General features: G+C 37.4%; 1 long non-coding RNA gene across 1 annotated transcript; it reads left to right on the top strand.

The window, feature by feature from the left end:
- The first annotated feature begins 24,946 nt into the window (after positions 1-24,946).
- Positions 24,947-63,428, top strand: LOC139118400 (uncharacterized). The gene is made up of 3 exons (XR_011548697.1): positions 24,947-25,272; positions 54,495-54,647; positions 61,619-63,428. It is a non-coding gene; the product is annotated as an uncharacterized lncRNA (long non-coding RNA).
- Positions 63,429-72,089: the final 8,661 nt, after the last annotated feature.

Below are 72,089 nucleotides of genomic sequence, written 5' to 3'. Positions count from 1 at the left end.
GTTAAACACGATAGGTTGTTAGGCTGCGTTCACAAACACCTCTTGGGGCGGGAGATTCCAAAAAAGTTATCATATTTTTTTAAAATACCCCCTAACAAACAATGTGTTCAAGTCCCCTTGTGACTTGCTATATTTTGACGACCCCCTCCCAAAGGAGGGCAATATGAGGCCGATACAGTGCTTCGTCCAAAGATATCAAATCATAATACACGGGAGTCTATTGGCATGGCAGCAAATAAAAGTGCCGGAAGACACTCCCCCCCCCCTTGCATTGTGAATTTTTTTCAGATCCCCTGGCATGTTATAAATTTTTCAAGCCCCTCTGAAATCCCCCCGGAGGAGTTTGTGAATGCAGCCTTATCACGGTAAAAATTGCCAATTTTTCTCCAACATTTTACACATTACAGAAAATCTATACCTGCAGGGTCTGACATCGTGTACGTGATTTTTTTTTCATCAGAGGGTAAACTGGGCATAGTTGTAAAAACGTATAGCTAGCAAGTGACAAGTAGTTCTATTTTATCATGAATCAATACAAATAACATTTCTAATCTTAACCCCTGGCGCGACACCAAGGGCTGAGTCCTATATAATATTATGATATGACACGATTAATCCAATATGACATAAGGTAATGTGGTGTAATATGATATGATGTCTTGTGAAATGATGATGTGGCATGTGATGTAATGTGATGTAATAATACGTTACATAACATAACGTGAAGCAAAGCTGGGTCAAGCGAGACGAATTGATGAGTTTTGGAATCATGACATGCAATATAATGTGATTAAATGAAATGTAACGTAATGAAATGTATTCTAATGTAAAAAGTTAAGAAATGTAATGCGGCAAAATGAGTAACGTCGATTGAAAATATCGCTGTGGCGGATAAAAAACTTTTTCGCCCTATTTTCGAAATCGATGTCGCTGATTGAGCTAGTGGTTTTACAAGCAAGCCTGAAAGTGTAGTCGATATTTCTAAATAAACTGAACATTATTGCCAAAAGTGCGGTACATTCGGGTGGACGAAAATTATAACAAATCACGAAGAGCATAAAGAACATATTGTCTAAACCAGTGACGAAAGAATTATACCCAGCTAAATTGCAGCAATTCATAAATCGTTCATTGCACCGATGAACTCTTCCGATGTCCCTGTTCATTTCAGGGTGCAATGAACGGATTCGGTTGTCCAAACGGATTATAGGATGTCCAAATTAAGGCAATAAACTAGATCGGGTGTCCAGGCAATGATCAAGGCAATGAACGGGTTCGGGTGTCCAGATCAAGGCGATGAACTGGTCAAGGTGTCTCGATCACGGCGATGAACTGGTTCGGATGTTCAGAAAGGATTCGGGTGTCAAGATCAAGACAATGAACGGGTTCTGGTGTCCGGAACAGATTCGGGCGTCCACATTAAGGCAGTGAACGAGTTTGGGTGTCCAGATCAAGGCAATTGTGTCTTGATCGGTGTCTTGATTAAGGCAATGAACTGGTGCGCATGTCAAGAACGGGTTCGGATGCCCAGAGTAAGGCAATGAACGGGTTTGGGCGTCCAGATCATGGTGATGAACTGGTACGGGTGTCCAGAACGGGTTGTTTGTCCAGATTACGGCAATGGACGGGTCCATGTGTCAAGATCAAGGCATAAACGTGTTCGGTTTCCAGATCAAGACATTGTGCTTAAAACACACTACTTATGATAGACGCTTTACCATCGAAATGTCTTCATGGACCAGCTATCGCGTTGTATTCGTCAAACACTAAAGAAGTTTGAGTGTAATTCTGGGCTTGCAATGTCAGAAACATTGCTTTGATACCTTTCAATTTTCTGCTTGAGTAAAAGCATTACCATATAGGCAGGAAAACCCCTTGTTGTCACAGTCGTTGCTAATAATACCGAAGTAGTGATGGTAAAATGTCTCTTATCTTCAAAGTTTTATCTTCATAATTGTATATCCAAACACAATTAACAAACTGTTAAAATGATACACATTTCTTTATTTTTTTATTTAAGAAGAATGCGCCTCTTGCTATAGATATTGAGACTCTCGGATTTTTACAATACTTTTCTGATCTACCGCTTGTACAGGCTCATTTTGAAGCTATTTGAACAGGCAAACTTTTCACCGCCATATTTGGATAAAAATGAAAATTTATTTGTTCTCCATAGATAGGTACAGCAACTGTGGCCACTTCTAATTTGAATATCGGTAAATTTAAAGTGTATTTGTTTCAATGGCACCAAATTTTGCACCATGAACCCTAAGTTTCAGTCTTGATATTAAAAGTGGGTAATTGAGAGATCTATTGAGAAAAGTTTGAGCAAAAGTTTAAGTCATTCAATTTCAAGGCGCATAGCTGCTTTATTTCGCCGATTACTAGGTCAAAGACGTATGATACGTATCTGGAAAGATAATAGAAAACAAACCCTTGATAAACCAATTTATGAATTTAAAGACGTCGATAAAAGAACGATAGCGTCAAAAAATAAACAAAAAACCCATCTGCATTATTCTGACTATCAACAGCCATGATGATTTAAAAAACATGTTTTGAAAATACACTGGACTCTATGAGTTACTATTTCTGTTTCAACAGTGCCTTTTCTTCTTTTTTGATATAGCGATATCATAATTTGAATGTCTTGTTCACTTGAAGAAAATGACGGGGTACCACTTTATGCCAATTACAGCACCTCTGTCTGCGCGGCGCAGGGAGGTTAGAAGCCATCTCCGTAATGTACCTTGCGATTCGCAACTGTAATTGAAAGGTCCGTAAATATTTCTGTGTTGATGTGAAGCATATTTTTTATCTGAAAGAGCAGAATCGCCTTCGGATAAGCTGCGCAGTGCGACACCACATTTCCAGAGAAATTGGAAGTATCAACTAAACATCACAATGCCCTTGGCGATGTATAGAATTACAGCGGGTTCTATATCCAGAGAAAATCATAATACAACCAAATAGTAGCACTGATTACCCTGACTGATATTAAGATCTTTCTCATTCCAAATTTAATGTTTTCTGACCCCCTCCCGGCAGTGAAATATGTCGTGACGTTTTGCTGTTGTTGAATCTATGTGGATGCGGGAAGAGGACTCTAGCATGTCTGTATTTGCAAAACTGTGTTTCATTGAGATCGTGAAAGGTTTGATTCTTCTATGCTTCATGTAACACTTACTAAAATATTTATTACCGATTAAGACGATATACCGACGGAATCGTATTGCTAAGCAACGGTTGTCAGGATATTGTGCAACATCTCTGTAAAGATGGATTTTCGCGATTCCATGTGTAAAGGAACGGTAATAACCCATAGCGCACCATCACAAAGTTGGTAGCAATATACCCAATGCATCAAAGTCGAACACATCTTAAACCTATTGAGTCTGTGCACGGAATAGATCTCTACGGCTCCGATCAGGGATTAGGACGGTCGTCGAAGTAAAACCCTGAGCTGAAATGTCGAGGTCCATCTTTTGGCTCAGATTCTAATAAAATTTCTTGAACATCTCACAAACCAATCTTAAGTTTCAAAAATCCCATGCTTTACAAGTCGATGTCAAATCGTAACTCATTTTCCAAACAATCGTAGCGACATTGCAGGTTATGATTTGTTGGAGTAACATAAGGCCCAAAAGTATGGATAAGGTTGTGTAAACGTAAACAAATTTTCGCTTCCAAGAGCATCCGTGTAGAGCGCGTTGCAGCAAGGCAACTGTGCACAACCGCCATATAGCTGCAGGCGCATTGAGCATTGAGCAACAGCAACCTCTGAGATTTACTTCAGACCTAGGGAAAAGGCGCGCAGCTTATTACACCGACCTATACGAGGCGTGAGACATACAGACAGATTTAAATTACCCTTTCTTCTTCGATACATCTTTCCTCACCTAGGAAGGGAGGGACCTTGTTATTGTTTAATATTTGTGTCGTGGTTGCTCAAGATATTTTCACACTGTAATCTACAGTGTCTTCATGAAGTGTCTGCACAGCCTGAGGATAATCGAGCAAACAGAAAGGAGTACATGAAACCAAGTATTTGTGATTTTGTTTTCTATCTTAAATGTAGGTCTAAAGCATGATACGTATGTTTTAAATCAAATGTGTAGAAATTGATATATATAAAGTGTTGAGGGGACAACAGCTGTCTGTAACTTTTTACGTTACAATGCTAGTACCAGTCCAGACTTACATCATATTGTCAACGATGAATAGGACACTACACGCATACAGCCTGTTTGCTAGCTGAAAACTGGTCATTTCTGCACGATTATGGGAGAACAAGATCTACATTTAGAGAGCATGATGCTGAGAGATGTACACGTCTCATAAAATCCTCAATATACATATACGGACATTAACATTGCTCTGCACTGCACTGCAGAGACATAAAACGTATTTTCCCGTAATAATAATTATTATTGTTCGAAATGAGGTCTGACAATGGTTTATTGATACGTTGTAGTCTATTCTGTACATGAAATTATCCACATTTCATCATGTGTCAGTACTTCGCAAGGAGGGGTTGAATTTTCGCCTGAGCACGATTGTCGACAACAGCTGTAACCGCCTAGGTCGGAAACAAGATGATCTGGAAGGCACTGCAAAGTACCGATCCCTGGTATAAAGTAAGAAGCAAACACTTTATGAACACCTGTAACTGTTAGTAATATGACCTAGTTCAGTTGAAGAGCGACATAAAATTAAAAAGCTAATGGACAATAGATGGACAAGGTAGTTTACAAATGTCAAGCCTTTAGAATGCATGTATGACAGAAGCTCCACAAAATATTAGCTCAAATTCGTCGCATTTTAGTACTTGCCTCTAAGTGATACATTATATGAAATAACGTACCTTGAAACTACAGATAAAGAAAGAAGGAATTTCTATTCAGTTAGCATTTCTACTATATATTTGTGTCAGACATTGAGTAGCTGCACTTTTGAAAATGATGTTGGTTTGTGAGTATTGAAGGTTAACTTACAAATGGTTTCAATGTAACATATTCGGGTGCTGCTACACAATCGTTTCAAACACGTTTTTCAAAGCAATATTTCTCATCAAAGATGAAATGAAAACTCCCTCATTCTATATCTTTTCAAAAAACAGAGAATCTAAAGTTTAGGATGGTAGCAATAATGTACTCGAAAGATGAAAGGGTAGAAACCTCAGTATTAAAATTGAAACTTATAATAACATTTTAATCTATAGCATATGTAGAAAAAAACGACAATTTTATTTTGCATTATCTTTTCTTATTTTTAAATGGTAGGGGTTGAAAGACTGAATTTTAAAAAGTGATTAAAATAATGAAATGCAAAATCAAATGACTCTTATAATTCAAAATGTAAGAAATTTATTGCCACATTGAATTGATTGTTTCTTAAATAGTATTTGAAGAAAAATATGTTAAAATTTCAAAAAATGTGACCCACCAAGAATGGAATTTTCTTTGAAGCGTTGAGAATGGGAGAAAAAATAGGCCAGGAATTTGGGTGATTTGTATAAATTTATATAAATTTACACTTCTTTCTCCCAAACTTACGACTATTGTCATGCCAAAAGGTGAATCACACCAATATTTTAATCGTTCGTAGAAAAAATATTGAAAATTGAATCACTTTTCGAAAAGGAGCAAAATACACTGTGTTATGTGCAACACCACTTTACATGTTGTCTTGTCGCATAGGTATCGTCTTCAATACTACTATGCAATGATCTACATTTATGATATGCATGAGATGCCCTGCTTAAACGTTGTGAAGCGATCTTCCCTATCTTTGCTAGATTCATTTTAAGAATAACAGTTGTTGATCTGAGACGTGGAATACTTTTGTATATTTTTATATTTCGTCATTTTGTATTTTACAGCAGTTGATTCATTAATCAATTACTTTAATGAATGAGTGTTTTCGTCATGTATGTGATTTCATAACTTTTCTCATTTTAATAAACTTTAATGAATAGCAGCATTTCTGACATTCTGCCTTGTCATATGTTTTTGATTTTATGAGATTATGTATCATACGTATTCTTTTCAAGAAAATAGCCGCTTATGATTTAGATTATTGTTCAAATTATTTACACGTTTCCTAGTTAATTACAAAACCAACCATGGACAATAAGATAATGGTAAATGAAAATGAACGTCAGGAAAAAATGGTTATCAGTAGCGATGGAACGTTAAATGCTTGTTTAGAATTAGTTTAAGTTTACAGAGTAGATTGAGACAGACTTACAGAAAGAGCAAGGGAGATTGTTGAAACCAGCGGCAGCGACACCAGCAAAATCAACTTCAGGTCGACAATTCTCAAAATTGAAAGACTTAAGTTTTGGCTCATACTATCCGTCCGGAAACTTGAAATCTTTCCTTTTCGAAATCAAGAAAACAAATCAGGACACAAAATGCAATGTTTATTACTGGAGAAACAAATCAACCAATATTTACCGACTTTTTAATTCAAAATGGCCGCTATCCCTTTGTTAACTCTACGGAGGAAAATTTGAAAAGTTTCAATTAGCACAGAAATAAGCCTATGAAACCCCTATTTGCTCTATTAGCTACAGAATGAGCTCCTACAAGTGACAGGTCGAATGTAAAAGCTTGAACGTCCGAAATCTGTCCCCGAGGTGCATTCTACTTGAAGCTCGGTCATGACCACGACGGCATATATCAAATGTACGAGAAAAAATATAAGGCGGAAACATTAAGACTTTCATTTATAATATGACATGTATGTTGTATATACTTGAACTTACACATGTATGTGATATGTCAGCAGTTTCTATCTTAAGTAGTTCGCGCCTTGTAATTTAAAAACTTTTGCTCAACTTTCCTCTTGCGAGGCAAGTTTCAACAATTCACTTTGAAATCACCGCGCAAATTTTGGTACCATAGAAATTACCTTAAATTTACCCATATATGAAATTCAAAATGGCCACCATCCCTGCCTTAATTCTATGGGTAAAATTTAAATTTTCGATTTTCGCAAAATTAGACGCATGAATTTATTTACTCCAACATGCTGTAGACTATCAAGTTATTGTAAGAATTTGAGAGTCCGAATGTCGGTCCAAAGGTGCACTCTCTCTCTCTACACAAGCATCGTAATTGTAAGTATTTTTCTTTTCGGAAGGAGGATGCTTATACCTCTTTTATTGCAGACAATACTTTTCACTTACACATTACACACCATATATATATATATAGAGAGAGAGAGAGAGGAAGAGAGAGAGAGAGAGAGAAAGAGAGAGAGAGAGAGAGAGAGAGAGATAGATAGATACAAGTATACAGATATATACAGATGTCCTCGTGAAAAATTTCAGTGCTCGATGCATCGTAAATAATAACACAAATTACTTCAAGTACAAATTCATATTATGTGTTTCTTAAGTTTTATGCATCTAGCAATTGTCTGATGATTGCTTAATGAATACTACTGAAGTATATTATTACTTTGTTCTTGAAATAATTTTTGTTTCTACACACACGCACACACACACACACACACAACACAACACAATATATATATATTGTTTATATATATATATATATATATATATATATATATATATATATATAGGTGTGTGAATATATATATATATATATATATATATATATATATATATTATTAATTTGCATTGCATATATATACTTTGAAATATAAGTACCAAACATTTATATCTATAACTACTATATATCTGTTACTTCAAATTCTTGCATCTCTGTAATCATCAGATACAAGGTTGAAGAGATCTTCTACTAATTGCAGGTTGCATGTGATGAGATATTTGGTGATATTTATGTTATATATGGTGATATTTGTTGACATTTTCATGTCAATTTAGACATATAGTGCATGTCAAAGAACAAGTAAGTGAATGACACACCCTAAAATTACTAGACACAGTCTTCTCTACAGTCAGTAATCAGTTCGTCTTAGATATGATGGAAACATGGTTGCCTTCATTAAACATAAACAGAATATTATGTTGGGTAACACTGAGTTGTGACACGGCTGTGCATTTCTTACTACCTTGTGACTATTCTCGTCTCATTGCATTTCGTTTCAATACAATCAGCGTTCATTGATTTATTGATGACACTGGAAGAATATACGGACGTACAGTCAGGGATGCAGGCAGGCGAATAAACACTGCTATGCCATTAGCGCCGGTGTACAAAAGTGGGAGCGAACAGGTGGTGGCAACAGTGAAATAGTTAGTATCGGCGAAACAAATCGCTCCAAATTTAAGAATGAGGTCATTCCTGATGATAGCAAATGAAGTTGTGAACATCAGTTCTTTTACAGTTTTTAAATGAACCACTCAAGCTCTGCGACTACTAAGCATATATGTAACTATTCTGGAGATGCGGAACGTAAGGATTGAGCCCATCAAGTTCATGATTGCCCTTTGTGCTCACCATGGAAACCGCCCATCTACTATTTCCCACGCTCATACAACTTAGATGCTGCTGTTGAAATATATGTCGAGTCATCGTGACTCGCATAGTTACAGTTAAGTATAATCACATCGACAGTAATTTTCATCATACTGCTTACATGTACCAGAGACATAAAATCTACTCACATTCTTTTCTTAGCTAATTGAGTGCTTGCTGCAGGCATGATCTATACAGAACTATATTATACGATTGACAGTATTTTTCATTTATCTTAATTTGTACGTTTCATTATCTTACCTTCGCTAAAACCCATTTCCCGAAAAAACGCGAAATCGTTGATCAAGCTCGTTTTGTGGTAGCTTTTCACGCACGAGAGAAAATTTGATGATCACAAGGAAGAGTGTGGCAAAGTTTTGTTTTTCATATCATTCGAATTGAAAAGGCCAGTAAAAATTCAATTTATTAAAGCATTACTTTGGCTTTTCAATTCATATAGGAAATAATTTTATGTTAATACCGCTGTTCCTTTTCAAGTTTCATTTTGAATTTCACGAGAAGACATTTGACAAGCTTGTCGTCTGTGGCTATCTGTATAATTACGTTTCGTATTTAAATGAATACAGTCTTTTGTCGGACCCATCTTTCAGGTAGCATAAAAATTTTCTTGTTTCCTTTCCAGGAATTACTGTGAATAAAGTGTGAAATTCAACTATCCTTTTGACTAATATTGACTAGGAGAGCCCTGTTTGCCATGTTTCGGCATGGGTTTGATAAGCTGAATCACATTAACATATCACACTAATAACGCAGCAACATTATCATCAAAAGAGATACTGCCTTTGTCTGTAGTTAGTTCTATGCGTCATGTCGTTTCTGGAAGAGTAACACCCTTTCATAATTTTTTAACATTTCAAGTTTCTTTAAACGAACAGGAGCCGATCTTCATTGAGAGCTAAGCTCTCATACACATGTAGGAAGCTGTAGAAGGGGGCGATTGGAAGTTTATCTTTGGTTATCAGACAGAATAGACAGTGTTTTAAGTTTATGTTCTAAACTTTGTGTTGTGTTTAGTGGGCGAGTTAAACTTTGAGAGTACCGCAGACCGTAACATTAATGCAAGATGATATATTAAGAATATGTTGAAAACAGCTCGTATTGTAGTTCTTTCCCAAAATGTGTCTTTATATCGGCGTCAGTGGGTGAATTTGTCCTGAAGCCTTGTAAATAAGCTTTAAACAGAGCCCAATTTTCTAAGCATGATTGGTGGCGTAGAAGTGATTGTATCTCTGCTCCCGGGGCACTAAATGTCACTTCGACAGAATAGCCGTTTCAAATGACGACAGCAACATGGGAAAGATGTTCAAACGGACTGCGCTTTTTAATAAAGACTCATTATGCAAAGCGGGTGACATGTGTACAAACTCACTGTCCGCCTATGGACAATCATTATGCTCGCAGCACTGGTTGAATTAAATCATAGACAGTAGTAGCTCGCTTCTATTTTATACGATTAAACTTGTTAGCAGCAACTCTGCTGATAATGGCGTTGTACTGAACATTGAACGGAATTGAACAGGAAGGACGCTATCCCTCCAGCATAAAATAAATCATGCTTATTTTGTTTTACAGCAAATACCACCCTGGCTGTCTGTCACTCAATGTAGACCCTCATTTAACAATAAACTCAAGTCTGCCTAATAAAGGCAAAATGTTACAAAAATCCCTACAAGGTGCATGGCGCGAAGGGACGCCATGGTTTAGTAAATGCCAATCGAGTAATAATGAATTATATCTTTGTCAGTTTATTATTCAAAGTGTCCAGGTTAGCATGATATATGCATACAGGCTAGGGTCAAAGTTCATGTTCACTGATTATATTAATATAGTACGCGCTTCAAAACTTTAAGTCTCAAACCCTTTGTCGTCATTTGTCGAAGGAAACTTTAAGACGTTTTCTTTCATAATCAAGAAAGGCCATGGTCATCGTGCAAATTTTAGGATAAGAAAAACAAATTACCTTATATCTTCGATATTTGAAATTCAAAATGGCCGTGTGACCCATTGTTAACACCGTGAGAACAATTAAATTTTCGACTTCCACAAAACCAAGCAGTAAAACTTGTATTTATCTCACAGTTCCACAGGCTTCAAAATATGTCCAACACAAAGTGCAGCCTAGAAGAGTGTCCCAAAGGCGCATTTACCTTTAAACAGAGTCATCGGACCGAACAACCTTTATTTCGAGATCAATGTGTTAAAACATTTTAGAGTTTTTATTTTTTATGGTAGTTTGAGGAACAAATCCTTTCACTTGCACGTAAGAACAAGATTAATTATGTTTTGACGAACTGAATTTTTATCATTGTGCTACATATTAGTGATAAAGTGTTTGGGTTAATGCAAAACCACGCAATACTGAAATCTTACCTCCACTAAGTACGGCCCAACACGTACAACAAGAACACTTCTCAGAAGAGCAAAATGAAACATTAAGTCTCCGTGATTGACTTATTGACTGATCGATTAATTTGTCGATCGATCAATTAATCAGTTAAGCCACCCATCCGGTTCCCTTAATTCATTCATGTATCAATAAAGTCATCCATCCATCCGTCCATCCGTCCGATCATTATGTTTCCAACATTCTTTCGTTTCCTGCCAGGAACCTTTAATATTTTTCTATCTCGATGAAACAAAATCGAAAACAGCAAAAATAAATCTTAAAGTTGTTCAAGATCACATATCTACAACGCAGAACAACCACAGCAGACAAAGCCTCACTTTAAACAATTTTTTTAAAGTTGACAATGGTCAAGACAGTGATCATGACCAAGAATTATTTCCAACATCGTCAGAAAAAATATGTGAATTTATCATTTTCTGTCTTGTTCATATTTTTGTCAAAGTGAGCGAAATCCGCACTGGTAATATTTCGAATTACTTTATAAGAAGATATATTTTACATTGGCCTTAACACCTATGTTCATTATCTTCATTTATGTAAAGTCGACCAAGACTTTAAAGTACGAATATGAATTTTGAATATATGCAACGACAAGATATATTTCACCATGTATTAGAATGTTGAAGTCAATTTCAGTTGCACTGGCTCCACAACAGTAAATACCGCAAGTACATATAGTTATCTCTACCGTACACTAATATTATATGTTAACAAAACACTGATTCAAAATCACATATGGAGATTTTACATTGACTTTATAATTTCGAAGTTGAATAGGGCACGTTTTTATTTTTCTCCGAAGGCATGACGTATTGCCGAATGTCAGTGCCTAAACTTTGAGGTTATCGATGAATCAGGTTACACTCCCGGGGAAATGTACAGCGGTACCCGTCACTGAAATCAAATATACTCTGTTTTCGACTGCTGATCTCAAAAGGTTGCACTGAGCACTTGGTATTTCCGCAGAGGAAGGATGTCAAATGAAAAGGGGGAACCTTACAAGTTAACTTATCCTGATATTAGCATGTGGTCTCTCCGTGAGTTGTCCCTCGTACATTTTGAGTGTGGCAATGGGGATCAGCTTTTTGCCCTAATTTTGTCGAGTCTTGTACACTTGGACAACCAAGCTGGCTTTCAAGGCTAGTGTTTACTGGTTTATACATTTGTTTTGTTGATTTACATGATTTTAAGTTGCACATTTCTACTAATCGAGTCGATTTTGATGACACGAGTAAAGTATTCATGCTGGCACTAATTAAAGTTACCATGGCAACGTATCAATAAAGCATAGTGGACGAGGTGTTTAGTGTTCGAACAAGAATTTGTAAAACTACAACCATTGACGTTGTTATGGAGCGTGGGAGACCATGCACTTTCTTAAGGATTTCAATTGGTTTCAACACCACACCCCCCCCCCCCCCCCCCACTGAGCTGACAGTTGATTCTAATCACAGCATTGAAAACTTGCATTTTAAACTCTAGCCGAAGCTGCCATTTTGAAGAATGCAAGAGGTAAGGCAAACGTTTGTGTTTTTGTCAATAAATTTTGAAGACTGCATCAGCCTTTTGATTACATCTACTCTCATTATAACACAACATATTAAGACGGTCACATGGTCGATTATTAATAGCGCCCCAACAACAGTTGAGCTCACGGAAAGAGCCCTGCGTTCTTTAATACAGACTTGATATCAAGAGCGAGTATTCTTTTTGTGCCTGGGCTGAGTCGATACTCTGGCATAACATAGTATTTATTTCCCTCGGCTGTAAGTTGCGCCAGGAGTTGAATTTCAAAGAGGACATGAGTTAAACATTCATCTGGAGGTCAGAGATATTACAGAAATAGCACCCTTGCTATCGAACCCGTTTGCCATGCGCACCCTGGCTGAGAAGAATTACGCTGGACATGATAAATCTTTGAATCGTTGAAAGACTGTCAGTGTAGTTTAATCGGCAGGTGTTCCCAAGTTGATCGAGATTCGAATTGAAAGGGCGGTCGTTCTTGACCTAAACCCGACCATTTATCAACCAACAGAGTGACACTGTATCAAGTCTCCGTAGCTGAACAATCCTTCCGATGAGATCTTGCATATCGTAGGAGATAACAAAGTGTTTGTAATTTACGGGTAAAAGCCGACAAGCCCCTCTGATGTCATTATTTTGTGTCACAAATACGCAACGCTGTACAATACCCAACATTTTCGGGGAAGTATTGTACATAGTGAAAGAAAGACATTTTGATCACTGTCCTGAGAATTATTCTCAGAATTTAAACACTTAGTCCATAAAAAATAAACGTCAGTGAAAGTTTGGATCACAACATGATGTGTTCAAAATGTTTCAGTTCAACTGAGGGGGTTGTTAGTCCCCATGGACACCGTCCGGGGGAACTTATAGGTTTGGCCATGTCCGTGCGTGTTGCCGTACTTCCGTCTGTCCGTGTGTGTGTCCTTCCGTCCGTTCACTCAGATATCTCAGATATGACTGGAGCGATTTCATTCAAACATTTGTACAAGGATTACTCCTTATGTCATACATATGCACGTCAATATGTTTTGTGATACGATCCAATACGGCCATTTTGTTACGATTTTTTCATGTACGGAGCCATAACTCAGGCACATCTCAACCAAGTTTATTGTGAGTTGGTACAAGGACATCAACTTATGTCATACATGTGTACGTCAATTTGTTTTGCAACTTGATCAAATATGGTCACATGGCGGCCATTTTGTTACAATTTTTTCATGTCCTGAGCCATAACTCAGACACATCTCGACCGATTTTATTCAAAGTTGGTACAAGGACATTGACCTTTGTCATATATATGCACGTGGATTTATTTCACGATACGATTCAATATGGCCGTTTGGAAGCCATTTTGTTATGATTTTTTCATGTCCGGAGCCATAACTCAGACAAGTATCAACCAATTTTATTCAAAGTTGTTACAAGGACATGGACTTATGTCATACATATGTCTGTCAATTTGTTTCATGATATGATCCAATATGGTCGCATAACGGCCATTTTGTTACAATTTTTTCACGTCCATAGGCATAACTCCTGCACATCTCAACCGATTTTATTCTCAAAGTTGGTACAAGGATATTGACCTATGTCATACCTACACACGTGGTTTTGTTTCACGATATGATTCAATATGGCCGTGTGGTGGCCATTTTGTTTCAATTTTTTACGTCCATAGCCATAACTCAGGCACGTCTCAACCGATTTTATTCAAAGATTGATCAAGGACATGGACTTATGTCATACATATGCGGTTTGATTTTTTTTACGGAAAGATCGAATACATTGGCTGCGTGGCGGCCATTATGTTATGATTTTTCATGTCCGCAGCAACTGATTTTATTCAAGGTTGGTACAAGGTCATTGACTTATGTAATATATATGCATGTCAATTGTTTTCACAATCTGATGCAATATACCTGCCCGGTGGACATTTTGTTATGATTCTTTCATGTCCTGAGCCATAACTCAGACATTTAGCAACCGATTTTATTCAAAGTTGGTACAAGGACATTGACCTATCATGTCATAAATATGCATGTCTATTGGTTTCACAGTCCAATGCAATATAATGGCTGCCTCGTGGCCACATTGATACATTTTTTCATGTACAGAGCCATAACTCAGACATATTTGCACCAATATTATTCAAAGTTGGTACAAGGACATTGACCTATGTCATACATATGCACATCAATTTGTTTCACAACATGAAGCAGTATCATGTCAATTATTGAATTTTCGTAATTAGGCTGATATGTCAAAAAATGCTGCATCAAATTTCATGATACTTGGTACAGATGTTAAGCTTACATTGCTTGAACAGTGAATAAAGACATTTATCAGTGCCATTTTAATGAATTTGTAATTGAACATGTAATGAACTTTCCTAATTAGAGTGATATGTCCACAAATACTGCATCAAATTTGATGAAACTTGGTACAGATGTTGATCTCATAGTGTTGTAAATACAATTTAATGACACATAGCGTTATTGTTTAAACTAATTGCTAATTTGCATTTACATGATCAATTTTTGTTGTTTAGGGTGAATGTCTAGAAGCACTGCATCAAACTTTATGAAATATGGTACTGGTGATAATCTGTCAGTGTTATGATAGGATGCAAAAATGTTTGGGAACATCCTGTCAATTAGTTACTAAATTGACTCATTTAATGACCTTTTGTGATTAGGATTGCGGCCTATATAGGTGTTATGTTTTCACCACCATGGAACTCATTCTTGGCCATTAAGCCCCATCGGTATCACAGTATTTTTAATCACAGACCTAATTAACGAAGAGGACCCTATGCTCTCCGAGGACTTCTAATTAAAGTACCCATTAACAAGTGGGGACTGTATCATCAACGATGACTAGTTGAAGTTAAACCCTACGCGGGAGGCGTTTGTCTGCCTTGAGTTTAACACGGGTTTATTATGTCGTATTCAATTGAACATTAATTGCATGTGATCACTAAGACAAATATCATTCATAACTATTTGAGCAAAACAAAACTTTGTAATACCTTGAAATTTCCCATTTATTTCATATTGTCACCATATAATCATCATCATCATCTCTCTCTCTCTCTTTCTCTCTCTCTCTCTCTCTCTCTCTCTCTCTCTCTCTCTCCCTCCCTCTCTCTCTCTCTCTCTCTCTCTCTCTCTCTCTCTCTCTCTCTCTCTCTCTCTCTCTCTCTCTCTCTCTCTCATACACACATATATATGTGTGTGTTTACCTGTGTGTATTTGTTTATATACCTGCTTAATGTCTTGCGTCTACTTCCACATTTATCTGTCACTAAAGGTGTAAACATTTAGTAAGTTAGTCTTAAGTAATTTAAAATTGCTCTGTCCCCCCCCCCCTAATCTAAGATGACCTGGTCATTGACATTAAGAAGACATACATTACAATATGTCACTTGAAAGAAGAAAATACTTATACAGTAGCACAGGTTGAAACTTATCATGAAATATGTTGCAGGATGTGGTTCACACGCAGGAAGTTTTCAATTTCCTCAAGTAAGTTATTTGAATGACAGAGAAGAATCGTCGTCACTCTTTTTCATAAGCAAAGCGTATTTGCCTGATTAATTGCAAGCCTCGGCGACTACAAATTATCCGCACCAAATCCGAGAACGCCAGGTTCAATTGTTAGGACAAACATTGATCAAGTGACATAATTAACACAAATGCTACCTCTGGGTAACATTAGCGAGGACACATGTCAGAAACAGATGCTGAATGTTTCAATCATGAGCGGAAGCGAAAGTGGAGAGTCTTATAGATTTCTACACTTGTCAACCAGCTGATGGTTTTTCCTGTCATTAGACTTGCAAATTTGCTCGATATTCGTCTCCCTTGGGGGAGCTGAGGTATGGCAGTGGGGTTGGGAGTAATCCCTGAGCTAGTCCAGTTTAAACAAAGGTAGAGCTGGTGCCAATTGATTATATGCAGTGCCTGGGGGCACAAAAAGTGGGGTCGCCGTGTCGTGGTTTTGGAAACCAGTTTTGTTTTCAGTTTCCTCGCCAGTCTCAAAAATAGGTATTGTATTTTCTTCAGCTGCCACAGGTGTGACATAACGTCTGCTCGATATAACTTTTCTATGTTTTCAAGACACTAGTCTGTCTAACAAAAGACAGAAATATCACATTTCTTATGACAAAATGTAATTTGTCACTCTTACTCGTAAGTTTGTTGAATTTCACTTGACTGACCATAAACAGCACTTGTCCTTATTATCAAAGTTCCTTATTTCAGGATAAATATATAGTCTGTATCCTGTTTCATGGTTTTTGAATTTTGCCCTATAGCGAGCACAAAGTTACTGTATTCTGTTGTTTTATAAAATTAATGATATCAATAAGTTTATTTTGCCCTACTGCATGCACGCTTTGTAAGGCTTCCACTGGCACAATACTTCTCAGCTCCGGGACACAAAACACGTAAAGATATTCAAAACAGTAAAGACGATTTAGTGTAGGACATCATAAAATAACAGAAGGGCGTACAAAATTTCTTTCGTAAAGATAAATTACAAATTCAGCAATCACAGCAGTGGAACAGAAGTACAAATTGTAGAATGAGAAGTTCTAATACGAATGTTAATGAAATGTTGAGCATGCTTTAAAGAGATTATGAAATAGTTCAGTGTGCATTAAGAAGCAAAGATCCTAATTTCAACGAATGTACAGCCATTAATTGCGCTGTTTGGAATACAATATATCGAATGTCTTCCTCACATAACAACAAATCGTAGCCATCTAATATATGCTTCACTTTCAGGAGACACTAAAACAATGAGAATACGTTAAATCAAAGCCAAATTGCAAACAACATACCACGAAAAACTCAAATTAAAACTTTTGGATTTTGGTAAAACAAAAACTATTTAAGAACTGACGTGAGGTATGGTGACGAGAATGAGCCTACGTTGTCCGGTATTGTTTTCTTGCATTGTCTAACAAAAGTAAATATAATGAAAGTCGATGCATTTAAACTTTTATTCAAGTGACATGTCTACCAACATTTTCACATATGAATCCGAGTTGTTCAGTCACATCAGATATTGATATGCAATTTAAAGAGGAAATTCCTTTCATGAAATCGGAGCAAGAAGTATCCCATTCAAGCATTCGACAAATGAGTCACTCTACGCTTGCAGCTTCCTGGACCAACTCCTGGGAAATTCCATGGCTTGTTGTGCCATGCAATCGTATACTATACATTTGATTATGAAAGTTGATTTATAAGCCTTCGGGTCTCGGATTCGGGTTCGGGGTTTCAATTCACTATTTATCTATAACACTGTAAAAGGTCTCTACATACAAGGGTAGTCGGAACTGCACTTAAAGATTGTATGGGACCCATACAACCAGTGTAAACACTGTATCCAAAGAACGTTGGCGATCGATAAAAGGTAAACATGTTTGTTATAATTTACATCGTAAAATTTAAATGTTGCAGCTATGTTGACGTAATGCATCCAGATATCATGCATGAAATACTGTATATTGTTTGTAAACAAACGCGATTCTGACGACCACTTCCCTTTAATTGACGGATCTGATCACTTACGGGTACTTTAATCCATCCATCCATCTTGTTGACATCATTTATAAGAATTTATCGAAAATTTACACAGAGGACTTTTTAAGTGAAAAACTTCTCGTGACAACATCCGTCATTTGCCGTGTAACATGCAAAATATTTTAATAAAAACAAAATTACATTCATTATGTTTATTTTAGGAACTATATAATTTGATGGGAAAAGGAAAGTTCGTGTGTTTGATCAATATCAATAATTAACAGCTTCCGTTCTACATTTCAAGTATGTTCGTCTCAGCAGCCAATGAGCTTCTGTGTTCACAATGACGTACTCTTTGCTTCAAACGCATGCGTCAATGAAGCGAAATGACGCGAACACCTGACAATTGCATCGACAGTTACCCGTGTCTAGTTTCCTGTCAAGCATTATTAGATGACCGTACAAGTCATTAGACGGGTTTGATGAGTTCAGTCATCTCTGCGATTGAAGAAACTGAGTCGTGATTTTTAATAACATTTCGACGATATTTAGCTTTTGTGAATTTTCTTTATTTTTTTTTAAATTTTTAATTGATAAGTGTTCAACTGCTTTTTGTTCAATGAGAGAATTTTCCTTTGATACTCAACCCTGTCAGGAGTTATCCTTACCAGGCTTGGAGATGGAAAAACTCAATCGATGACGTAACTTCTCCCTTGCATGACACATTATGTCTGTGAGCAGATCTTATTAAGAAATTTTGTAACAGACTAGCCATTATATTTCACTTATAATGAGAACATGCTGTAGAATTAACCGAAATAAAATGCCAATTGGCGAATACTTACTCCCTGTAACATTTCACGATATTTGAATAAAAAAAAATGCGATACTACAAAGAAAGGAGCGGGTAACAGCTGACATATTTCGTAATTTCGTCATGTGACACAAATTCAGCAAGTTTCTTTTTCCATTTAAAGCCTGACTCCAGGGCTGCTTGAGAAACTCTTTGTGTAAAATCATAAAGTTCTCATTGACTTTTGGTTAATTTCTTTCGTCGTTTTGTGTCAGTAGCGTCTTCTTATGTGTTGAGTAACCATATACATCAGTGTTATTATCGGGTTTTTATCGAAAGGTCTTAGTGTCTCTTTGTAATTTCACATCAGTTGATAAAAACGTCACTATCTAATCATCGTGATTATTCAGAGTTGTGCGTCTAAACCAAACTGCCTTGAAACGTTTCCGATTTTATTCGTCCTCCTGGCTTTTGTCCTCAAATTTTCCGTATTTTTCTAAACTCTGTGTGGTATTGCTTTCAAATACATGGCAGCCCATTAAAGTGACGGAAGAGTATAGATTTCAATTATTATCAAAATTGACTCAGATAGAGAGGAGGATTGCATATCCTTGTTTCTGCCATTTTAGACATTATGACGACACAATGAACTTCCCGTGTACATGCAGTTCCTGTCGAAAGATTCTACAATTGCGTCACTGTACTATATTGTTTACGATGAATCAACATACTTTCCTTTGCAGAGTGTCTAATAGTTTTCGATTATCATTGTTTACGCCCGCGAAACGCCCCCTAGTTTTGATAAACCTCTTAATAAAATTGTGCAAAAGGACGAACCTGTGTAGATTTTCAAAGAGACTATGTCGATGACGTCTCAAAGGCGCAAATCCCAAAAAGATGGCGTTATCCATGATCACTGACGTCAGGCATGTTTAATTTTTCTTCATTTCCTGTAAGAAAAAAATACAGATACAGTTTTCATTAGAATCATTAGCAGTAGGCTTCATTATTATAGTTCATATCTGCTGCTATCCTGTAAATAGCAGAAAACGACACAAAGGCGTTCATTTGAGAACACACGTGAAATCATTAACCGAATGAATGCATTTGCACACCATTTACGGTTCGTGACACCGTGCGTCTGTCGTTCTGGGCAAAATCGGAACAAGTGACCACGCATAAAATACCGCACGGCACTTTGCATATCTACTCCGAGGGCAACGTTCTCTAACATACATGAGCCCTGGGGCATTCTCCGGTCTGCGTTACACTTGAATAAGTAAAAGCCCATGAAAATACACTATTCCATTTCCATCGATGAATCTACTGCTCTGCGGTATCTTTATCGAACAGATGTGTGGTACATGATTCCAGGAAAGCTGTGGAATACTATTATCAATGGTGTTCTCTTCACCAGAATACAAATAACAAGTTGTGAAAGGAAACCTTCAGTAAAACATTGATTTTTGCTCGCGTTGTTATATCTTTGTCTTTGGGTTACTTGACTTTTGCGGGCAATTCAAGAAAACGTGCGAAGAATAGCATACGAAGTCAGATCTGAGAAATGTTTACTATTAAGCTGGCCCCGGAAAACCATCGGAGTTAAGCGTCGATGTAGAATGAGGTTGACGAAGCATGCCTTATCCCATGTTTATGTGTAGTGGATAACGACTTAACTGCTCTATTGGGCACATCTTCTGGAATTCTGAGAACGATTCAACCATCAACTATACTCATGAACGCTCCCAGGCTCAGCGGTATAGATCGTTTGACGAGAAATTGGGATCGAAAGAAGTAGTATGATTTTGTGAGGTTTGATTTACAATGATGGAAATAAAAGCTGTGTTGCCTTGAATTTACACATTCTGACGTTGTCAACGATTATGTTTAAATATGGACATTTCGTTATCGATAAAACAGTATTTCAGGGTAGTCTCTCTGCTGTTGCTGTTTTTAAGGTTTTACACGAAAAATCAGAGCCCAAAAAATTGTAAAATCAGTGAAATTAAATTGATTATGGTTGTTTAATCCATTGAAATTAAAAATAGAAGAAAACGAGATCAAAACTGAATGAAACGCAATATATAAATGTAGAATGCTTTGCAATAGACTTTAATGACCTAGAAATTATTACGACGGTAGATCGATTGAAAAGTTAGCATACCATCCCCTTGTTTGAGATGACTTTTTGGAGGCTTTATGGTGTGTAATGTGACGTTTAAATGCTCAAATCGTCCAGAAAGCCAGTTTCAGGTTCCCCTGATTGTTGAAATACCTAGGATATTCACCATTTTGAGAAATAAAACGTTTTACTCGACACTTTACGCATTGTTAATGGACCGTGTTAAAACCGTTAATGGCAGTGTTGCTAGGCAGTACCTGTATGTGGATGCCTTGAAATCGTCAATCTAATTTATTTATATCTTGTATTTGCTATTCATTTAATATTTAAATACACAAAATTTATGGTTGAAAATACTCCCTTGGCAAGTTTCCTGCATCTCTGCAATGTTCCAACGCTATTTCAGTTTTAATAATGGTTGTTGTTCGTTTGGTCTGTCGTATGTATATCTTCTCTCCAGGACATTACTGCCCTTCATATTCTAACTCGTGCCGTTATTGTTCTATTGCGGTCAGCTCTTCACATTTTCTGTCATTCCAACGATTTTTAAAGACCTTATACATAAAAGCGAGAAGTCATATGAATTAAAATATAATAATAATTCTTTATTTTGACGATTAGTTTCTATAAAATAAGGAAGAAAAAAAGGGGAAAGCGGTGATGACATATAAATCTCCTAATGAGAAATCGTACCTTTGATTGGAAGCTCAGCTGACTAAAGACTGGTGATTAACTAATTAGCAATTAATATATGAATCACGGGAACCTTAATTGAAAATTACATTAATGAGTAAATTTGTGTAAATTTTCGACGCGATTCCCATTTGGACATGCTTTTGTTCGGTACATCGTATAGAAATGTTGGCTTTCCTGGTTTGGGACGCTTTCTTCTGAATTCAACGATTGCAAAAATTGTGTATTCTGAGACGTTTAGAACATTTATTTGTTGGGTTCCAGCATAGTGTCGAAAGTACAGCGAAACTATATATGAGTGCCCTATTTTAAGCAGGGCATTATAATCCTGTTTTTTGAATACAGAATAGGATTATGGAAACAAGAGTCTCATTACACGTACGTAAATACAGCAGGTATATTTCGCCATGAGTAAAATAGCTGGTTTCTGAATGAATATCAAGTTGGCTTTTAAAAAGCTACTATACCAGCTGTAAACGTCGTTTTGTGTGACATTCTGTATCCATAATCCTATTTGCTAGCACTTTCAGCTAACAGTGCTAGCTAGAAGTTGCCTTGAAGTTGATGGAATTATTACGAGTGACTCATAGCGAAATATTATTTTATTCAGTGCATTGTGTTCAGAAATCTGTAGATGACTGTTGATTGCTTCATTAGGATTTAGGTAGAATAAAATAGCTATTTTTTCCTCAATCATGAATCATTCGTTTTGTACTGAGCGTAATGCCTCCAGACAGGACAGAGACACCTCTACCAAAACATTTACGATACATAAAGTCGAAGTTGGTGTCTCCAAAATCCTGTTACACTGTGTGTAATTCGCTTTGAAAGTCCTTACTACTATTAATACCATGATTATACGGTTCGAAGTAGTTTGTTACACCGGTACCGCGGTGCAAAGCATGGCGCAACAGAACTACCTCTACTTTAAGAATCGAATTATTCATTTCATGTTCCCGCACATTTGTTTTGCCATTTTTCAACCCCTCCCTGGTTCTTAAAATATCCGACGTTTAATATTAACTAGCAACCTGACTCTTCAGTAAGACGGAGAATAATTATTTTGAAACCTATCTTTGCACAGTGGTGAAATCTGCCCAGCAGTTGAACCGTGTCAGTACGATAAGACTGAAATCTAAAGAGGGAGTAGCCTATTTTAGTACTGTACAAGTTGACATACATACATACATACATACATACATACATACATACATACATACATACATACATACATACATACATACATACATACATACATACATACATACATACATACATACATACATACATACATACATACATACATACATACATACATACATACATACATACATACATACATACAATACATACATACATACATACATACATACATACATACATACATACATACATACATACATACATACATACATACATACATACATACATACATACATACATACATACATACATACATACATACATACATACATACATACATACATACATACATACATACATACATACATACATATCCACCTACCTACCTACTACCGACCAATTTACAGCCAGCCAGACAGACAGAAATACAGACAACCTCTGACATATATACATTCCTACAATCTGAATTTATGTTCCGTCTGGAACGTATATTCCTTGGTTATATGTTAATTGAAATTCATATTTTGTTATTTTACCAAGTACGGGCCTATCTACAATCAGTCACACAAGTTAAGAAGATGCGATATATGTTAACAAGAACTCATCAGTTTAAGGTTTGGATTTTCCCCTACCATTCACCATTTCGACCTCGTAACATTCAGCCTCGGAGAGCATGACATTTAACAATATCAGAGAAGATGGAAGAAATGGGCAGGTCAGAAAATAATTGGACGAGGGACAATGACACAGACGATTCCAGTACTATGGGAAGCTCATATTCCTTATAACCAGGCACTATCCGGTACAATCACCCATTACGAATTACTACAGCGCTCGTCGCCAGAGCATTTACACTGCGCGTAATTTGATTACCTGGGGATGTTTATAACCCACTCTATTGAATGTCACACAAAACGACTTTTTACAGCTGGTATAGTAGCTTTATAAAAGCCAACTTGATATTCATTCAGAAACCAGCTATTTTACTCATGGCGAAATATACCTGCTGTATTTACGTACGTGTAATGAGACTCTTCTTGTTTCAATAATCCTATTCTGTATTCAAACAACAGGATTATAATGCCCTGCTTAAAATAGGGCATTCATATTGTTTCGCTGTACTTTCGTGACTCTGTGTAATACTTAGCAAATCAGAAACGTAATAACGAGATATATATATATATATATATATATATATATATATATATATATATATATATATATATAATATGTAGGTGTATACTATACATACATACACACATACATACATACATACATACATACATACATACATACATACATACATACATACATACATACATACATACATACATACATACATACATACATACATACATACATACATACATACATACATACATACATACATACATACATACATACATACATACATACATACATACATACATACATACATACATACATACATAAATATATACATCAGTCTTATCCATATATGTGTGTGAGTAGGTCTGTCCATCTGTCTGTCTATTCCTATATCTGACTTAGTAATCACTTGATACATCATTTGAGTTTATTGTACTTGTTTTGTATTTTCGTATCTTTCGCTCGTTCATTGTTTTTGCGTTTTATCCAACTCTATGCCATTACTTGTAACCGCCGTTATTTCGTCTCGTTTTCTCTCGCGTGACAACAGTGTTCTCACGAATTCGCCGTTTCAATTGAATTTAACGTTCGTTTTGATTGTCATAAGAAAAACGACATCGCGTATACATGCTATTTAAATCACGAAATGGAGATTATACGTGAGAAAATTTTATTACAGATCACATAATTATCGTGAAATGTGTCAAGACGCTAACAAATATCGCCTCGTAAAACCAACGATCCCATCGCCCTCGTAAAGGTTAAATATGTTTTACCATATGCACCATGGCAACTCCATTAAATTCGAGAAAACAAGAAAACTTTACGAACAGCTAGGAAGCAGAATGTGTCAGGTAGGATCGTGCTTTGTATGTTGATGTGTGTTCCATCTGCAGTGTAAAAAACGAAATTCACAAGTCTTCAGAAGTGTTGCCTCTTCCTTTGAGAAAAAAAAGCTCAATTGCTGCGGGGGCGCGATTACTACCAGGGTATAACCCTCTTCGTGGGCCTACCGCTACTTAACATAATCACCGTTGATTAATGTCCAGCTTAAATTAAATTTGATGTCTCCATGACGACATAAATCAGTGCCGTTCTGCAGATTTCTGGGCCGGAGAATAAAAGGAGGGCAAGTTTGGCTATCATTTTCACTCCAATGTCGTCCACAGATCAGAGACTATAACAGAGGAGACGCTGATTAGTTTGGAAAGGGCATCTCTATCACGTTAACATTGTTTGCAATAGCTCCCCGTTCGGTGATTTCGATAACCCCGCTGAAAGAAACCAACCTGCAGAATACAGAAAATCGGACTTACAAGGACTCGATTTGGCACTCTCAGTTCATTCTTTTCCAGACGTAGCATTTCGAATAGTGGGGAGTGTCGAGTGGCAGGCTGCTCGTTTGCTTGGCGAGAATCACTCGGAAGTCTTTCGATCATTTTAGACAAAAGGTAAGACAATTTTAAGAAAACATTCACTGTTTCTCAATCATAATCTTACGGAGGACAAGCCATTACATATCATATTATATGATATGATATGATATGATATGATATGATATCATAATTGCAAATTCGTACATTTGCGTGTAACTTTCAGCTAAAAGAACGAACTTTCCCATTTTCTTCTTATTTATATAAAACTTGCATAAACTACGAACAATTGCGCAAGCTTTCTAATAATTGTGCTTGTGAGAATGATATACGTATCTGTCATGAGATGAGTTAAGTACTTCACGATTGACGTTTGAATAATCACTATTAGCTATACAAATTATTTGATGAATACTCTAAACAGGCACAAAAAATAAGAAACTAATCGACAGCTTTCGATAACTTTATTTATGTTAAGTAATACATCCTGAACATCTATCTGAACATGGCATCGCAGAGCAGTATAGATAGAAAGAAATGCACATCAAGTATATATATATATATATATATATATATATATATATATATATATATATATATGTGTGTGTGTGTGTGTGTGTGTGTGTGTGTGTGTGTGTGTGTGTGTGTGTGTGTGTGTGTGTGTGTGTGTGTGTGTGTGTAAAACCATTGTTAAATGTTACACTTAATGACAAAGAAACTAACCGATATTTGATGTCTCCATGACGACATAAATCAGTGCCGTTCTGCAGATTTGTTGGCCGGAGAATAAAGGAGGGCAAGTTTGGCTATCATTTTCACTCTAATGTGAAATTAATGACATTATATCACCAGCTGAATCACCATCCACATGGCTGCATCACCGTGTTCAATTATCTAGCTCTTGAGGAAATGACGATCTCTGCACTTTTAAAAAGGTTCATTTTCATTTGTCGATAATGTTGCTTTTTCATTCACACAATCTGCCCAGTTTACAACTTTCGCTGTTTTCCTGAGACACAAGTTAATATGATATTTGAGTATATTGACAAAACGTAGCGATGCTTAAGAATACGCATTCTCAATAGTAGTTATAGGTATTTGATAGCTTGACTAAGCATAAAAGGTCACCGAATAAAACTAATTGATGTCAAGGAAATCATAGTCGAGTTAACAATGATTAACATTAGAAAGAATAAATTAATCTTGAAATTATTCAGCTGAAAGTGAAGATTAATTATTTTATTGGTTCCCGTAATATGTATATAATAATTCAAATTTCAAATGCCTTTTCCCTCTTATTATTATATTAATATGTTTTCCATCGCTCGCCTGCAAATGACGACACTAACATTTAATGTGAATGATCAAACCGGATTCATTATCTCGCATTCCGAAGGGAATAAAATCAAAGAAAAACGACAACTTAGACCTTTACAACAAACCTGCAGAACAACAGAACTAAAAGATAAAAATGTTCTCTGTGAAACACATATGTACGTGTATTCTCACCGATGTAACGTAAAGAAACAAATCCTGGGTATATTTTTGTCCATCACAGTTCAAATCAAAAACTAGTATTCTCAGACACGTTTGCGACAAAGGAGATTTTGTCCCGGCAGCATTTGTTCCATAGAAATTAGTTCGGCGCAACACAGGATAATTAGAGAAAATCTCCTTCCTGACACTCTCCTCAATTTTCATTGGTTCAGACTGTGAAATCGACAGCAAATCAATCACTTATAATCAACATCATGAACAATTTCTAATTCTAAATTAATTATTTCATGTTTCTCCTTACTTATAAATTTGTTCGAAGTCATTTCATCACCCGGGAAAATCCCTATACCGTAGACACGTGTAACAGCCATTTGTTTTCTATCAATTGCGCCTTTCTGTCATGGACACCTGAGGGTAGAAGTCGAGTTCTCTTTGAATTTTGTTAATATTTTATGATGTACCAAAGAATCCCTAGGCGTTAAAGAAGTTAAGATCGCAGCTTGTAAATTTCAGCAAATATTACGGCATGTCTCACACGACACCGCGGTATAGTTCCTATGACGACAAGCATATGGTTGTAAGCTGATCCAAAAGAACAACCAGTCCAATGGCACTTGCGTTCGGTTTCATTTGTTGCCTTGGCATCAAGCTTGAGACGAATTTAAAGTACAAGTGAACAAGAGCTTTCAGATAATTAACTTGTTTCAATATAATTAATTTGTTTCAATACAGACTCGGGCCGTGTAGGTCTTTTGTCTCTGTCTGCAAAATTTTTAGTACATTTGACAACTTTACCGGAGCTACATCACGGTAACACTATTGCCGCCAACACGACAAACTCTAATTGATTAGCGATGTTGATATCCACATTCAAATTACTTTCCTTTTCGTGTTTATAAAGACTATCACTTGCTCGTTTGACAATGTTTGACAATACACAAAAAAGTGAGACATTGGCAATTGTTGTATGGATACTTATTGCTTTCAAAAATTTATGTTCTTTTTAATATTGAGAACTGGTGCCTAATTTAAAGGTGCGTTTCTCATAAAATCGATCAGCTTGAAATAAAATATGATATTTGCTTTGCAAATGGTTACATCGTATGAAATCGACATCGTACAGCAAGTTTACCACTGTTACATCAGTTTAAGTTTAACCATAATGCCTTGTGCTGTAGCCCTCCAATGACTTTGAGTTTTTTTCTGTTACGAGATATTACGAGAGTTTATAGAGATGATTTCACAAATTTGGGCGAATGTGCTTGAAGATCAGAATATTAAACAACTTAGCAAGCGATATAATAGCTTCTTTCATTAGCTAAAAGGCGATGTCAACCAGTAAAATTTCACCCGCCATACACCAAGTTTTGTCCCTTAATCTCACAAAATCACCCCGTTCATATCTGATCACGTGACAACCTGGAATACGAGATCTGTTTGAGAAGATCAATATGGCGACTGCTGTTTTTCTTTCTGGTATCGATTGGTAATTAGAGCGCTAGGGTAGCACTATTGGAGAACGTGTCACGTTACGACACGGAACAAGAGAGAATAGCGTGATATCGTCGTGACTTACGCTTAGTAACCTGATCGGCATCATCAACAGTTACAAACGTATTTAGCATGAGAAAATATGTCTCCAGTTTCATAAATCACTGAACACGAAGTGTAGACACGGAGTGTACTTTTGACCGAAAGTATATGTTCGTATGCTCTCCTCACAGGGTTGAAGCACACATCATAGTATTCTTTCTTTCGACTTGAGGGATTTGGTATTTTTCCACGTATCATTTGTCATGATAACTATTACAGGTGCATTATTTGCGATATGAGAGAGAGAGCGAGAGACAGACAGACAGACAGACACAGACAGACAGACAGACAGACAGACAGACAGACAGAGGCAGAGAGAACGACACGACTCACAAAGAGAGCGACAGAGGGGGCGGGGCGAATACTTCAAGTTGTGAAGGACAAACAACTTTAAAAGGTCATAGCCGGAGCCTTTTCCGTAACCATACATAACGACATATTTGAAACTAACCCCCCCCCAAAAAAAAAAACCACTACAACCACAAGACCACAACGCCTAAGACGACATCAACAACAACAACAACAAAAACAACAACAACAACAATAATAATAATAATAACAATAAACAACCACAAAAATCAAACTATGTCCAAGATAAGGCACAATAGGATCGATCATTACGGTACCTGCTGTACCTATATGTTAACGATTCAACTAAACTCTGACAATCATTTATGTATGAACGTTATGAAGACATCATTATGTGAAGACTGTATGCGTTTACACGTTTAACAAAGTTCGTTCTTTTGGTAAAAGTCAAGCAAAAATGACATGCCAGGATTCACTTCAAGATTCACACAAGGCCTTTATATTCAAATTTAGTAACTTATCATCATGAGTAATTCACAATGACACTGGATTCTTTTGTGGCTGAACAATCCATTGTTAAGAAAAGTAATATCTACATACAAGAAAAGTTAGTCGTCTTGTATGCGTGCAATTTGCTTAAGAGAATAGAAAATTTTGGCGAATGAGAAAAAGGTTCAATTGTAAGGTTAATTAATCCCCTGCCTGAGTAATAATCTGACATTTTGATCATGTTAACTTGTGATTTGTGCAGTCTTTTAATGTTAATGAGCAAATTTACAATGTATACTGAAACTTCCAAATCAGCTTCAATTTGCTTACAACAATTCCCTCTGATGATTATGCAATCGTCTCAGTCTCCCGCACGCCGTTGGTTTCATCCCTGTTCAACAATCCCTCGAATAAAATTACGTATGACTGAAAAATAGCCCGTAGCAAAAAATCAAAGTCCTAATCTACATATTGTATTTGTAAGTACAGCAACAAGAATTGAAATCCCATTGACATTTATAGTATTTCCAGCGAATAAATGTTCCTTCTCTTCTGAGAGGAATCTTTCCTAATGGACGGATAGCAATTCTCGCATCACAAGATGACCCAAAGGGTGATAATTCGACGTCTAATTTTCTTCCTTTCAAGCAAAAATATCAATCAGGTAATGGTGGTCATGAAAATACGTCATATCTAAGGAGAGCTTACTTTCTGGTGTTTAGTCAACAATAGAGAATCTTTCAGAAGCTTACAGAAGCCTCTTGAAAAGTTAAAACCAGAAAAAATGTTAAAAAGAAGGCGAATTTGGTAGAATAGACTGAATAATTATTCGAGGGAACTGTCCTTAGCAAGGCTGATTTTAAAGTTTCAGTATACGTTGTAATCTGCTCACATAACATTTAAAGACTCACTAATCACGAGTTTGCATGATCAAAATGTCTCGGAATCTTTCAGAAGCTTACGGTTGCCTCTTGAAAATGTGAAAAAATGAAAAGTAAAAAGCGAAACTAAAAACAAGACAAAATGCTAATTTTTCGCTTATACCTGACCGTGTCAGTTCTTGTACAGCGATAGGAGATCCTTGAAGGAGGGGGAAGTGCTTGCTTCAGCGTTAATATTTCACTCGTTTCGGAGCATACCGCAGGAAGAGCAGCCAGAACTACTTGAATAGACTCTGATGGTTTCAAAGAGGTGCCAATGCATTTACAGATGGTTAGTTGATAGCATCAATATCATTTCAAAGTAATAAGTCATGAGCGCTAGTATTTACTGAACTTTCTTTGTATATTTGTGTGTTTTTGTTGTAAATCAGAGAAGGAAAAGACAAAATCACTTTAAAGATAACCTCATGGATGACAATACATTCCTGATAAACCCATGGAAGGAAATTTTAAAGCGATATTCAGATTCACAGCTATTAGTTGAAAGTACATATGAACTTCATTGATGAGAATTCCATGTCCGCTGCCTTCGCGATTTCAGGGCTTAACTTACCATACATGCACACTATTTTGAATAAAAAAGCCTGAGTCGAGGCGGTAGTTCAATATTGTCAAAGTTACCACCGTGTCTTCAATAAATAAATTCTGACATCAGGTCAACGTGGCATTATGGACTGTTACCTCATAAACTTGGCTAGCCGATGTTTTTGACATATCTTGAACAGTGCTGTAATTTCATGTTGGCGTTATTAACACTGACAGTGTGGTAACGTGAATATAAAATCGTTCAGCAAAAATGATCGAGGCTAATTAATCAGGCGATAAAGATTAATCAGAAAAAGTACCATTATTTTATGATATGGCTGAACACTTTCAGTCCTGTTATTGCATACAGTTGTAGATATGTATCACATAATTATTGATTTAAAACCTGATTCACAGATTATGCAATAACTATGGAGGAATGCAATTCTTTACTCCTTGTGTGACTCATGTTCTAGATTTTCCTTCCAGACCTCTGATAATTCCGTGAATTGTTGACGATGATGGTCACATCGCTGGTCGTCGCAACATAGTGCTGAATACAATGTCAGATTGTTATTCCGATATGAGGGTTGACTTCTTGTCTGTTTGACATTTAAATGAACTCCAAAAAATGACGGGCAAGTGTCTGAATGGAAAGTCTAGCGAATATGTCACGCTGTTAAAACTCTCGTCAATTGATCTTATTTCAACTATAGGAGGCTAGTCCTTTTTTATCATTTTTAGTTATTTATGTAACATAGGAATGGAGCATCACTGTGAAAACACAGCGTTCTGTCAAAGCGGCGTGTTACACAGACGTGGCACACCTGAGGGACACATAGCCATGCATCAATTGCAGTACAATTACTTGGAGACATTTTGATGTACACTAGTAGGAACCAATCATATTGTGATGTAGTTTCATAAAGTTCCTTAGGCAGCAACCTTTACTGCTAAAACCGAAACCATGGGGGTTTGTAAGGCCCACAGAAAATATACCACCATAACTACACAAAAATGAGTTCGTCGTGTCTACTATATCTGATTTAAAAGGCTGCAATTTGTGTGTCCAGCATGTATTGAAAGATTCCAGATGCAATCATTTCGGAGCTCAAAGATTCTTGACAGCTAGACCGATTCGTTCAACCTTAGCATCAACTTAAAGTCCCGGAACAGACTCTATCATTATGAGCTTGGAACCATATTGGTGATGAAAGATATAATACTGAGAGAGAGAGAGAGAGAGAGAGAGAGAGAGAGAGAGAGAGAGAGAGAGAGAGAGAGATGCACTCGGTCGGACACATGTAGACAGGCAGATTGATACAGATTGTCCGTATTCACTGAGATAGTCTGCAGCGATGAAAAAAGTAAAAGGAAAAAGTTCCTCAGCGTGAAAACTGGCAGTAGATATTATATACATGAACTAAGGCAAGAACAAAAGTGTCCTTGAGCACTTTCCTGTTTTCTTGAACAGGGACACATCTCCAAGGGTATTATATTCATAAAGTAAGGCAGGCCACAATTACCCAGATAACCTTTATTAGTATATGCATTGCCGGAAAGCACTGTGTCCATTTTAATGGTATCCTACGCTAACATTCTGAAATAGCGCTGTCTATGGGGTTGTGTGCGGCATTAAGGGGTAATTATTCGTTAGTGCGTCACAAAAGAAGAGCCCCACTCAACTCTTGTTGCCTGAGGCTTCGCGTAAGAGCTGTATATTCAACAAACAAACAAACCGCATACGAACGACATGGCGAGATCAAGTGTCTTCTAGCTCATATCCATATCCAATCATATGATGTGTTTCATGTACTTCAGATTTGGCAACATTTTATTTGATCAACATATGTTAGTCTAGCGTTTTGTATATCGACTTAATTGGGAAAATCACAGAGGCGAAAACCGATGATATTATAATGCTTTTTTAACTATTAAACGATTGAAGAATACCTGTTCATCCGAAAACATTGCTGCATGACTAGGTTTTATACAGAATATCATGTTGGCGTACTTATCCGACAATGGGTGACGATAAAAAGTGTGTCAATGAAACTATCGATTAAAAAGCGCAAAAATCATTAATATCGCGAATAAATAAAAATTTAACCAGGTTTTACGTTGAATGACTAATCGCCGGTGGACGTCAGTCTATTTCAAAACACTAACTGTGAGTGTAATGTTGGAACTATCTATAACAGCGTTGGGTGTTATCCTTTCTTTCACCGTAATAAATACAGATGGCTTGTTATTGAAGAAGAACCCTAGGGCGATGCGAACAATTTGGTTAGTTTGAACAGCGTTTGAAGTGAAGATTTTAAAGTGTACTAAAAACGCCAGACCTTCGTCACTTACGGATCGATCAGCCTAGAAATACACGAGGATAAACATTAAAACCTAAAAACAGACCTACAGACAGAACAGTGAATTAAAGCGTATCAGATGTTGTTATATTCACTGTGAATCATGTCCTTTTATCGGTGATGCAAGTTGTCCATCATGAAGTTTAGGGATAGTTCTAGTGTTGACTAAACGAATCTGAAAGACTTTAACATGCACATAAATACTGTACATTGTAGGGCATTGGGTAGTGTAGGCGCTATAGATTTACCGTCTGAATGTGTGACTACTCGACATAACCTCTTGAGAATATAGGAAACCGATCGACTCAGAACTAAACGCTATTGAAGATAGAAAGTATCCTTTTCGATAATTTATTTATCCTGCGAAATGTGCAGTTCTATAAAGACATCAAAGAAAGTATATCATACAGAGAGTTACAAAATCAATTGTTGAAATCCATTTCTCTCCCATATTCCAAGTTTCAGCTGGTCCAAAGGCTGAATTACAGAGGTATTTGTCCTTCATTCCCAAGATCAGGGATGTTCAAGAAATCTTCGTGGTTGCAGCCTCCTTTGGTGACCACAATGACTGCTTTCCTCTACCTTAGCGCTGTCTCCTTATTACGGTCATGGCTGTGGCCAAGATCCTGTCAATGATGGCAAAAAGCTATGAGGAACAAGATTGAACGCCTGTATAATCGATAGCGATAAAAAGGATTCCTCCCCAATAAGCATGACATGGCGACACAGCGGATCGATAAACGGTAACTTATGCAAAACTGTGGCTAGATATATTGCAACGCATGTTAGAATATTCGGCGAAGAAATCATTTGTGATTTCCAAGACATAGCTTTGCAGATTATTTAAATTATGGCAGATACACCAAGTCACCATCCCAACAACCTAACCCCTATCCCATGGTTTTGCTTAAGGTTACCTCTGTCTAGCTAATTGGAAGCCGATGACCTCTTCCTCTCCTTGAACATTGTATCTGTGACCTCTCTCTAAAATCATATCGTTTTGACTTGCAAAAAGGCATCTTTCAAGAAACATTTCATCGGTTCTTAGAAACGAATATACAGTGTTGGCTACAAGAGCTCTGTATGTGTCATTGATGCTATGACGTTTAATGATACCGATCACTAATGAGTATCCGGGAAGAAACGGAAGGAGTAAAATAAGAAGTCTTAGGGTACAAATCCAAGGCGATGCTCAGTCACCCTTTGTTCGTAATTTGGGGGCAGCGTTAGGCCTCTGAGCAACTTGTAGGTGTATTCCCGCAGAGAGAGGAAAGCGTAAATGTCTAGAAACTCCGAGTCTCTGTTGTTGACCTTTATGGCAGGCATTCAGAAGATCATACGAGGGGCGAATAATCGATTGCCCTCAGGAGAGAGCAAATATTCATTCTGTTAGTTACCATTCTTTTTTCCATCGTTCAACATTTACCAAGGCGTTCAAGTCAGACATTCAGCAGATTTGCTGCGAAAGATGGGAAGCTGTGGAGTTGTGAATGAAAAAAAATGGGCACACAACGACCGAACTTTTCATATGGAAACATCCATACTTCTCTGCATACACTAACTCTTGACGGTATATTTCATTGTTAAATGTTCAATGGTGACATTTTTTTTCAAATATGAAACGAAGTTGGTAGTATTTTTGTCGGTCTTCGTTAACTTTAAATCGCCGGCCATGGTTGAGCAGCTCATTGATGATCTAAAAAAATTACACATATACTAACCTACATCAGGTAGCCGTGATCTATGTGAATAATGCGTTCATTTGGGTAATGTCGTAATCTAGATTTACATTTGGATAATGCTTCTCAAGTAAGCAATCTTAGTACATTGAGATGGCACCATTTAAATAATAACACATGAGAGCGAGGGCAATATCACGATTTATTGCCTGCCCAAGGGATGGTGGTCATGATCGAAATACTGATGATGCCCTCGCCTACGGCTCGGGCATCATCAGTATTTCGATCATGACCACCAGCCCGAGGGCAGGCAAAAAATCGTGATATTGCCCTAGCTGTCATGTGTTATTATTTTTATTACACCGAACAAGCAAACATGCAAAGAAACAAAAACACAAAGACTTCTTCGAGTACAGTTCGCCTTCTGAGTCCGGACCTCAGCGTAAAATGTTGTCAGTGCCGAGTCTAGGGTTGCCGCTAAAGTTTGCCGATCTCCTCGGTGGCGTATCCAAATTTGTTGCTTGCATAGTCGCTGAACACAAAAATTGCATTTCTTGTCGCCATTTTCGTTCGTTTGCTGTTTACTTGCATCAAAATATCGTCTAACTGTGCCGGTGACAGCTCTGCATGACGTTTCGCAGCCATTAAAGTTGCCAACTGCAAAGTAGAACAAGCGAACGACAATTTGTTTTGCGCAGAAAGGATGCGCAGTAAGTAAATGACGTCATCCATGTAATATCAAATGCAGAGGGCATCATCAAGTTCGCAGAGGGCATCATCACGTGCTTTTACATGTCACGTGAGTCATGTTTAACCAATGGCAGCGCACGCTGAATGAGTGAGGTGTAATAAATCTGTTTAAATAATTATTCAGGGAAATCTCTCTCTTTCTTTCCTGTCAGTCCATGCGCCTGTATTTTTGTCTTCGTCCCCATCTCTGTCTCTATGTCTGTCCAGAAATGGCGCTCTCTCTCTCTCTCTCTCTCTCTCTCTCTCTCTCTCTCTCTCTCTCTCTCTCTCTCTCTCTCTCTCTCTCTCTCTCTCTCTCTCTCTCTCTCTCTCATAGTATTCAAAGTAGAAACACTCAACCTACAATGGCAGCTGTAATTTTATTCACGTTCTACACTCTTTTATTAGATCACGTTAGTTCCTTTACATTAAATCAGGACACCGTGATGTTCTCAATGGGATTTTCCGTCACCAGACCTTGTATTCGTACTCTTCTTATCGGATCCCTTTATCGTATGGTGCATGGATGCTGTGTCGTGCATTTTCCGTAAATCTGTATTGAGCAGTACAATATCATTCACAATATTAAAAATGTGCATTTCTAGATCCCAGGGAAAGATAGCGAGTGAAATATGGTCCTCAATCCCAAAAGGTTATCTCCCGTTCCAGAATATACTGTTCTGAACTTGTCTCAATGTTCCCTGTTGCTCTGAATATTATGTCAGTTGTTTAGTTCAAGATTGGATCAGATATGGTTGACAAACCAGCCTACAGATGAGTGTTCATAGAAACCACCTTCCTGTATATACAGGGCACTCGGTAAATGCACCAGACATGCAAACTTTTCATGATGGCGTCATAAGGAAAGAAGACAAATGTTGATAAAGTTGACTTCAGACTACAGATTAATGCTGGGGAAATAACACAAATCAGAGTAGAAATTTCATAGGAAAGAAACTAAACAAGGAGGGATATAAAAGAATATAAGAAATCTCTCCCAGTTTGAGATATGAAACAATTATTTTCACCATCAAACATAGCGGCGACCGATCTCAACGATAGTTATATTTGCCATATTATTCCCCGATACAAGTCAGGCATTACACTGCAACGCTACAAGTCAGACATTACACTGCACTGCTACAAGTCAGGCATTACACTGCACTGCTACAAGTCAGGCATTACACTGCACTGCTATAAGTCAGGCATTACACTGCACCGCTACAAGTCAGGCATTACACTGCACCGCTACAAGTCAGACATTACACTGCACTGCTACAAGTCAGGCATTACACTGCACTGCTACAAGTCAGGCATTACACTGCACTGCTACAAGTCAGGCATTACACTGCACCGCTACAAGTCAGGCATTACACTGCACCGCTACAAGTCAGACATTACACTGCACCGCTACAAGTCAGGCATTACACTGCACCGCTACAAGTCAGGCATTACACTGCACCGCTACAAGTCAGGCATTAGCACTGCTACAAGTCAGGCATTACACTGCACTGCTACAAGTCAGACATTACACTGCACCGCTACAAGTCAGACATTACACTGCACTGCTACAAGTCAGGCATTACACTGCACTGCTACAAGTCAGACATTACACTGCACTGCTACAAGTCAGGCATTACACTGCACCGCTACAAGTCAGGCATTACACTGCACTGCTACAAGTCAGACATTACACTGCACTGCTACAAGTCAGGCATTACACTGCACCGCTACAAGTCAGACATTACACTGCACCGCTACAAGTCAGGCATTACACTGCACTGCTACAAGTCAGGCATTACACTGCACCGCTACAAGTCAGACATTACACTGCACTGCTACAAGTCAGGCATTACACTGCACCGCTACAAGTCAGGCATTACACTGCACCGCTACAAGTCAGGCATTACACTGCACTGCTACAAGTCAGGCATTACACTGCACTGCTACAAGTCAGGCATTACACTGCACTGCTACAAGTCAGACATTACACTGCACTGCTACAAGTCAGACATTACACTGCACCGCTACAATTCAGGCATTACACCGCATCACGGTCACTCTACGTAAACGTGACTGCACCGATACAAAAAAGCGAATCGTAAATTGATCGTGCATTATGATCGACGTCTGTGTTAATGTGTGTGTTCATGTACATGGAGTGGCTGAAAAATTAACACAGACGTCATGCCACCCAAGACGTTAAAATGAAAGAGCATCACAACAATGCAGCACTAATTCAAAAATGACGTCACAATTACCAATCTTCACTAAAGGTTAACAGTTACATTTTGTAACGTTCAAAGCATTCAACGTTCATCTTGCACAATGACTAGAGCATCTACTAATTTTGGTCACTGTATGCGCAGTGCTTCTGTAGTTTCTAGTCTATCGCGCGAAGGGCACTTCCATTCGAAGCGTTTTTCAATTTCACTACGCAATTCCGAAAAAAACAGTGTGATCAGTAAAGGTATCCATCCATCCATTAATCCTATCTATCTATCTATTTGAGAAATTTTGTGAAATATAACATGATAAAACTTTCTCTGTATCACAGTAATGTTACAGTAATAATGTTATATACTTATTTGAAAAAATACCGTTTGTCTATCTTTCAGTTTATTCATTCTTGTTCTCGCTTAATTATCAAATAGTTCATTTATTATATTTATTCTTCCATCAATTCAGACAATTAGAAAACCGTCTCAAACTTTCAACAAATTTATAACGGAAAGGTTTGGAAGATGTATAGAGGAAACGGTAAAGTAGGCTAACAAAATACGTGGCACAAATGTCATGCTTGGCTGTCAAACTTCAAATATTTGGAAAAATAGGATGACGCCACCTTCAGGCTCAACAGAGCAATAAGTGCCAATCGATGGGTACTTAGAGCTTATCTAAGAGACAGTAATCACGGCAAGCATTATGAAGAAATTCAATTGTCAATTTTCCTTCTATGTATAAGTAGATGCCCAGAAATGTGTAGTATTTCATCTCAGAGTTATCAAAGTTTTGCAGCGTTTTTGGAGACGATGCGAGTTACTGTGTTACATCAAGTGCTTATTGTTATGCTGTATGTCTTACAGTGTGACAGATGTTTATGTTAGCATTGTAGGTGGAAGTACTGCGATGTTACACGTACAACTGACGGTGAGGATATTGATCTCAAAGTCGTCAGAACAAGAGTAGAATGGCTGATAACTAAACCAGTTGGCTACAGTCGCCGTCAAATCTCGACTGTTGGATGAAATTATTACCGCATCATATTGGGATTTCTTGACAGGGAAACAAATCAAATTGTCAACACGAAAGTTATGAGGCGAATACGTCATCTTGATATCATATATGACTGGTTCTTGGCCTGGTTTATTATTGTCAAGGTATTTCGAGTCAAATGGGTTGATCACACATTGGATGGTAAAACATGCTGTCTGGGCAAGTGAAGCGAACACACTGAGATACTAGTATGTGTTACAAGAATGTTGTCGCTCGAAGTCCGAATTCTACAAAATTCTACATTTTGTATTTTTGTCATTTAATAATCATACCATAAAAGTTTTGTCTTTACACTTGGCCTAGCCATAAGAGCTACGTTCATCCCACGTGAGTTACTCTCATTCCACGTGAGGTACGCTCATCCAAAGTGAGATAATTTCAAAACGAGTAACGCTATGAGTTTCACCTGCGAACACAAGTCAGCTGAATAATTACCCTATCCACGTGCCATAAACTACTGTACAATCAATATATTCTATATCACCAAATGGTGAAAACTAACTATGCTACATTTTTGAAGAGAACTCTACAGTTACAAGCAGCTTGTCGACATCGATGGCACTAGGAGCTTCCGTTTTCGACGCGATGATGCACAGAACAACGTTCGTCCAAACAGTGCATGGATATCTGCAACGTGCAAATTCGATGGAAAGTAGTGAAAAATGAAGCGTCTAACTGTCCACGCTACCCACAAACGTCATACACACGTAATGGTGGGATGAGGGCCATCTGTTGAAAATGACGTCATAAGGCGCCATTTTCAAGAAACGTCACCTGTACGTGTTCCCGTTGGAAAGTCAACAGTGTCGACAGCAAATTAGAATACTTTAAAAGACAACTCGATCGTTAGGCATTACACAAGTATAACTTTCGGCGTCCGATGCAAAGGAATTCTTCGATTCCTAAGCTCCACTATCATGTCGCAGTGACATTGGGGACTCTGGTACACTTAAGGCACATTTTAGTTTCCCGTGATTATTGACATACACTACTCCTTAAACATTTTCAGCTTTTTAACATTCCGTGACGTACATGACGTACGTGGCACCCGCTATGTTTCTGCTGTATATCTTTATTAACGTTTGTATATCACGAAAAAAGAAAGCTGTCTTGTCAGTCTTAAGAGCACGGGTATTCGGAACGTTTCTGTTGTTCTAACATTTATAAAATTATCAGCAACATTCTCTTCATCGGTCATCCAAAGACGTTTCGCAAGGATACATTGCATTATATTAAAGTTTGTATCAGTTTATCATGACAGCCTTTATGAGGCACCGTTCCAACATCCATGTGAATGCAATCCTCATAATATCTAGCATAGCTGGAAATTTTGAAAACTCATCAATCAGTCATTTTATCAATGTTTTATTCAATTTTTATTTACATTTTTATAGTGGGAAAGCAAGAGAACAAAATCAGAGTCCCCGATATATGTGGTAGCATTTGACATTCTTTGTTTGATAAAGCACCCGGATGACAGCGGATTGAAAAAACAAAGAGAAGTCCCTATCGAGTTACAATTATGGGATATAATATGCAAATATAAGTCCGTGGCGAGGATATCGAAAATGACACATTCAGCATTATATGCGCTCTGTTTCCAGACCAGCACGCGTCGTTGTCACCAACGGTTAATATTGATGTAACGATGCTTTGGTTTTCAAAGAAAGTAATTCGTCCTCTAAGGTTTTATGCAAATCACCAAAGATCAGTATGACAGTTTGAAAATGACAGCCGTTATCTAAAACTGGAAATAGACGACTTTGAGTATCATAGTTAATGCCAAATCCACACACAAAGTACGAGTGTTTTATAATTGAAGTGAGCCTTCGAGCAAGGCAGGGCATAAATCACAGGACTGAGAAACCTAAGGGTTCACACAGCTCTATGTTACGATATTAATCTCTGTATAAGAATCAAAAACAGGTGTCGGATGCCCACAGCAAGGAGTGGGATTTTCACTTTTACTGGCGTAATATGAGGATGAAATCGACAGGAAATGATAGGGTCACAAATAAACCTATAAATAAAGATTGACACAGTATTTTTAATCATTTTAGCAAGGATACATTCGTCAAAAAACTGAACTGAACTGAACTTACTAATTGTAACGAAAGATATGCCATCTTATCGACTGTACCTAAACCGTAAACGCGGTAACCCATGTTAAAAATACAAGCATCCAAGTTGCATGTAATGATATGTCCTACAAAAGTTACCGGAGTGATATGTACATCAGCGATCTGCGTCTGTTTCAGCCTTGGACTTTTCTCGGCTTCATTAGTGTCATCATCACTTCTACCAATCGTCCCTGCTAAACGTCAAGGTTCATTTATGATAAATAACATTGAACAAGAGAAATCTTATTTTCTCATGCACGTCATGGCATGATAATCTTGAATTTATGTTTCTATATCGATGAACACCACGGACACTTCAGGCGTAACCAATCAACAAATCATTGTATCCATGGCATAGTATAGTTGTAGTTTTCACCCTTTACAAATTAAAATGCACGCAGATACGGACTCGCAAAAGCTACGTAAAAACACAGAATGACACACAAAAATGTCATTCATAGGTCAACATCGTTGTCCTTTATTACGATGTCCCGTTGTACATCATACTTCAACTTGGCAAATGTCTCGTCTCTTCACGAATATTACTTCGTCATTGAGAAATCAATATGTATGCATTATGCGTTACTGTGTCTTCAAATTATCAATAGTATGGTCACTATTTGGATTCTAGGTTGCTGTCTAGCTAGCTTGCTAGCTAGGAAGCTAGGTAGTAGGTAGGTAGGTAGGTAGCTAGGTAGGTAGGTAGGTAGGTAGGTAGGTAGGTAGGTAGGTACACACATTTACACTAATGATTGCTGTGACAAATGTACGAAACCTTCCATTCACTCAAGTAATGTTTAAATGTTTCGTCTTTAAGCTTTTTAGATTATGCGTTGTGTGTACTGATCATTTTACCGCCCTTTATTTGACGTTTTAAGTGTATGTTTTTGTGCTTTGTAATTTTATTTCTTGTGTACTTTGTATGTTATAGAGGGCCCTGGGGAAGATTAGCATTTATGCTAACCAGGTTTCCTGTTAAGGATGTTATACCCTCTTTAAATAAAGTTTAAATTAAAAATCAAAAAAATTCATTCAGAACAACGTCGGTTCCTACTTGAAATTTGCATCGGGCATTTTTCCTCCCTTCACAGAGATCTGCCAAATACTTGGATGTCAACCTTCGTTCCATTGCCTCTATAGATGAAATTTGGCTGTCTCTGTTGTTTTCGGTAGCTGCTATGTGATTGTATAATTTCAAGCTGACCCGATAAACCCGATAAACCCGAAAGCGCTGTATCAAGAGTGAGAGTGCTGGATTAGTTCAGAAATAAACTTGATCATGGGGTATGATGACCTTCGTGTGGTTTGCAGCAACTGTTTACCTCGGTCCCCTGCTAATTAGACTCCATAGCGTTATTTTGTACAAACGTTGTAGTTGTCTGACCTTTATACGGCATTCATTCTTGTCAGTTTGCTTTATTTAAATTACACCTTCACAACGACTTTCCATGGCCTTTGTTTCATTTTATTTCCGATATCGACACAAGGATGTGACCTGAAAACCAACTACTCGCTCGTGTAAATGTAGAACTGTCACAAATGCATTACGCACAAAGTTTTTAAGTGAATCCCCTTTCATTTAGCGGACAAGAACTGATTTTACTCAGTACCCAATACAATTCTGCCCCATTACAGTTTCTTATATCCGTAAAATATCAATAGTACCAAGAATAAAACACGTCGGTTTGGTATATCCATATCAAATCCTTACAATCTATAGTAATTTCTGTTATCAGTAATTACAGTTAATCCTTGAAGATTTTTTGACGAACTTCCAACTGTTCTCATTCCAGACAGAGCGGATCCCAACGAAAACGTGTGCCTTTCGGCAAACTCTTTCCCTCGATGTATTGTCAAAATCGCTAACGGGCATTTACTTATAAGTAGTTCAAGGAAAAATGCTACAGTTGAATTTGATGAGTTTTGTTAAAAACAACCAGATCAGTGTCAACAATCTAGTGCGAGATGGTTACCATATCGTTTGTGAAACTTTTTTATTTTGTACATTTAAGGGTATATCTGGAACGAACTGGCAAGACGTTACTCAATTCTTTCGCACAGACCACATGAAAAAAGTTGATTTTCTAAGTATGTACATGTAATTTGCTTTCGGTAAATAATTATGATAATTTTTTTTATTTTTACACCTTAAACCTAGAAAATGCGCTTTGTAAATATTGTCCTCCATAGTGGACACTATATGTTTCAAACACAAACGAATAAATCTTCACATAACGTGGATTAGTCACTGAATCAGCTCCGAATATTCCGTCACCTAGTGCCCGCTTTTGATTTAGAAATATATTATTATAGGCTTTTTCATGCGTTTGAAAGACCACTCACAGCGTTTTGGCGTTATCGGTATGTCGTACGGTATTTGCCACGTGATTAATTTCGCTCACTTTTAATTTTGAAATACTGATTTATCATACACTAATATATAATATACTAATTTATAGTCTCAGAAGCAAACATTTTATCATAACTAATCGTATATGTTTAGCATGAACTGCCTTGTGGTGCCTGTGATGTTTGATTTATTCATGAGTAGGTATGCTATGATTCTCACACTTCCTCTTTGTACTCTGAAAAACCGGGAAACCCAAAGAATTGACTTTGTTAGCCTGTTTTCAAGACAGACGACTCACAATGTTATCGCCATCATGATGCTTTTTGTTTCTGCATGCATGTTGACTCCGATTGTGCGGCAAACAAACAGTATGCAAGAACACGTAGTATAATACTTTGTCCCGGAAGCGGAACTGCTGCCATCTTCGTAATAATTGCACCATGGGCACGTGACCACATGTCAGGGTTACCATTCCACCGGTGTCGCCGTGTCTTAATTTGCCGTATTATGGAGCGTTGTACACGATCGAAGCAGAGAAATAAATGATAACAGGATGTTGATAGAAAAGAAAATATGCTGACATTGGATAAAAAGAGAATATTGGATCCCTACTTCTTCCTTTGTTGCCAAACAATGTATTTTAAATTGCTACGAGCACTGCCATAATGCATCCGATTAGGAGTCATGTATATCAACGTCGCCATAGAAACAAAATTCACATGCAATATGTCAATGCATTTTGCTTACTTGGGTTACTTAGTTATCCCTTGTAATATCAGGCTATAGCAGAGAAAATGTTCATTACCAACTGGCTTACAGTTCCGTGAAATGATCTAATGAAAGTATAATATAATTTTAATTTCTTTCGCTTGGTACCGAGATGCCGTTTGAGTATACATTGTTATTATATCATAACAGTATATTGAAATTCTGGCATGGAACGTCAGAAAAGGATTTTTGCTCTTGCCGAAAGCTTGCACGTGAGCCAGCCTTTGTATATCGCGAATATACCACGGTTCTTTTCACGTCTCGACCAATCACATCGCTGCATTTGCGCCATCAATATACTGGTATTATATACATACACAACAAGCTTATCGCCTGTTCCTTGCGTCGTATCAGTATTAGTGTCATTTGTGCTGCGTCAGATACTCGACTTCGTCTCGTGTCTGACGCAGCACAAACGACATTCATGCTGATACGACACAGGAACAGGCCATATTGGGTAATAACCTCCAATTATCTACCGAGTCTGCCAAATTCTTCATTCATAAGAGGTATCGAGTTAGTAATATCTATCTTTTCACTTTAATGGTTTGGCCCAAACCTATTGACATCAATGGTGAGTGAGGACGTGCTGACATGGAAGTAGGGATGAACAGGTTAAGATAAGCAATAACAGAGATCATGGAGTGACGTTTAGGCCGTAATAAGAACAACAGGTGTTTTGGACTGTAGCTACTCTATAAGATTGTAGCGCATATTAACTAGCGCCTTAGCAATATACACTGATAGAGATTTCAGCATACAACAACTTGTGGTTTAAGATATATGCCTCTTCATAAATTGGTACATTGTCAATATTTGCACCACCATATTAAAATAGTTAATCAATAAATTACACCCATCGACGAGTGCACCACGAGGTTTTGAACAGTTTACGACGTATATACACGAGCTCTAGCAAGAGCATATACGAAATTTCTGGTCAAAATCGAGTGGTATACCCTTTGCTGAGATGGTTTATTGCTGTTTTATGATGACACTATAAGTGATTGTCTCTAATTAAGAGCTCTCGCGCGCGTGTTCTGGCTTTGCTATTTCGCGAATACGGTACTGTTATTTTCAAATCTAGAAAAATCAGATGGCTGTATGTGCACTATCAATATATTGATATGACATATTTGCGAAAATCACAGTACGCACGTAGGTGTTTAAGAATGTATATCTCAACAAATTCCTTACAGACTAAGTACACCATAGTTAAGGAGGAGAACGCTCACTCAGCATTGCAAAGCTGTAAAGATTGGTAGAAAATAAAAACAGCGCAAAACAATAACAGGTTTTGAAGTGTACGTCTTGAGAGATTTCAACATTTAGATTACAACAGTGAGAAGTTTAGGATGCATTAGCAAAGATTGATATCAGCCGAGGCGTAAAGCTTCAGCGACTCGGGCGTTTTGCTGATAAAAACGCTATCTTTTTCCACACACAAGGTGCTTCTTACTGATTATCTTGTTTGAATTGCAACTCGTGCTAAAAACTCAAGGGTAAAAGTGAACTTGAGGCAAATATTAATCTCAGCGAAACCTGATGTGCAAGCTAAGCACAGTAATTTTTGTGTCAACAATTACAGATATATCATATTTACGAATAGGGTGATTAGGCGAATTTGTGGGAAATAGAGGAGGTACTGTGAGGTAGCTTTGATATAGACACTCGACTTCAAACTGGCATGGTGCCAACACTCTTGGCAAATCAAAGGACAGCAATAGTCGTATAAATTTGCGCCAATTGGACAACATTCATATCATTAAAGTTGTCTATCTATATACTATAATTAAAACTACCATCTGGCAATTACCCAATCAAAACGTTTTACGGCAATCCATGGGGGTTTATGCTGTAGTGAAGTTATTTGTTACAATTACAAAGCTCCTGATAGGTGTTTCAATTCACAAGGTGTGACAAACATGAGATAAGTGGCATGTCTTGACACAAGTGTAAACCAATACCAAAGTACTTTCCTCGAGAGGTTCAATTATATTGGAAAGCAAAGTCAACAATGAAACTCTTAGAAAGTCATGAACGTTTCAATCTAACAAGGGATAGGGTTACGGAAATAACATGGAATATGTCAATAAGAAAATAATACTTTTGACAAGAATTTGCCCCCATTCATTTGAGAGGAATGTAAAAATAAACGATGTTACATACAAGTTTACTTAAACACAATTGTATGATTGGAATTTTAGAAACAGCGTCATCAAAATCATTTTAAAACCAGCATTGATGCATGTTGAAAGGGTCATCTTTCACCATTATAATTTATCTATAATAATTTTGTTGCAACCTTGGGTTGGAATCTTTTGCTTTAAATTGTTCTCGCTCTGTCACAATTATCACGCCAACGTCATCGTCATCTTCAAAAGCTCACACTTCAAACGAGGAGACTAACTATTGCTGTGCATGACGCCATTTTCTGTATTATGGCGTTGCCCATGAACACAAATCAATAGTGTATAATAAATCTCGAACTTGCAGAACCGACGATTTGCATTTTGCTATGAATTGCACACAAGTGGCGCCCGAATGCCCCGACATTTAAACTACATCGAATCAGAATCTTGAACCGAGAAGACAAACTGTAACACAAAGAAATATCACGGCTTCGACAATGGCTGAAATTCATAAAATACCCCCTGGTGTATTTTGTAAGTATCGAAACACAATCTCTTTTTCCATTGTCCGTTCGAGAACCCATCCCACGTAACAAAAAATCTGTACGTATGCTCGTAAAGTATGAATTAATGTAACCAGACGCCAGAGCATGTAAAGCCATGTTGACTTTTCTGTTGCTCTAAGTGTTTTCGAACGCCCGGTCGTAAACGCACTCCCGAAATCTATGCGGCAACGCCAGAAGGAACTAGGAACGACGCCACATGCTTTCTCGCTCTCGACTTACTTAAAACTCCATTTGCTCCTGGCGATAAACAAATCATTTTAACCAGTCGCACCGATAAAGGTCGGCCATTTATGAGGGCTAGCAATTTTGGCATCTTGCATTATTTGGTATTCATCGGGTCTATCACTTTGGCAAGTAATAGAACCTGGTCTAATAAACCTAATTTATCCAAGTTAGCATTCGAAAACAGCATTGAAAAGTAAGGTAATCGTGTATAACTGTTCAACTTTGGTAGAACGCTATTGTTTTTCTACGTTGAGCCAAGACAGTGTCAGTTGCGATACCTTCGCTGTCGAGGACGTGATCTTACGTTGCTTGACCCGTTAAACGCATTTCAATGGAACTGCCGAGATTTTTGTAAGCGATGTCTACTCTATAACAACTGCTTAATATGTTTATATTGCTACGTGTGCATGTAGGTACGCGCAAGTGCGCACGCATGCACCCATACATAATGTCCACATACATTAGAGTTAGTTTTGATCGATATATCATTTCCAGAAACTATTTAATAGAGAATGATATCCAGTAAGTATTAATAAAAAATTGCTACCTTCACATGTCATGGTTGTCTAAAGTTGAAGTAACGCTTTGGTATGACATGCGTATTTGACGGAAGGCTCTGATTTCCCATGCTCCTTTGCAATACCCTTCGCCTTTGAAGCACCCGTTTTGCGCAGAATCCTTGCGCGACACCTTAGCCATCAAAAGTCTGCAAGTTCGTAGGACCGAGCAGCTCAGTGAAGCCATGAAATAAACCAACCTACGCGTGTCACAGACGCAGTACTCTGATTAAGATTTTATATAAACACACCGATTCAGGGGTGAAGTACAGAACCATACCGGGTTAAGCAGCTACACATAGGTTACGGAGGAGCGAATAGAGCAGCGGGGTGTGCATATCTTAAATTTCACTTGTCATTCGCATAAACCACAAAAAACTGCAAGTCGGACTTAAAAGGCACCATCAATACCGTTTCACAATTTCTACATTGATTGTTCAAAGGTAAGCAGAAAAAGATGTCTTTTTTAAAATTATTTGTGCTCCAATCTTTTTTTCACGTATTGGAAATACGTCAAGGGTTACTAGAATAACGTAAACGACATTTCACCAGAAAAAAGGCAAAAAGTGAACTCATACGGAACATTTTTGTCTTTTCATTTAAAACGTAAATGGAGAGAGAAACGTTAAGGAAATTGTAGTCGAACTGAGGGAACGCTGTATGCTACTGTACTCACATAGGCATTTATGAGTTGTTGTAAACCGGTAAAGCAGAGTCTGTAAAGTCGCTTGGTTTTTAGTTTTCCTTTCCTTTCTTTACTGGTTCTTTCCAAAGGAGTGTTTGTTTCAAGTATAGTTCCTCGTTTTTAAGTCGTAAAGTCCTCTTGTTGGTTGATGTATATCAAGGGAGTTATTTCTGATGTAATACGAACAAACCCCTACCAATTGCGAGAAAACATCGGATGTATAAAGGCAGGTATTGTATTCACATAGCCTTTGTTTGTTATTAGAGTCAACGACTGATAGGAGGACTTTCTTCAATCTACCGTAAAGTGAAAATGCTACCAAATATCAGAGACTGAACTCCCTTGGATATAAAATCGAATATCAGTTGTGACGTTTAGTGCAGCTGACGGGAAGTCAACGGCGTGTAAACCATTTAATTACGTGAACGTATTCAAATTTTAAACAATGGTTTAGTTGCCCATCACTTCGAACACAGTGGGTAAATATTCGATTCTGCGCACCAAAACACAAAACTTCGTGTACATGTATGTACACAGCGGCGAAATTTGCCGTTAGCGGTGACGTATTGTTTTCATTACTGATCGGAATTTAATATCCATGAACTTACGAAAGGATCCGGAGAGGGTGAATAATTACTTTAAATTATGTTCATTGACAACTGAACATTTTTTTAGAACGATTGTAAACAACAACGGAAAAAATTATTATATTCCAGCATTTTGCTGATACCCTTAAAGAAACACGAACTGTATTCCTGAGAGATGAATTTTCCGATCCCAATTGCTATATTTGATGCTTGTTTGGCGTGAAACGGCTTGTGTTGTGTTAAATGTGGTAGTGGTCATGAAATTGTCCCATTCATAATTCTTTCAAAGATGGATGCTTAAATGAAGGTCAATGTGCTTGATTGAAGCAAATAATTTCACTACTAGAATACAACGAGCGGCAAGCGCATTTGTCTTTCCCTAATATAAAATACACTCCAATATTTTTGTTAATTGTGAAGTGTTATATATATATATATATATATATATATATATATATATATATATATATATATATATATATATATTATATATATCAGATATATATATCAGATATATATATCAGATATATTATAATACAGTGGTGAATGAAAGTGACCATGCGGGACTCGAACCCAACTGAGCTAATGGATCAGTCGGCTCAATGTGGGCGGTCCTGACTCTTAGATGGGGCTTTTCATTCTGTGTGCGTGGATAGATATATGTTCTTGTATGTGTGTGTGTGTCTGTGTCTGTGTGTGTCTTTGTGTGTTTCTTGTGTAATTTGTTACCAACAATATCAAAATATCATATAAAATACTTTTTCCAGATGATATGGCTTTATGCCCTCTAATGAAGGAGGTTAATGTTGTTTTGTGCAGTTTCATAAAGAAAAATCTAAAAGTAACACATTCTATCAGTCACCCTGATCGTTCTGATTGGACGGCAGCACACGCCGGCCTTGGTAGCAAAAACTGTTTACCGGAAAAAGTTAAGCGCAATATGTATTCATGTCAATATTACCTAGCACAGACATTGACGATTATGTAGCGTTCTAAGAAACATAAACTGATCTTGATATGTAAAACTGAACCGACAGTTGCATAAATATCAAAGTACAGGTCGTTTAACAAATTTTAGGAAGGTTAGACGTTTCGACAAGTGTCGATTGTGTAGTGAAGTAACCATAAGAAGATTGTGTGTTAAAGTAGGCTTTATGACTACGTGAATATAATTATTTTAAAACAAGGAATCATTTCTGTAATTAACTACACAAAAAGCGATGATAGGTAAATCCGGTGACACTTGTCTATGCAACAGGAATAGTTTATAAAGTTACCACGGGAGGGGCCTTTCTGAAAGACCCCACATCACTCCTCATCATCACACCTTTACGCAGATTTTGAGAGCCAGAGAACAAGAAGTATTGACAAAACACTGTATACCGTATCTAACCCAAACAAATGAGTTAACTGACTTTGAAGATTTGCCTTGTAGGAACTAGTCTTCGATTTCTTAGTCAACCAAACGGCTTTGATGCACTGATGTACTTCCTCAACTGTCGCGAAGTATTTTTTTATGTAAAAAAGTCAAATGTATGGAGTTGGTCGATTACACGGTTGATTATAGTCAATGTGTTATTCGTTTTTGCAACATACAGCTGTTAGGCAAGCCTAAGTGCTTGTTTGACTCTGATCGTAAATAGCATGTTCTCATTCTGTTACCACAGTCTTGATTTCGAACATGAAACATTATTATTAAGTCCCAAGGCAATAACTATAAAAAATCGAAATCTGACGCAAAAGTACTTTCTCAATGTATGTTATTGTTGATGGTGTCCATTTGAGCAAATACGCAATATTGTTACGTGGTATTCATTGTATTAAAATTCTAATCTATGCAGAGAAATGAACTGGTATTATTAGAACTAAAATTTCTGTAATGTAATGTTTCACTGGGGCAAGGACAGGATTAGACGAAAAATAATATTTCTCTTCCCTAAAATAGTGTAGACATGATTTGGTCCGAGCTTTAGAAAGAGATACATGCATGTTAGTCGAGAGAAATTGTCAGGATATCGTTGGTAAAACGTGGTAAGTACAGGCATTTTGTCAAAAGTTTGCAACTTGGTAATGATCGTCATTACAAATATTGATGGCAGCTGGCTTTTCACTCACAAGTAGAAAACACGCTTGAATACATTGTAACTTTACCACATCGCTGGTTCACTAAGTAAGTCGGTACCATCTGCAGGGCAGAACAGAGGAGAAATTGATGCAAATCTATCTTTCCAGAGCGAACAACTTGTCTTATATATTTTCTAGAAAATATGAATAGGTCGCCACGAGTTTTCTTGAAAGGGACAATAACCTTCCTAATACGTATCTAATGCATTTATTTGTTTATTTGATATGAAGCTATAACAATTAAGCTTCATCAGATATTTACGAGATATCGTACATTTATCCAAAAATATCTCATTCACTGCAGAAAAAACCAGTAGAACTTAATCAATAAACTCGTATGCGAACGCAACGCTTATTTTCGAGGAAATACTAAAAACGTGAATATTGTTGTTACGGAAATATGCTTATTGTTTTTGATAACAATACGAAGACTGACGATTGTCTGCATAATTAACAACACAATTGACACTGATCACCGCTCCACATCATGGATAGTCTCTACCTATGGGAAAGTTGAGCCTCTAGGAATACTGCACGTAGAAAGATGAGACTCGAGATCTTCATGTTCAGACCTTCGAACAATATAGAATAGGTCACAGACGATTGAAACATAATATTCTGGCGGGTTTCTTAGAAGACGATATTCTTATTAAGGGAAGAGTTCGGTGAGAGATAAGGATTTGTAGCCAGGGCTCAATGGCGAGTTGTCGCCATGTCTTTCTACTGCCTGCTAACGTAAGGTCGACGTTACAACATGCTATGCCACATGCAGTTCCGTGGGAAAGAAAGTTTCAGCTTTGTGGCCTTCTCTGAAAGATATTCCTCATAATCAGTTTTGTGTTCATATGTAGAGATATGCTCAGATCGTCCAGAAGGCGATGTAAAATTTGAATGTAAAATAAAGACAGTTTGCTGGTGTGCCCTAGTATAGGCAGCATTTAAAATGAACAACTCAAAAAGTAGAAGTACATTACTTTTAATGCAGAACAGGTTCCCTTGACCCTGTTGTCTGACGAAATAGCCCGACTCTAAGGCTTTACATATTTAATTTTGCAGGTACTGTACTTAGCAATGAACCCGTTCACATTTGTTTACATTGCAGCGAAATTAACCCTTTGACATTTTAGGTTATTTTGTCGATTATTTTTCAAAAAATCACAATGCCATGGAATTTTTTAATGAATGTCAGTGATGATGATCACTGTTGAGTTTCTATTTTAATTGGGGCGAAATTACTAATGCAGTAAGATTATTTGCCGTACATTTGTCCGAGATATCACTGTGGTACTATGTCGGAGGCGAGATCGATGTTCTAATAAAGACAGAAAGCATTTCCGTTGCTAAATTGTAGAAACTTATGGCTTGGAAACGTGAGCAATGTAAATTTATTTTTGAATGTCAAACAAATACCATCAAAGCAAATCACATATACTCTTCGTTCTTTTCCTCACTGAAGACAATAACGGGTCGTTTGACGTCATACCTTTAATTACGCCATGTCATAAAATTTTTCCCATCCTGAAACAAGCCTCGGGAAAAATTCCTGTAATTTTTCTTCATCGTCGCGATTACAAAGCATATTCAAAGAAAAATAGAGTGAATGTTTGGTAAGCAAATGTCGACCATTGTTATCAGAATAAACGTATCTCTGCCTCAGCCTGCGTGTAGTTTTGACCTGATTTAAAAAAAATCAACCCTTGGAATTGTGAAGGTACTATCTTTCACATAAGATGATTACTGTCAAACTAGACGAAATAGCACTGTCAAATCTTGTGTGTTACGGAAATCAACCCTATTTTAATAGACGAATAACTATATTTGAAATGACCGTAATTTGTTTAATATTTGATGCAGTCCAGCCCTAACTCGATAATTTCCTGAACTAGATCGCGCGGGATAAGATTCGTCCGACAAATCCAATTTAGCAATCTTTTGGCACATGGTGTCTTTGACAACCTACAGTGTAAAAGTAGCAGTATTCCCCTTTTCCCGCAACTCAACTTTTTTGCAGTGTATCATGAATGACAATTGTCAAGCCCTTTCCGACGTCCCCCATTGCTCTAGATACCCAATCTGATCAATTGACCGAATTGGCGAACCATTTTTGCACATACACGCACGCGCTGACACACAACCCACATCACGTTGTCAACTAGAATGAATCAAGTTGTCACGTGTCTGAAATGTATCTCTCTCCATCAGCGCGCGTTTTGTGAAGTTAGATGGCTTCTTAAAACATAACGACGCAATGGGATAAATATGGACTATTTCAACTTCATGTATCAACAGGAAAATGGAAAAGGTTTTGTTATTTCTCGGATACTCAATTTTGAATTTGTTTGAGGAAGCGTAAGAAAAACTTTACACACATCTCTTACTTGAGTTGTATTATTATTATGAAGGTATTGGTCGTCTGTCAATTCACACGAGGCATGCAGAGGGCCCTATCATTTTACTCAGAATTTTGATGAACTGTACATGAACTGCTATTCCATTCCTATTTACACCTGCAGCCCTTGTTTTAGGTAGTTGTTGTGTTACAGTACCACTGCACCATTGCAGAACTTAAACTGATATCAGTTTTGCGCTATTAGCGTCTCAAGAGAACAGCTCAAAGTTATCCACAGGACAAAGAAGCAAAAGACTGTATGTCTCTGGTGTTCATCCGTCATGCCGAGTCTCTATTAGGTCTGAAACACGCCGCAAGTGCGTCATTTCACCGGTAAATACATGCTGAGTAAATACTCACTATTATAAGTCAGCAGCGTTGTAAATTGGATGTAAACATGGTGGCCTCGTAAGAAATCTAAATTTACAACTTTGTTCGGTCATTGCCCTCAAGTGAAAGTTGAAACTTCGTGTTCGCCGAATTTATGTACATCTTTTCCAGACATCTTACATCAGTCTCTGTAACATCGCGATGCCGGCAATTTATTCCCTAGAACTCGATGAAATTTTATTGCTCTGCCTTTGTTCATTTTATAAAACACATACATACATACATACATACATACATACATACATACATACATACATACATACATACATACATACATACATACATACATACATACACACACACACACACACACACACACACACACACATACATACATACGCACGCACGCACGCACGCACGCACGCACGCACGCACGCACGCACGCACGCACGCACGCACGCACGCACGCACGCACGCACGCACGCACGCACGCACACACACATACACACATACATACATACATACATACATACATACATACATACATACATACATACATACATACATACATACATACATACATACATACATACATACATACATACATACATACATACATACATACATACATACATACATACATACATACTTTTGTGCATGCATACGTACGTTTTCAAATACACACGACTTAGGTTACAAACAAAGGTGTGTGTTGTACTGGCAGTAAAAGACTAAGTTTTGTTTTTGACAAATTCTTAAGACGATTTTCCTGTGATTTTTTTTATTTTGCAATCAACACGATTGGAACTAATTTAGGATAATTAGATTGTGAAGTAATGCCGATTTAATTTACAAATGTTGTATCATCTGCTTTTCTTTTTATATTACACACTTGTTTTTATGAGTAATTTGCGATTGCAACATTCAGCTAGATGGCACCTAACACTTTTAAGAAATTTGCAAAATATGAAGATCCAATTATCCCAAATTAGTTTCAATCGTGTTAAGCGGTAAATCCTAAATCCTAATCCTAGTTAATATCGATGTATTTTCATTTCCCTTGCAGATGAGGACGACATTAGCGATAGTCTTTGCAATTGTAATCTTCACTGCAATTTTTCACGTCAACGCAGAATATGAACGAAGCGAAGGAGATCCGCTTTCGAGACTACAAAAATCGCTTTGTCAGACAGGACCATACACAGGAATCGTCGCAAAGGTAAACTTCACTTCAGATTCTGATTGACAATTATTTTTCTCGGTACGCAGCGGTAACAAAGTCCCTGAATGACTCTTCTTTGAAAACTAGTGTTTTCCTTGTCTGTAATTGATGCGACCATTCATATTCAGCGAGTTTATTTCTCTCTGGAAAAATAAATCAACATGCCGGAGTCCCGCTAACGATTATCAATGACTGAGTTTATGAACAATGTTCGACTTGGACGTGGAGAAAGACCGTCAACATTATTTTTAACTTAAATATCGTTAGTTCAGTTTTGAGTAACATTTTAGGTAGCTATAGCAATCAGCAAACAGTGTATAACATAAAAGGGATAAACGAACTCAGGGACTGCAAATTAAGCGAAATGTCAGCGCTAACGTCATTATCTATTCACAGTCACGTGTCCATGACAGTTATTCTCGTTTGTAGACAAAGTGTCTTTAACGCCTTTTTTAGTGAGAACACAATAAAGTAGACAGTACATGAGATGTTAGCTATGCATGGATGTGAAAGAGAATATCTGACAATCACGGCAAAGATTTAAATAAGGCTGAAAACTGTATCATTTTAAGAAATAGATTCTTAGCCACAGTCTGGTTATTACATCTTTGTTTCTTTTGTTCTGTAATCTAATAATAGCTAGTTTTATTTAGAATGGGCTGAATGTCAGATATACATCAGCAAGAAATATGTAGAAAGGTGAAACATTTAAAACGAGGGACAAAGGGGGTGGGGGCCTTATTTTAATGGTGTGCAGTGGCATTCAGTGTTTGGGCACGAAAGACATGCGATGATCGGGAAAATTTGACCTTTGATTGCCCGACTTGCCGGTAAACAATGTCTATTCATTTTATGAAATTTGTCCCGATTATCGTCATTTCACTGTAAGTCTTCATTGCTAGGGGAGATGCGATTGTTTATCTCTGCTTGGCTTGTCTGATCTGAACAACTCTATTTTATGTGTAAAATATGAGTAACACTGCAATAATGGAATGAAAATTCATGTCATTTAGAAGCTATGATGGCGACCTCTGTGTCTTCTTTCCATATCAGAATGTTTTACGCTCATTTCCCAAAATGAAAAAATCTCATTTCCTTTCCAATGTTACAATTAAAGTATGCGGGTCACATCACTGGTCTGATCACTGCGTTGGCTAGCACAATTCGGATGCCGCCGACTTAACAGGAAGTTACGGATAAATCGATGTAATATAAGCGAGAAAGTTATCGTCTCAATCTTTGCATGCTAGTGTCAAATTATTACATCGCACAATGGTAGTATTTACACTGATTCGATTTATATTCAGGAAACATTAAATGAGTGCATTGTAGCATTGGCGCGCTCAAAATGACACATTTTTATAAGCAGAAGATGAACACTGTTTGTTGTGTGTAGGTAGTTGTAGGATTTCATATGGATACAGCACGACTCACTTCGATTTACCCTGAGGATCAGAGAGGGCAATTCACAAAATTTGTCACATTAATCGATTTTTGGTCAGTTTTTCCCCGATTTGATTCAGGTAACAACAACTTTTGCCTTCCGCGTCAGTTACAGTGTTCTGTTATTCTTGCGTCGTTCGACGAATTGAATAGATATGTTTTTGAAATATTGTTAATTTACGACTGACCCGCTAACTGGCGTGCCATCTGCTGAAAGGGTTCCAACCTGGAGCATCCATACCTACGCAGACTATAAATATCAGCAGCATGAACGAAAGAATAGAACCTGTTTCAGTGAGCAAACATCAATATATCCATGGTGATTAATAATTAACGAACACTTGGACTCATTCCAATTGTTTTAATTCCTTAAACCATTTGTTGTATTATTAATGATAACCTTTAAGTGAGTTACATGCTTGACGTACAAGCTTTCATTTCAGAAACTCTCGTTTTTCTACCCTCTACGCATGTTGAACACACCAAACGCCAACCAAACCACCCAGATAAGTATGTTATGTGTGACCTAACATCCGAAAAGAACATTCTTGTTATATTTACTCCATTGAATAAATACAGCAAGAAATTAAACTGAAAACAGGAACCAAGGGCAAGCGATGAAACTCTGTGAATAGAACATTAACCTTTACTTAGGTAACTTAGTAAACTCGTCTTTAACGGTCACATTTCTCTTATGCGCCGTTTCTCTGAAATTCCATCGACATACTTATTCTTTATTTCAGTTATGAAACTCTATCTCTTATTTGCTTATGTGTTTAATTTGCCGTGTAAAACATCATTTCAATAAAAAGCCTCAAAAATCAGCTGACATTCTTGTCGTAGGAGGGGAAAACGACTTACAATTGACAAAAAGGGGGTCTATAAGACTTACTTGTGTATTTGTCCTGCAATATCAGTTTTTCTTCGTTGAAACATTTGAAGGAACTAAAATTGCAACAGTGATGAATCATACAATGCTAGGGAATATTTACTTCAGGTTTGTGTATCAGCAGAAAAAAAAGGAGAATCGATATCACCGTGTGTGTCAAAAATCGATTGCTCATCTGACCCATCTAATACACTGTCACGGCAAGCAGTCTGCAGCAAATGCTAGGGATGCTAAATTTCAATCTGCTTGTTCCAGTCTGGTTTATCGTCCTGTCTGTAACTTAAACGCGGCCATCGATCGGCCAAAAGTAGCTTGTCGCCTCGACAAATCACAAATACTGCAATTATTAGAGCGTAGATCAGGTCGGGCAGACACTAACGCCAGCTAGAACACCAAACTGCCGCTAATAAAGCTTGCAAATTCAATTCACAACGGTACAACGCCATGTGATGAATTTGATGTGATCAATTTTGAGAATCGTCCGATCATTTGACGCAATAATGATGGTTTATTCACTTAATTAACAAAACCCAGGTCTTGTTGGATAATGTAATCTTTTAATCTCTCAAAGTCTCCTTTGTTGTCAGCGTAGCATGTATGTATGTATGTATGTATGTATGTATGTATGTATGTATGTATGTATGTATGTATGTATGTATGTATGTATGTATGTATGTATGTATGTATGTATGTATGTATGTATGTATGTATGTATGTATGTATGTATGTATGTATGTATGTATGTATGTATTTATTTATTTATTATTTATTTATTTATTTATTTATTTGTTTGTTTGTTTGTTTGTTTGTTTGTTTGTTTATTTGTTTATTTTTTCTTTCATTTATGAAACAACAGGTTGCCCCAATTACAGGTTCATTTCTATGAAGGAAAGAGAAAAGATGAAGATGACAATGAAAAACAAGAAAATCTAACACGACAAAAATTGACAATGAAAACAAAATATAAACTAACATAAGAAAAAACAAGTTCAAACAGGTTACACCGTGTATAAATCAGTCATGAAGTAAATTACGTCTTAAGTAATAAAATTACCAAAAATGTCTAAATTTTGTTCATTAAAAAAAAGTATTAAAAAAGTTTTGGCTCCATGATAAAAAAGAATATTTTAATATATTCGTACGATAAGAAGCAGGTCTAAAAAGAAGTGTACGACGCAGAGCTATCAGGGGAGTATAAAAATTAATCTGTGCAAGTATGTATGTATGTATGTATGTATGTATGTATGTATGTATGTATGTATGTATGTATGTATGTATGTATGTATGTATGTATGTATGTATGTATGTATGTAAGTATGTATGTATGTATGTATGTATGTATGTATGTATGTATGTATGTATGTATGTATGTATGTATGTATGTATGTATGTATGTATGTATGTATGTATGTATGTATGTATGTATGTATGTATGTATGTATGTATGTATGTATGTATGTATGTATGCATGCATGCATGCATGCATGCATGCATGCATGTATGTATGTATGTTTGTATTTGTGTATGTATGAAGTTAGATAATTAGGTAGGTAGGCGGTCAAATTAATTCGAAACAAACACATGAGCACTGAGATTAAAGGGAGAGAAAGACACTTTGCAAACGATCTCAGACAGGCGGGAACCCCCAGTAAGACGAAACAACTTGTGTCGCGGAACAGAAATATAAACGCTTTTCCACCACACTAGATATGGCTCTCCTAAAAGGCCATCTCGCCTGAAGGCTTCATGTTATTCCAATCCATTTGATTAGAGGGCGATAAAATATTCATTGTGATAAAATGGGGTGGATTGTGACCAGCGGATAACGAAGCTAGTTCAAAAAGAGGCAAATTATGCTATACATGTTAGCTTATAGGTATCTTAACTTTCACATTCAATTTTACGAGACAGCTCGAACTGTGTGAACTTCTAATAGCCAGGAAAACCTTTAGAAATGGTCGACAAAATTTATCCCCCGGAGGTTCGCTTATCTTAATCATCCAAGTCTTGCTTATTCTTTCTCATTAATATTTTCACTACAGCAAACTGATACCAGCTTCTGATAAGAGCAAAAACAAGCGAAACTTAATATACACAGTAGATTGCCTCCCTTATTTCAATCGGGGAAGTGAACCCACGTTGACGGAAACCCGCTATTCATTGAAACAAATCTGTATATTGTAAGAGTTAAAACTAAAGATGATTCCTTCATTTTCACAAATTTTCCGAGAAGTAATGGCTGTTAACACTGCAACGGTCCAACTATCCTCTTCTTGTTTCGGTCAGTTTTCTTCTTATGACATTATGGTTTTGCTAATATTTCCAAGAAAGTCAACATGCTATTTGCATTTTCATCGGCAATATCACCTACGTATCATTCCTTATGTTTCCAAACATTCCATATGATTGCTGTCGATTGCCTGTAACATAAGTATCATAAGTATTTCTTCTAGGGAAACAGTTCGTGACAGTTTGAAAATTCTAGTATACGTCGCCCATTTGATTTAACAGACATCTTTGTACAAGATAACGTCAGAAATGACAGCAATTGTAGAATTTTGTGCACTGACAAGAGCGAGACACTGAGGTCAAAGAAATCAACACGGAAAACGCACTTATTTAAAGTAATCCTTTGAATATTTTTAAACACAAAGAAATCTCTGCTTATGGCATCATTCCTGTATCTTGTATCAGAGTCTAAAGGACAATAAATAAGATACTTGAGGGTATAGAATTGACTAATGTAAGCATAAGCTAACACTACTCTGGTATACTCTGGTATTAAGGTCAATAAAATATTTTCATACATTTAATAAATGCTCCCTTATTTCAGAGTACATAATGTTTGAGAAGAGATTTCAACGAAACACGCTACTAGACATCCGGCAATCGTTTTTGTAGTAGGTGTAAGGAACTTAGGAATACCACGCGATTAAAATCTTTGTCATCATTTGGGCTTCTTGAGCGCAATTGCCGCTTTAAAAAACATAGCACTAGAGAAATAAGTATCTTTGTTGTGTTGCGAGACGCATTGACTGAGTGAACGATCCAGTTGTGGTTTCTGCACAGCTTCAATTAGACAGTTTACTTGCATATGTTATTACCAAGATAATGCTGCCTCCCAGATCGTGTTCAGATTGATGTAGCATGCATACGTCAACTAATGCTAACTTTCGTATGCGAGATTGTATCTATGAAATGTTGAAATCTCGCCATTTTGGCGCCTACACGGCCCAAGATATTGAACGACGGCAATTTTATGACTGGTACAAATGAAATAAAATAACCACTCTCCGACTGATTACCCTCTGTGGAGCTTCTAACGACAGAATTAAAAAGCCTTTACTCATGCTGTCGTGAGAGCCTTGATGGATAAACGAATGCCGAGAAAGTTTTAAAAAATGAAATGTAGTTAGCCTATATTGGCTGGCGTAATTGACAAATAGTAATGGTTCTTTTATAGCTGTATCGAATTTCTTTGGCTTTGCCGTATACCCTTAGCCTGGCACGCTTATCTACAAAGGCATGGAAATGCTGTCTTCAATGTTCTAAAATATTTCGGAATTATTATTCACGTACGCTGTGTACAATAAAGTATATATATATATATATATATATATATATATAATATATATATATATATATATATATATATATATATTATATATATATATATATATATATATATATATCCGGTTAAAACCCCAAACCCTTAAAATATCAGTGGGTCCAATCTTAGTAAGCAAACCAATCCTTGAGAAATTATTTGCAAGTACATGTAATTGCTATGGTGATCTCTTCTTGCACAGTAACTAAAACGAGGAGAAAGGGAAACGAAAGTTAAAATTTCATTTAGGTTTTTATAATTATATCAAATCATACTGATTGAAGTGTTATTCTTGAAACTTCCAATAATTACGGACAGTAAATCACCTCTTCTTCAGTGCGTTTACAAATGACATACAAACTAATATGCACTGACGTCTGGACGTACATTTTCGCCGACAAAGGGTCAATTGTCAATTTAGGAAGGCATTAGCGTATGTGCCCTTGCTTCGAATGCCAAGATTGCGCGTACAGGGGTCAGCAGGGTGCCTTTTCTCGAAAGTCAAAGTTTCCAATATCTGCAATGGGTCACGATCATATATATTATTAAGATTTAATTCAAAGGGAGTTCCATTTGTAAACTTATGGCGATCTATTTATTAGTTTGCCATATAACTGAAGAAAATCCAACGTGCACATTGAGGTACCCTAGTGTAAGTTACTGTGTATTTAACTGCCTACAATTTCTGTAGTGCGGATTCCGGGTCACACATCTTGGCATTGTCTTTCTTTACATCGGATCACGTATCGTGTATTTGCATCAAATTTATGTAACATGAACCTTTCACTTTTTATAATAATGTCAGCACAATGATCTCCCACTAAGCTTATTACTTTTCAACGTACAAATACTGTTGATTTTTTGCCCCCTTAGCCCTCGCATGCTTATGGGGGATATCAAATGAAGACGTGAGTATATGAACATCCTACGCCCCCAACGCATCTCTATACGAATTATGTTAAATCCGATGCCTCGCTTGGAGCCAAACTGACTCCCTTCTCACTTTCGTCTCTCTCTCTTCCAATGCAGAGCCCTGGTAAAGGATACGGTGATGTGGGACACACGTACAAGAGCACAGGCTTAATGTTCGGGAAGAGATCAGGGAAGGGACCAAGCTGGCTCCACAAGATTATGATGGAGACGATCTGCTGACGGCCTGAAGTACTCGATTCGACGGATGTAGCAACACATTTCTTATACATATTCCCCGTACTGAACTCTCTAAATCAACTCCTCATACCCGAAAACCAGATTCTGTAATTAACCAAGGGAAACACTGTCATATGTCAAGAACTCTCATTTTCTTTTCTATAATAGTCATTCAAAACCAAGAAGACACCCCACGCCCACCCCCCACTCCGTACATGATTAATGTTGCGACGGAGAGGGAATCTCTCTACCAAGAAGACTTGATGTTATAAAGAAAAGGCACATATAGATATTCATTTACCAGTGAGAAGATAGCTCAAACTACTCGAAAAGTTATAAATATATTCTCTCTCAGCGACTACTTTTAGCTTGTAAAATGTTTATTGAGATTTAATTTGATGCTGTGCGGTGAGTTGATACAAGGGTAAATCTTCTCTCTTGTGCAAACTGCCAATTGTTAAAGTCGATGATAAATTTCAACTCATTTGAGCAAACAAATACCTAACAAATAAATCTACATTTTCGGTGACGTAACTTTAGCTGGTCCTCTATGTCTGTGGGCTTTCGTACCAGTTTGTTGCAACACTGAATTAAATATTAACAGCTAGTTTGTGTGGTGTGGGCCAGTCAAAGAATTATGGACCAACAGCAAAAATACATGTTGGCAGTTTGCTTGGTAAAGATACAATCGTTATCTTCTTGTAAGTAACCCTAAACAACAACTATCACTGATATTTGATTCCTTTACACTACTTGGTGAGAACAATTTATTTGATTGACAGGCGTCTCTTGGCATCACCTGTGAAGAAGTCAATTAACATTTAAGTTTTATTTGATTTAACCATGCCCGTTGCAGCGGGGAAAACACTATAGCCCCTTGATCATATCTTTCTGTGTCGAATGTTGTGTCACAAAAAATATTGAAATGGTGTCTAGCTAAAAGGGAAATTTCAATCAACTAAATTTAGACGAAACTCATCAAAAAGATGGACAGACTTTTGGGGACGCAAAGTTAGCTCTGTAAAGATCCGTTTACTTTTGTACGTTAGGGGAAACCTTCAAAGGGCAGGAGTCACGTTACAGGGCACAATTGTCAATATCTAGACTTCGTAACTGTCAATCATTTCACTACATATGTATGTATATCTGGTTTTGGTTTCTTTCCCATTAAAACTTTGAATGTCGCAAATCACAAAATGTGTACGTATAAACATCACATTTCGTGAATGCTAATTTACATGCGCCTGAAAAATTTACGGAGAGTGATCTTGCAAACTCTTTCTCCTTTTTGTTTATCAGTCCCAAGATGCAATCTTATGTGAGAAATGCAAAATTAACTGCTGCTTATCCTTAACCAAAAGGAAATACTTCTTCAAAAAATTCAAAATGAAATGAAAAGTGCGTACTTTGACACAATTCAGTGCACACATCGGCACCACAGATTATAAAGACAGAACACGTTACAGTTCAACGGGCTTAATATAACACCATGGCGTATGTTGTAAAAATCGACTAAGCATGCGCATGAAGAACCCCAAACTAATGATGCCTGTGTTAACATAAGCCAACAATTGTCAAGGTTTACTGTTACCACTATTAAATTACCGAAAGTTTGGGTTCCCCACATACAGGCGTTTTGTAACATTAAAGAAAATATAATAAAAATTATGAACCCTTGCTTTGTCTAAAATGGCTGTACGGTTTCCTTTCTTCCTTTGTTGAACAACCTATTAAGGACGATGAACTACATAACATTCGAGTAAGGTTTTTAGGTTTTTGAAACTCTCCTCCACATCTCTCTCTCTCTCTCTCTCTCTCTCTCTCTCTCTCTCTCTCTCTCTCTCTCTCTCTCTCTCTCTCTCTCTCTCTCTCTCTCTCTCTCTCTCTCTCTCTCTCTCTCTCTCTCTCTCTCTCTCTCTGAACAAGCAATCTCTTAACGAGGCTCCTGCGCACCAGCCTACGCGGTAAAACGCTATTGAGTCGGTAAACATGTCTGCCATCTGAGCGGATATCTTCAGCGGCAATTGTCCTGTGATCCGTCAAGTTCTCTCCTACGAATTCTGATGTTCGAGTGACACGGAGAAAACAATTTTCATTGACAGTAGCAGCTCGGTGTACCATAGCAACGGAGAGCCTTTCAACACAGGTGGGGTTTTACCCCAACCCCATCTTGTTCCTGCGACTTCTAAAATTAGAACGTGATCCTTACAGTGAAGCTGCACCTGTTCTTATTTGTGTTCGGCGGATCTTAGGTGAACTGCGAATGTGGCCTGATTTGTTTACATCTTTTTGTACTTGATAGAAAAATACTGCTAATGTGTATTGACAACGAGATTGGACCCCTCTTGGGGATGTTGAAATCACTATTGGAAAATTTCCAAGAATGTACACCTTGCTTTACGAAGTCGCATATCTCGCATGGATCAACTTATCAAAGCCACAACGGATACTTCAAGGTCCATGGCCATTTACTGAAATCTAAAATATTTACGCCAGCTAAACAAGCGCCTCTAATTTATCATCACTGGTATTTCTTACTATTATTCAACAGTAGAAATTACGTCACATGACGTAAAATGTTTGTCAACAACGGCAAATGACGACATCCGAGCAGGATGTTTCTCAATCTTAGTAAAGCCCACTTGATCGATCTGACAGCTGTAAGCTTTAGTGTTTTGGTTTGAAGGACAGTGTGTTGTAACTATGAATTTGTCTTCATGGACATGTTTATACATGCTGTGTTGTGTTGTGTTGTGTTGTGTTGTGTTGTGTTGTGTTGTGTTGTGTTGTGTTGTGTTGTGTTGTGTTGTGTTGTGTTGTGTTGTGTTGTGTTGTGTTGTGTTGTGGTGGGTTCTGTTCTGTGCTGTTCTGTTCTGTGCACAAACTTTCGATGAAGAGCTCTTCACTGAAACAGCCCAAAATTCATCAACTAGGATGACATTTCGCATTGCAAGGGAGATCTACTTATCCTTTAATCACATTAAACGAGGCCGCCATAAATTTAACCAGCAATGTGTGCTAATAATAATCACTGCTTACAGAACACACCAAAACACTGTCTATAGAAGGTCTTGCCAATGTTTGCATGTTTAAGAGTCAGTTTCGTCTGTATCCCACAAACTCGTATCTACTTAGACGTATCTCCGAAGGGACAAGTTAGCCAAGCAATTAATTGCCACTCCACCTGGGACACTTCGGTTTATTTTTTACTTTATTTTACTCTGTCGACCGTAATACTCTAAAATGACAAACCAAACTATCACGCCTTGCCAGGGAGCCAACTCTGGGAGCCTGCACGCATGCATGTATGCACGCATGCTGACGCGAGGCACGTATCGAATTCATCAACCCACGTGGAGCGAATCAAAATCTTACACAGGAAATGTCGTTCCCCACTTGCGATTTTCGAATACCTCGTTAAGCTTCTTCCCGATTTCCCTAGCAGATAAAATTACATTACTATATCCTCCTGGAAATCCAATTCACAGATCATAGGAAGTTCAATTGACGGGCAGATAGCGCCTGGCCGTCTAATTACTCTGGCGGAATACATTGCACATCACATAACAGCGCTGCAAAGGTTTGTATTAGAATAGATTTCTTGGTTAGATAAATAATATAAAGGATGCACAGCGGTAATTAAAACAACGAATTCTAATCGGAAATGTACATTTTAATGTCACATTAGAGACATGTGCGCCAGTGTCAATGAGTAGTATGTGATTAAAACTTGGCTGGGAAAATCACGCAAATTTGATTACATTGCTCATAGGAAATAGTGTATTCGATTATCGCTCACGGCTAGTTCATCATTAAGGCTATTGTCTCGGAGAGTGAGTTCTTGTAGTTTAGGTCAATCATGTCATTTCTCTTGGCAGGAGATTCTTCAACCTACCGTTTGCCCTTTTACCATTTTACGTGTCACACGGGTTGTTGCTGCAGCTGGTGAAATGATGCTGGGTCTAAGTGGGGGTGGTGACGTCATCGGGAACAGCCTCGGTGTCAGCGAATGTCTACTTCGCGGTGAACACTGTCAATTTGGTACGAAATGAGTTTAGCTAAAAAAAGTGACTCTAGAAAACATACTAAACTTGAATGTTTTTGTCAGTTGCATGTATTGTGTCATTAACCTGTGGTAGGAAACTTACAATGTATAATTGTACGTGAATATAAGTATGAAATGAACATAAGTATGAAATGAACGACATACCGAAGCCAAGTGATCACATTGCTTTAGTTTAAACTTACCGTTGCGATTTAGATCAATTTAAACGCACTAAGGAAGTACGCACCAACGTAAAAGCACAGGTATACAGAGTCAATCCACCTACAAACAAATATCCGAAAAGCCTGAAACCAACGATGGTAACGTTTGCACAATGGCTTGCAAAGAGTGAGCCACCATAATTTCAATGTTTGTATCAATTTGTTTTCAAATCTTGCTTGAACCAGGAAAGGCATTATAAAGAAATAAATTATTGGATCACATATCGTTTAGCATGTATAACACACACTAAAAAGATCACTTTGGACTCATCGAAGATATTTGCAGTATTATAATGTTCTACTCTGGCGGTTCTGTTTGCGGCCTCTGCTGCTAGGTGATTGGGTACCGTGCGTTGTAGGTTCGAGCCCGATTGAAAATCATCGTCTTGTCAACAACGACGAAAAGTTTCTTTCCTCAACTTCTAAATATACACGTCGACTCTTGCGTGAACGAGGAAAGGCATTATAAAGTAAACTGTTTTCTTCTATTCAAAATCCAGAAGATCACATATAAAGTTAGTTACTGGTGTAAGATGTAACATGCTAAATTCTTGAAAAAGAGCTCTTCAAAATAAAGTCAAAACTCGTCAGTGTTGAACAAACTTGGAAAATTCTTGCAGCCGTCCTGATCCAGATCAGAAACCTTTAACAATGTTCATGTTTCAATATCAAGGACAGAAAAATCGCAGCTGAAATTTGAACCAAGTGACACTGACAACTGCGCTCTCATTTACTATAACGTTTCAGGTATCATTTCTGGGCGATATTTAAAGTCGCTTGGCAAATAATTCGATGTAATCAGCGTTTAGTTCTCAACGCTATACAACGCCGCGGGTAGAGCTATAAACATTAGTGCCCAACAATATCAGGCAAACATCGTCAGAGAAATGTATTTTGATAATTACCGGAAAATTGAAAGTATAGATTCGACTGCTTGTAAGATCGGTGAATAGAGCAAATTGGATATCGATTTCATAATTTTTTGGGATGTTGCTCTCTCAAACAAGACAAGCTAGGTCAATGTACCTCAAAGAGATTCCTTTAAGAAATACAGCAGATCAAATGTAACGGTAAAGTGTTGACCACCTCTCTCCAGTGACAGTTACAGCTCAATCACGGCCATCTTGAATTCTCAAGTTTAAAAAAAAGAACTGTTTATGGTACCTGACATTTCTCAAAACTGATGCGATGTTATTCTTTTCATGTTCTTCTTTTTATTTGTTGATATGCTTCTTATGTTTTAAACTACCAGCGCGTCGCAACAGTTATTTTTTCCACTGACAGCAAGACACTTTCGCTTCCCTGTTTTGTATTCAGGGATGTGACAGGAAGGCAGCTCAACACGTTGCGTCTGTTAATTGATATCACGAATTGTCTATCTTTTATGTAAGTCATGTTATTTGTGAATTTGTTGAATAGATTTGAAAATCAACAAGGCATTTAACTTACGCACGCGAAGATCACAGACAAATCTCGTTTTGGTCTATAGTCATCTGTCTTGTAAATCTGGGTTCTTTCAATCAAACATTGAATCTGACAAATTACTTGATTTATAAATGAAAATACTTCGAGCTTTGATCGAACCAAGTGTGAGATGAAATGTGAGATAAAAGACAAAATTTCGCTGGTCACATAACTATGGAATGGTATAGAAAATCTACACCCCGAGGTTTTAAAAGATTCGGAGCAAAGAGAGCATGACCAATACGGCATTATTCCGCTGATTGTACAGTTGTTTTTGAAGGTGAAAGAATTCTGCATGTTTGGCATTCTTTTTAAGTTTTTGTATCGGGATATTCATATTTGCATTGAAACGATACTGCAACATAAAATGTAATTTTTTTTCCTGTGTCACAAGTATTCTTAAGGTAGAATTCGTCTCCATAGTGAAAGTTGTAAACTGTTGCTCAAGATTCCTCAAAGGAAACGTAAGATTCCTTAAAATTGAGAACAAAAGTCAGGGTCACCATGATCCATATGTGATTACAGAGGCAAATTACTTAGAGTTTAAAATTGAGGCTAAACTTAATGTGAACTAAATAGTGAAAAATTACATTTTCTATTGTCACAAGAGCAAGACTATGAAAATTTCACTTACTTTACTGTGCTCACAATGAGTTCAAATAAACTACAGGCTGGCAAACTAAAGAAAATATTTCAAAATCTAAATAGCCGTCCCCAAGACGCACTCTACCATTTTCAGAAAAAAGTAAAAAATCTAAATTTAGATCTTAGAATAGTCCAGTCATGTTTAGGATAGTGTTAGGCTGTCATAAGGTGAATTGTTTTGTAAGTATCAATATCTCCGTCATTAAGTATCGATTTTGTTTTCATCTATGAAGTTTGATCATGCTGTTCCATAGTTTCGATAAGCTGTTAAAACTTTAATAATATACAAATAGGTTGACGATGTCGTATGACGGTGATCATCAAACAATATGAACATTATCAACTCAATCGATCTTTTTTCCAATTCGATCATCTAATTATTAAGTGGTTTGTTTAAAGCAGAATCAAAAGACACATTAGTAATACTTGAGGTTGCCAAAGTTGAATGTTGAATTGGTAACGGCCCTTGAATAAAGTAAAATCCCATACAACTTGAGGCGTGCTTCAGATTATCATTATACCGTGACAAGATTTAAGATAGTATGCGCCTCGAAAGTGAAAGACTTAAACTTTTGCTCAAACTTTCAATAATGAAACTTTCAACCATGCCCTTAACAAATCAACAATAAAAATCGGGGGTCACTTAGCAAAGTTTGGAACTAGCGAAACAAATTACCCAACATTTTGGGATATTTGAAATTCAAAATGGCCGCCCCTCCTGTGTTAACTCTATGGGGGGAAATTAAATTTTGGACTTTCGAAAAACTAAACCGATGAAAGGTTTTCTTTCTCCAAGAGCTTTAAAATGAGCTCCCACAAGTGGTAGATCAGAAAAGAATTACAGAAATTTGAGAGTCTGATTATCTGTCCCCGAGGCGCGTTCTACTTTAACAAACACCACGGGTATGCTGGAAAGTGTAATCTTCATAGCACAGTTCATTCCCCACACATGTCTGGCATAAATCTGTAACGTCCAGGATACTTTGAAGAATTCGAATAGGTTTGTAAAAAATGAAATTTGGGTCAACCACTACGGGATATAGCACTTTCACTAGATCGCAATTGCAGTGGCACAGGGGTTGGAGATTTAGGCGAAGTTCTTTCATTAGTAATACGCGCTCTAGTCATCTACAGCATAAGACGCGATATCATTCCACCCCTACAGCATTCCTGTTCTACGACAGTGATTTCATATCCACCTAGTTTACGAGTGAGTCTCCATTGTCTTGCCTAATGTCGGAAGTCAAGTTGACAAAGGTTTCGTATGCCTTGTTAGGGATAGGGAACCTGACGCGCTGTGTCGGGGCCAGAAAGGGATATAACGATATCAAGTGTGCCATTTGCGGCCTTCAAGAAATTGATCGGAGGGCAATAGTTTCAACGAATTTCGTGAGACTAGAATCCGTCTTGGCGGCCAGTATTAAGAAAAAGGGGAGGGGAGGGTAAAGATAGTGCCCCTCGTAAGTGAAAGACTTAAACTTGTGCCCGATTAAATTTTCTCAGTGAAATTTTCAACCATTTTCTAACCAAACCAAGTATAAAAATCATGGGTCACCGTGCAAAGTTTGCTACCAGAGAAAAACTTACATCACAATCAGATTGAGCATTCAAAATAGCCGCCATTCCTATGGCTGTAGACCAAAAAAATATTCAGAAGAATTGAAAGTCCGAATAGCTGTCTCTAAGGCGCATATATTTTTTACTTTTAACTATCTACTTTCAATGTCATTTTATCAATAAAAGCAGTGATATTATTCTGCTGCTTTCCAACAAATGCAATATGAAATTGGCCCAAATTTCTGGTATATTTATATAATCTTTTTGAGGCGCATATATTCATTTTAACAGCTTGGGAAGGACGTCGCCGTGGGCAATACAAATTTCTGAACCACAGTGTTAAAAATATTGTCATTTACTGTGTTTCGATAGTAGATGATTTGTCATGGCCGTAACATGGGGGAAATTTTCCACACTGTCAATATGTAAATTTATGTAAATAATCGAAATCCTAGCGTAGCGAGGATTTCGGCTATCTACATAAATTTTATTTCGTTTGTTTGTTTGTTTGTTTGTTTGTTTGTTTGCTTGTTTGTTACATAGCTCCCCCTTGGAAATTTGGTCAGGCTATGGCCCTGTTTGTGTACCACAGCTGCCAAATAACGGGCACATTCGTTCGTAGTCCTTGGAGTCGCATCGTACGAAAGTGATGATTTCTTACCACTACAGCAGTACCGGGTGTCCTTCGTCGAACCCAAAGCTGAAAGGTGATTGTTCAATGGGAGGCCTTAAAATTTTACATTTTGCACTCATGGTCACATGAGATATCATTAACTGTACTTAAAGTCATGCACTGAGAGAAATGAACCAACACGTACCTACAGATATCTGTCTAATAACGGCGAATTAAATGTTTTCTTCACCGTTTCGATATTTTTGACGGAAACGTGCGACAGCTGTAAGATCTTTAAATTCTTTGATAATGCTGAGCCATGTATTGATTCCATTCTACTTTTGTGATCACTTAATCTATTCATATGTATGTTTGTTTGTTGTATACTAATGCATTCAATGTTTATGTATAATTTATTTAAGACATTCATTTGTTTGTAGGGTTGATCATTTATTTCATTAGCTAGCCAGTTAGCTAGCTAGTTCGCTGGCTAGATAGCCGGCTGGTTGTTTACTTTGTTTGCCAGTTTTTTGGTACGTTCGTTCGTTGGTATTCATCGAATATAAAGTTGTTAATATGAATAAATCATTGAGCTATTCAAACTTTTATTTGGCTTTTTATTATGAAAAACACGGCCATTGTGCCAATGAACGAGGAGATCAAAAATATATCCTACAAGTTGTTTTTATCATGTAATTTTACATGCCTGAAAGATTCATGTTGGCAAATATATGTCCTATTGTCCATAATCTCTTCGCTGTAAACTTTACTTCTTATGCTTCCTAGTTTCAACGACCACCACAGTCACCTGTGTTCTATTCCTCTCTGCGTCTATGCGCCCTATAGACGTGTGTACATATGCCCGAGAAGGAGACATGTATACACGTCTATGGGGCGCATAGACGCAGAGCGGAATAGACCACAGGTGACTGAGCGACCACCTAGACTGGAAAACATTCCCTCCCAAACCGCTACGTCATAGAACGCTGTCGTCGAGCATCTAAAGAATCGAACATTTGTGTGGTCAAAACTCTTCTCTCGGCACAGCAAGGCAATGAGGTAAAGCCACACGTGTACTTAAACACCCACGACTGTCATCTTGGCAAGTGTATCCCCTATGTTGTTCTCAATTAAGTGTAGCTTGAGTCGCCGGGAGAATCTACGCGCATTGTCAACCACCAACCCTGTTTCCATGACAAACACAGAAATCTTTTCAACGAATTCGGAAATTGAGGTTTCTACAAAGCAGGGTTTCCACTGTAATAATTGACTGAAAGGCTATAGATCATTAGGTGCGTCGCGACACATTGGGCAGTTCCAAGTTCAGGCGATTTGAGCGGTCAGGGCCCTGGGAGAGGGGTTTGGGTGGGATGGGGGTTCGAAAGTACAAGCTTATCGGTAACATGTAAAGGGGAGGATATTACTTAATTAAGTTGATGGTGTGTACTGTCTGTTTCCATGTGCACTTTCTATGTTGACGTTTTTTCCATTTCTTCAGTCAGACAACGTTATATACGTACACTTTAATCTTTCACTAATGGTTTGATTATTTTGCATTTCATTGTCATTTTACAGGTCCAAGTATAAAAAGTCCTGTGCGGCCTAAGGATTAATTTGTAGATAGAATATTGTAAAGCATATTCCACTGCTCCAAAAACGGCAACACCGCAATTTCTCGGAACTAATTTTCTCGGAGGGTTGCGGGCGTTCTATCTAGTCCTTTCTTCTGAACAGTATTATCAACCAAGTGGACAATACAATGAATCAGATACGGCCTACACAAAAACATTGTTGACCTTCCGGCAA

The sequence above is a fragment of the Ptychodera flava genome, chromosome 19 (assembly GCF_041260155.1).
Source record: "Ptychodera flava strain L36383 chromosome 19, AS_Pfla_20210202, whole genome shotgun sequence".
Classification (NCBI taxonomy): Eukaryota; Metazoa; Hemichordata; class Enteropneusta; family Ptychoderidae; genus Ptychodera; species Ptychodera flava.
This window is presented reverse-complemented; position numbering and strand designations above follow the sequence as displayed.